This window comes from Lactuca serriola, chromosome 1 (assembly GCF_051521515.1).
Source record: "Lactuca serriola cultivar US96UC23 chromosome 1, Lser_US96UC23_V15, whole genome shotgun sequence".
NCBI lineage: Eukaryota > Viridiplantae > Streptophyta > Magnoliopsida > Asterales > Asteraceae > Lactuca > Lactuca serriola.
The window spans coordinates 17,637,894-17,709,982 of record NC_136408.1 but is presented as its reverse complement, the minus strand read 5'-3'; the positions used below and the strand labels follow the sequence as shown (position 1 = coordinate 17,709,982).

At 36.7% G+C, this 72,089-nt stretch overlaps 3 protein-coding genes and 1 pseudogene across 4 annotated transcripts; 3 read left to right on the top strand and 1 right to left on the bottom strand.

Moving 5' to 3' along the window:
* Nucleotides 1-32,093: 32,093 nt before the first annotated feature.
* Nucleotides 32,094-44,561, top strand: LOC145061272 (squamosa promoter-binding-like protein 6; annotated as a pseudogene). Its single transcript, XR_013687161.1, has 3 exons — nucleotides 32,094-33,248; nucleotides 33,436-33,584; nucleotides 43,674-44,561. The product of XR_013687161.1 is annotated as a squamosa promoter-binding-like protein 6 (transcript).
* A 2,904-nt stretch (nucleotides 44,562-47,465) lies between these two features.
* On the top strand, nucleotides 47,466-49,095 carry LOC145067682 (COBRA-like protein 4). The gene is made up of 4 exons (XM_079014767.1): nucleotides 47,466-47,910; nucleotides 47,998-48,145; nucleotides 48,242-48,522; nucleotides 48,651-49,095. Exons 1-4 carry the CDS (start codon nucleotides 47,466-47,468, stop codon nucleotides 48,932-48,934), a joined length of 1,158 nt encoding a protein of 385 aa, XP_078870893.1. The 3' UTR covers nucleotides 48,935-49,095.
* Nucleotides 49,096-63,185: 14,090 nt separating this feature from the next.
* Nucleotides 63,186-65,204, top strand: LOC145061200 (COBRA-like protein 4). Its single transcript, XM_079008653.1, has 6 exons — nucleotides 63,186-63,345; nucleotides 63,433-63,512; nucleotides 63,607-64,066; nucleotides 64,177-64,324; nucleotides 64,433-64,710; nucleotides 64,796-65,204. The coding sequence occupies exons 1-6, from the start codon at nucleotides 63,237-63,239 to the stop codon at nucleotides 65,080-65,082; spliced, it is 1,362 nt and encodes a 453-aa protein (XP_078864779.1). The 5' UTR covers nucleotides 63,186-63,236; the 3' UTR covers nucleotides 65,083-65,204.
* Nucleotides 65,205-65,346: 142 nt separating this feature from the next.
* LOC145061127 (cytochrome P450 78A5-like) lies at nucleotides 65,347-67,214 on the bottom strand. The gene is made up of 2 exons (XM_079008548.1): nucleotides 66,226-67,214; nucleotides 65,347-66,110 (listed from the first exon to the last, which is right to left on the bottom strand). Exons 1-2 carry the CDS (start codon nucleotides 67,183-67,185, stop codon nucleotides 65,505-65,507), a joined length of 1,566 nt encoding a protein of 521 aa, XP_078864674.1. The 5' UTR covers nucleotides 67,186-67,214; the 3' UTR covers nucleotides 65,347-65,504.
* Nucleotides 67,215-72,089: the final 4,875 nt, after the last annotated feature.

Sequence of the window (72,089 nt, the reverse complement as noted above, 5' to 3'; positions counted from 1 at the left end):
CGGCCTGAGGTCCATTATGTTTTCTCCTGGAGAGTGTGAAATGTTGTGCTTTTAGTGTGAATGAGCATTCAGTTGTCTAACTTATTTCTAGTTATGCACGGTCACATTCTGTTTAATGATGTATCAATAGCAGGGGATCGTGAAAGAGTGTGTGCCTCATAATGATATGGTTCTCGTATTTTGGAAAAGTGTTAAGTGAGACGATTATTGGGTTCCTAACGGCCAGTGGATGATAACTATGTGTATTTAGGCCCATTGGATGTTGGTCGGTAGTCTTGATGTTTATGGTTGGTTGAAAGCAAGAACCGTGAGGAGCTGTGAGCTTCTCATCCCAATCGTTGGCTAGCGTTATGGCATGCCATGAGCGATATTGGATTCTGCTTTTGTAATTGGGTTGGAAGTTGTATGGTGGAGACTCGCATATTGGTTTGTTAGACATATGTCACATACAGGTGTTTGAGCAGTATAGTGTTGACAATTGGGGCTCAATAACCGATAGGTTGAGTTGGGAAATGATAGGATATTGACTTGCTGGAAAAGTCATGGTTGTATATTAGCAGCTATTATTGGGATTCTTCTTAGTGGACTCATTTTCGTTTTATGATGAGGTTTCATGTGAGTTCTCTCCCTATGTTACCTATGTTGGATTAATGTCTAAGTCCATAACTATATTTGGTATGTACTTGACCCGACCTGGCATGGTCCATTTGGGTTGCACTTCACCGACACAATTTATATGGATAATCTTTTGAGAATAGTATGTTTATGATTAATATTAATATGTTATAAGTTCTAATATATTAATATGGAATCATATTATTTAATTAGTATTGATCAAGAATTAATTCATAATTAATTAAGTGATCAAAAGGAACTAATTAAATATGGACTCTTATATATATGGAATGGGCCAAGTTCATTTAGGTTGGGCTAAGCTTTCATGGATAGTCCATGGAGTGTTTAACCCATGGATCCTAGGAAATGAAAGGTCATGGGTATTAGGGTTTAACCCTAATCCTCCATACTATATAAAGATGTCTTTGGTTGGTGAAATTGGCACTAGTGTGGATACACTAAAGAAGGGCTAGCCAATTTCACTAGAGAGAACCAAGTAATCATATTCTCTAAAGTATTCCAAGGTGTCTTGGTGATTTGTGATTCCACTTGAGGCTTCCACACTATTGGGGCTAAGCTCTTAAAGCTTGAAGACATCAAGCTACATCAAGAGGTATGTATTCTATCTTGTTACATTCATAGTTTTTGTATGCTAGATTAGGATAATACCTTGGATGTTCTTATTTGCATGTATAATAGAGAAAACATAGATCCAAGGTATTTAGGGTTGCATGTACACTTAGGAAGTGTTAGAATGCTCAAAACCCAACAACCTATCTCATAGTGGTGTACATGCTAGACTAGTTAAGTCTTAGTAGCAGATAGCTATTATGAGTTTTTTTAGAGTTGTTGCTAACTCCAAGACTGCTGATAGTCCTTAGGACTATTGATAGTCCCATGGTCGATGATGACCCATAACTTTTTAGATTGGCATAGGGGTAGTGGTGCATAGGTTACAATACCAGGAGGCCATCGATGCGGGTGGTTATAAGTATATTGGTTGTTTTGAAAGATGATTTTGCACCTATGATTTTTTGGAAGCTTGAGTGTCACACGATTTTTGGTGTTGCATGTAGTTGCGCTCGTAAGAGCGGTTGGTTAGTTACTACTTGTCAGGAAGTCGGGTGTGTATTTGACGACCTCAGTCATGATATCTGAAATTGGGATGTGTTGATCAGCTCCACTGTTGTTTTGCTTAGATGAAGGACTTTTAGAGCTAAGGGGAGGGGATGTGTAGACTAGTTTAGCCTTTTTTGGTTTATATTTTGCACTTGAGTTTGTATGTGAGGTTGTCGACATCGATGGTTAATTATGGATTACGTACCCAGTTTCCAGGGAGACGATGTGAGGCCAAGGAAAACCTTGGATGGATTGATTTTGTAAACATTGGGTTAGCATAGTTGATGCGTGAAGCGACCCTATTTTCCTTGAAATCAAGTATGATCTAGAAGTCTTCGAATTGTGATTAAAAGTGAGTGCATCCTGAGTTTGATTAGTTGCAGTGTGATGGTGTTTGTATCTGATTTGCGTCACGTGCTTCTTGCTAAGGATTAATTCAACTTGCATGCCAATTAGGAGATGTCTGCTTGGGGTATAGTTCAGTGCTACATTTTCCGGGACGTCACTTGGGAATGGCTTATGCACACGGTTATGAAATCCTTATAATGATTGTTTTAGATTCCGGTATGTTGGGTTGTGTCAGCTCGCATAAAAGGGAGTGGGCTTGGAAAAACCACAAAGGATTCGGGGATGTTTTAATAGAAATTCATAAGGGCAGATTCCGAGGATAAAATATAATTTAAGTGGGGGAGAATTGTAACGCCGTTTTCCAGATTTGGTCAGTGTAAGGCATAAAGGATTCCAAGGCATGATTCTTGGGAAAAATTATGTGTCACAACGTGACCATAGTGTGGTCACAATGTGACGAGCCAAAATGAGAATGTGTACCGGGAAGAATGCCACGACGTGACATGAGTAAGGTCACGACGTGGCAAGGGATGCAGCCGAAGCCTACAATCTTGTAGGGTTTTCGTATTTGAAACCCTAATCTTGGCCTTAGGATTCATTTTTCAGCCTCCATCACTCTCAAACCTCAGAAACCCTAACCCTAATCTCTCTTGGTGATTTTTGGCTCATTTTGGTGCTTTTGGTAGCTTGAAGAAGAACAAGAAGAAGAAGGTGTTCTAGTGTGTTGACCTAACAAGGAAACCTCATCATCACCCTCTTGTGTATATCATGGACCTTTGCAAGTGTCCAAGATTCAAGCTTTTTCTAGTAACTAGTAATTAGTTAACACTTTTTGTTTTGGGGTAGAAGTCAAAAAGGGTAAGGATAGAATCACTACACTATGAAGGCTAATTATACCTTTCGCATTTTACATTTTATGATATTAGATATTAAATAAATGACTTCGTTTTGGGTGGATAGCGGGAATCGAACCCACGTCTTCTCCTTGGCATAGAGAAATTTTACCGTTCGACTATATCCGCTTTTTGTCTCGTTCTTGATACACAATATGTCCATAATACACAATATGTCCACACATAATTTTTCAAATTATCACAAACGCAGATTATTAACTTAAATAAGTTAAGATCTATTCTTTAATATAATGGACCGTCTTTTTGTCTGAAATAAAGGATTTTTTGGAAGACAAGGCATATTTCATTCCAAATTAAGACATAATAAACTTCCAAATTATGGAATGAATCCATGGAAAAACTGGTTAAGAGGTCATTATCAATACGATTTATTTCAGATTACATCATCTAGATTAATCCCCCAAAAATGGCGAAATAGAATCAACCAATGCCAGGCGTCTCAAAATAAAGATTTAAACAAATGGTATTCCTCTGAAAATTGCATGTTTCTAGATCTAAGTTCTTTTTCCCTTTTCTTCACGTGGTGGAAGTTTAGAGGAATTGATCCCATAAAGTTGGCAACTTTATGGATCCTTGAGGTCCTTTTGGTGTTATATGATGTAGATCTAGAGTTTCTTGGAGTTTTAGGTCCCATGAATAAGTTTGAGCTTATTTCTTCATGATTTTGACCTAGTTTGGGAAGAGAGATGCATTGGACATGCATGTCCATAAAGCAATGATTTTTATGACTGTTTAGGAGTAGGAAACCCTTCTAGAAATTGTGGACTTGAAATCTTAAGGATTAAGTGCTTAATGGTTGACGTTATGCCTTAAGTTGACATTAAGGACCAAGGTTTGAAGAGCTTGGCTTATTGGGATGTATTAATGGATAAAGTTGGAAACTTATCCATCAAGACCTTGGAAAGGACTAGATTTGAGCTTTGGAGCTCTTGAGGTGGAAGGAAAACAACTTAATCCATTATGCTGTTAAGAACCAGTTCCCACGACGTAGCATTTTGGCCACCACAACGTGGCGACTGGGGGAAGCCCGACTATTTTGTCACTTTTCTTCCATGACGTGGAAAATGGGAGGCCTCGACATGGTGACCTGCTAACGTAGATTTTGAACATGTTGACTTTTTGTCAAATTTGGAGAGGGGTTGAGCTATAGTCTGAGATTTATCTTGTGATTGGTTTAAGAGGTTCGTGAGCTGATTCTGTGGGACTTTGTGTAGTGGATTTCAACTCTTCACTCAGGTGAGTCTTCTCAATATAATGTACGACACTAGGTGTCGTTTTGTGCTTACTGTATTTGTGACTTTTGTATGCTTGTATGTTATGTGCATGTAGGTTAATCCAGACCTGATAGAGTCGATACATACTCGAATTCAATATGGAATCGGGGTTGATATGGACCCAATAGAGTCAATGCGGACTCGGAGTCAATACAAACTCGAGGTTGATACGGACCCGATAGAGTCAATACATACTCGCGATTGTTACGGACCCATTGCGGTTATGTTTTGACTTGGGGTTGTTACAGACCCGTTGCAGTTATGTTTTGACTCGGGTATCTCTAACCTTTTTGATATTTTCAAGCAACTTTAGTAAATCATCCCAAAAAGAATCATCAATGTGTTTTTTTCAAAAAATTTATGAATTATATTATTTTTGTATTACTTAATTATTCATTTTGTTAATTCATAAAAAATCATGCAAATGATGCATTTCTTACCTTTCCTACAAAATATTTTCTTCTTACTGGAATATATATATATATATATATATATATATACACACACACACACACATACACAAAAAGGGATTTCTAGCATCCTATACACACTAGTTATGGCAGTAGAAGCAATATAAAACCCTATGTGTATATGCATCCTAAATAATTTAGGTTTATTCTATTATAGCAACCTACTTATGAAAAACAATAAAAGAATTACCAACATCTTAATCTTCATGATCTTCTGAATGATTCCTTGATTGTGATGTGGTTACAACCACCTTTTCTTTGGATGAAAGCATCTTTTGTTTCATACTCAAGACTCCAAGAGTAGAACCAAAGAAAACTAGGATGAGTGTCAATTTCACAAACCCTAGGAGGGTTAGACATCGTCCACTAAGAAAGGAGGAAGAAGGATGGAGAAATTTTAAGCCAGGGTGCAAGGGATTGTGAGATCCCTACTACCCTATTTATAGGATTTAGATCCTTACCCTATTAACATCACCAGAGCAAAGTAGGATACATCTAAAAATTGAAATTCTCATGTCTTTTAAGAATTCTAGAATATTCCAATCAGTTAACATTTAACTAATCAATATTCAACCATTTTAATTAATTGAAACTATTTAATTAATTCCAAAATAATTTCGAATTAATTTATTAAACTATAATAAATTAATAAACATATTTTCTCTTATTTTCCTTTTTTCTTAATTGGGTCATGAGTGCAACCAAAAAGACCATGTTATTGTTACAAATATTATCAATAGTTAATGACATTGAACACTCATTTCAATAATATATATATATATATATATATATATATATATATATATATATATATATATATATATATATATAATCTTCTAACATATATAGGTAAATTTAAACATTTAAATTTAAGTGTCTATTAATTCAAATTAAACATTCGATGACGTAATGTTAATACTTAATATAAAATTTAATATTCAAATTTATAATCCATATTATACATAGTATTTAAAGAAAAAGGTACATCCATAATATAAAAAACTCTTAATATTTGATTTCTGCAAAACAAGTTAGAAAACATGTTAAGCAAGCCAGGGTTTCACAAAAAGTACGTTTTTCAAATTCCGACGGCCTATGCACCACGTAGAGTAACCTACACGTCGCATATATTTCAAATTTTAGAACCCCTACCCGAAATACTTAGATCAAACAAAACCCTTTTAAAACGATTTAAAACTTTTGTTAAATATACCTGATGCAAACAAGAATTAAGTCAAACCATTTTAGAAACCCTACCCGAAATATTCAGATCAGTCTGTTAAGCCCTTCTTAATGGATGAAGCTCTTATCCTTTAGATCAAAGCTCCGTACTTCATATTCATACTGAAAATGTCATTTTAAGGGTAAAGTTTCCAACTTTACCCGTTAATACCCTTCCTTAATGGATTTAGCTCAAACCCTAACTCTTTAGGACTTAGATCTTGATCCAAAAGCCATTAATACTTCAAGCTAAGGCATACAAACTGAGATCTAGAGTAGACACTACATGAACACGTAAAGTCTCTTACTTCTCTCCATGCATGGCCTTTCGGAACTTAAAAGGCCAAAATGACATCCTAAAGCTTGCATGGGGCTCCAATGGCCATAAAGTTTGCACCTTTATGCCATGAAAGCCCTTCAAGGTCCTAGATCTGAAAGTATACTCACTTGGGATGTCCATTTCCCAAGGATCAAGATATTTGGACCAAAAACCCCAGAAAAGTCAAAATAAAGAGATATAAGTAATCATTAAGCAAGTTTGAGACTTGCTTACCAAAAAGTGACGAGGATGGGGTGAAGTTTCTAGATTTACTCACTCCTTCTGGAGTCCTCAAGCTTCTTCTTCTTCCACAAACATCAAATACAAAAGTTTCTCTCAAAAAATGACTCACAAGCTCACCCATAGTATTAGAGTTTTGAGATTCAGGGTTTGGGACTTGGTGGCTGTAAATGAGGCCAACCTATGGAAGTTTAGGTGTTTAAATAGGGTACAAAACCCTGAAAATTAGCATTTCACTCTACCAATCCTAATCGTCGAGTTGAGGCTCTCAACTCGTCGAGTAGACTTTACAACCAACATCTAGTTCCATTCCTACTTGACGAGTTTGGGGCCTCCAACTCATTGAAATTCTATACAAAAGTGAATAAATTTTTGATTTAAATACATACCAGGAATCAGGTGTTACAAATCTCCCCTACTTATTTCAGACTTCGTCCTCGAAGTCTGATGCTCCTGGGAATAGCTCTGGGTAGTGCTCCCTCATCTAATCCTCCGGTTCCCATGTCCATTCCGAGCCCTTACGGTGTTGCCAGTGCACCTTCACCAACTCTACCATCTTGTTCCTCAGATCCTTCGTTTTCCTGTCAAGGATGGCTCCTGGTCGCTAGATGTAGTGCAGGTTGTCATCCACCTGGATATCCTCTAAAGGCACCACTGTAGAGTCATCTACCAAGAAATTTTGCAGCCGAGAGACATGAAAGGTGTTGTAGATCTGACTAAGTTTGACTGGTAGATCCTGTCGATACGCAACCCGGCCCACCCTGGCCAATACCCTAAACAGACCAATGTATTTGGGGCCCAACTTGCCCTGCTTCCAAAACCGGATGACACCTTTCCAAGGTGACACCTTGAGGAGGACCATGTCTCCTACCTGAAACTTCAGGTCTGATCGACGTCTGTCAGTGTAGCTCTTCTGCCGACTCTGGGCCGTTTGGAGTCTACTACAGACCTTCTGGATCTTCTCTCTTGTCCTTAGTACCACTTCAGTACTCTCCATGACCCTCTGCCCAACCTCACCCCAAATATAATGGTCCTGCACTTACTCCCATAAAGCATCTGGAAGGGAGGACGGCCGATGCTAGCATGGTAGTTGTTATTGTAGGAAAACTCTGTGAATGGAATATAGGTATCCCAGCTGCCACCGAAATCTAAAATGCATGCCCATAGCATATCCTCCAAAGTCTGGATGGTCCGCTCGCTTTGGTCATCCGTCTGCGGGTGAAAAGTCGTGCTAAAGTGCAAGCAAGTACCCAACTCGTCATGAAATTTCTTCCAGAATCTTAAAGTGAACCGTACATCTCGGTCAAAAATCACTAAAACTGGCACCCTGTGTCGAGCTACTACCTCCCTGATGTAGATGTCAGCCAACTTCTCGGCTGAAATGCTCTTTTGGATCGGAATGAAATGAGCACTCTTGGTCAACCGATCCACAATGACCCAAATCGAATCCACTCCCCGTGCGGTCCTGGGAAGCTTCGTGATGAAATCCATAGTAATATCCTCCCATTTCCACACGGGGATATCTAACAGCTGCGTATTGCCGTGAGGTCTCTGGTGCTCGACCTTGACCTTCCTGCAGGTCAAGCACCTCTCAACGTACTAGGCTACATCCTGCTTCATGAAGGGCCACCAGTAATCAAGACGAAGATCTCTATACATCTTCGTCGCCTTGGGTTGGATGGAAAATTTAGACTTGTGCGCCCCCTCCATCAGGATCTGGTGCACATCGCCCACGTACGGAACCCACACTTTGCGATGGAGTGTCAACAGACCGCGACTATCATAGTCGAAGGAGGAAATCTGACCCACGATACGCTCACTCTTCCGGTGTTCCTTCTTCATAGCCTCCTACTGGGCCTCCCGGATCCTCTCCAAAAGCGGAGTCACTACTATCATCCTCAGGCAGATGTCTCTGATCGGGGTTGTGAATGCCTTGCGGCTAAGTGCATCAGCCACAACATTGGCCTTCCCCGGGTGGTAGAGGATCTCGCAGTCATAATCCTTCACCACGTCTAACCATCTCCGCTGTCTCATGTTTAGATTTGGTTGGTCCATCAGATACCTCGGGCTCTTGTGGTCCGTGTAAATTATACAACGGACCCCATAGAGGTAGTGTCGCCAAATCTTGAGGGCGAAAACAACCGCCCCCAACTCCAGGTTGTGCGTCGGGTAATTCGCCTCATGAGGCTTCAGCTGCCTTGAGGCATGACTAATGATGTGCCCCATCTGCATCAACACTGCGCCCAAACCTGAAACTGACGCATCATAGTATACTACAAAATCCTCAACGCCCTATGGCAGGGCTAAGATCGGTGCCTCGATCAACCTCTACCTCAAAGTCTCGAACTCTGCCTGCTGCTCAGGCCCCTAGCAAAAGATAACAACCTTCTTCGTCAGCCGGGTCAGGGGTGCCGCTATCTTGGAGAAATCCTGAATGAATTTCCGATAATAGCCTGCTAGCCCAAGGAAACTCTGAATCTCATATGGAGACTTTAGAACTTCCCGTCTCATCACGGCCTCCACTTTGGCCGGGTCGACCAGAATACCGTTCTGGTTGACAAGGTGCACATTAATTGCACCTCACACAACCAGAACTCACACTTGGAGAACTTGGCGGACAAGCTCTCCTTCCTCAGGGTATCTAAAACCTCTTGCAAGTGCTCCTCGTGTTACTCCTGTGTCTTGGACTAAACCAAGATGTCATCAATAAAGACTATCACAGACCGATCCAACATCGGTTTGCATACACGGTTCATGAGGTCCATGAACGCGGCATGAGCATTGGGGAGCCCAAAGGTCATCACCACGAACTCGTAATGACCGTAGCGATTCTGGAAAGCAGTCATCTGTATATCCTCATCTCTGACTCTCATCTGGTGATAACCTAAACATAAATCTATTTTGGAAAACCAAGATGCCTTGTGAGGTCGGTCCAAGAGATCGTCAATCCTCGGAAGTAGGTAACGGTTCTTCACCGTTACCTTTTTCAGCTCCCAGTAATCTATACCCATATGATGTGACCCATCCGTCTTCTTCACACACAGGATCAGGGCTCCCCAAGGAGAACTGCTTGGCCTGATAAATCTATTGTCTAACAGCTCCTGCAGCTGTGTAGACAACTCCTGCATCTCGGGAGGAGCGAACCGATATGGTGCCTTGGCTATTGGAGCCGCACCTGGAACTAGGTCAATCTTGAACTCCACCTGTCTCTCTGGAGGTATCCCAGACAACTCCTCCAGAAACACATTCGGGTACTCCCACACAACTGGCACGTCGATCACAGTCACCTTACCTACCTTTCGGGTATCCATAACATAGGTTACATATCCTGCGCAACTCTGCTGAAGGTAGCGCCTAGCCTTTGCTGCTGAGCACAAAGTCGGCCCACGCTGCGACCTCTCGCCCTGAATCACCAACTCTCCCCCACTTGGGGTCCTGACATGAACCAACTGTTGCTCACAGTCGATCACTGCCCCATTAGGGCTCAACCAATCCATGCCTATGATGGCCTTGTTCCCACGCAAAGGAACATGAACCAAATCCACGAGGTAACGCTTGACATACATCCTTAAGACACAATCTCTGTAAACCTCTAAAGCTCGGACGGATTGGTCGTCAGCAATCTTGACCTCTCGAGGACAATCCAACATGCCTGAAGACTCAACAAACCTCTTGCTGAGTGTAATAGATACGAATGATCAGGTAGCCCTCGAGTCAAATAATACATGTACTAGGATGTCATTCACATGGAACGATCCTAAACAAAACACATAAAATATAAATATCAAAATGGACATGTAATAAGAGTTAGGGAGAAGAAAACATACCTGTCACCACATCCGGTGTGGCACGCGTCTCCTCAGCGGTCAACTGGAAGGCTCGGCTCCTCACCACTGGAGCATCTGTCTTGCCCTGTCGGCCATCCGTGATCCATAGGGTCGCTAGAGTTGGCGCCACCACTGGCACTCCTGATGTCAATCTCAGGCAGTTGGCCTTTTTATGGCCCTTCTGATTGCAATGAAAGCAAAACAAGTCTGATGTCTAAAGGGTGGGGGTAGGGGCAGTACAATCCCTGCCAAAGTGCCCAAGCTTGCTGCACTTATAGCAGCCCAATCCCCCTAATCTACATACTCCCTCATGCGACTTGCCGCATTTCCCATAGCAGCTCGGGCCCTGCTGGCCCTTCGACCTAGAGTCAAGTCCCTTGGGTTTCTTTCCCGAAACCCCAATCATCTGCCTAGTCTCCGCCTTCCTCTTCTGGATGTGCTCTATATCACTTTCCCTCTCCCTCGCCCTCGCTATCATGTCATCCAAAGTTTGGCATGTCGAGTAGCTGACATATTTCTGAATGTCAACTCTCAACATGTCACGTTACCCGGTCTTCTTCATCTCCTCATCACCCGCGTACTGAGGCACCATCAAAGCTCTCTCCTTGAACTTGGCGGTAATCTCCGCCATTGAATCAGTCGTCTGTCTCATATCCAGAAACTCCCTGACTAGTTGTTGAATCTCCATAGCTGGCACAAACTTATCTCGAAATCTAGTCACAAAGTCTGACCATGCCATAGCCTCAATGGATGGGGCTCCCAACGTGTCACTGACTACCTCCCACCAGTCTCTTGCCCTCTCTCTCAAACAACCAGCAGCAACTTTGACTTTCGACCCCTCAGGGCAGAACCTCGTCACCTATGCAGAATCAATGTTTACGATCCATCGCCTCGCCACAATGGGGTCCTTCAACCTGTTGAAGTCTGGCGCTCTGCATCCCCTAAAATCCTTGAAGGAGAGTGTGCGAGTCCCTGACTGGCCAGGTGCCATGTCAATCTTGAATGCCCTAAGGCGATCCTCCACCAACTCAATGATCCCTTCCTTGATCGACCTCAAAATCACCGGGGTCGCCTCAAGGATGCCTCTCATAATCTCGGATGCAATGAACTCTCGCAATCCGTCATCAACTGGCTCAAAATCTGTACCCGAACCTGACCCAGACCCTGAACCGCCTACTCCGTGACGTGTCATCACCATTCTGAAACAAACCACACAATCATTAGAGTCATACATAATATAGAGAGACCTCATACTCACTACAAGTTCCTTGGTTTGATCTCAACTCTCCTTGTTTTGAGTACGAATCCTCTGTTTTCAGTAGTATGGGCCCATACTACCTTCCACATCTATCTGTACTTTCCTCAAGGATTACTTTGACCTCACCAAGTCCTTTTCACTACTACTGTTCTCAGTGCTAATCTCATCCTAGGCTTACCCTAGGGTAATCTCCGACCCGCTCTCTGCCATCAGTTGCATAAGAAGTCCCTGTTATCTCTCCCTAACTAGCTCGTGGATACCATTACATATTACTAAGACCAGATAATTCTTCGAATGAGAGGTCCTACCCTATAATAGTTGGAATCAGAAAAGAGCTGCGAAATAGGGCTAGAACTAACCTTATGAAATTATTTAGTCCTCGTAGTATGTAACTTAACGTATTCGTTTACTAGTTAATTAAAGATAACTAGGTCTCCTAAAAGTACAAAGCAAGCAGTATTCGGGCATTAAGTAACCAAAACCAAGCATATCCTAATCAGGCTATCATATCACTGACTAGTCAGTACTATCATGCAATTGAATAAGCACATACAACAGGCACATAAGGCATCTTCCAAGATCCTTAGCCCTAATCTAGCATGCAGTTCTCACACACATACAGTAGGCATACAAGGCATCCTTCCTAGATCCTTAGCCCTAAACTAGCATGCATTTCTCATAATCATATCATATATCATAGCAAACATGTATGGGTATATCAGAGAAAAATTACTTGAGCTTGGCCGATTGCAGCATCACACTCTTTGTTCTTTCTCAAAACCCTTAATTTTAATTCTTAGAAAAATTATTTTTATTGTAACAATTTCTCAAACCCTCGATTTGAGTCCAGACACCCCCGAAGGTGTGTCCGAATCCCTCAAACCAAGGCTTTGATACCAACTCGTAACATCCCAAAATTTAAGGCCAAAAATTTCATTTTAAATTAAACAATTACAAAATCATTTGTCTGATAACAATCATAGTATCACTCATATCAAAAACCAATGTACCGATAGTCAAAACATGTCATAATAAAACATCATCAGAGTATAAATCCCAAAGATCTCTGGTGCAGAAAATGTAGTGTGATGCGCTGCGATTATGTCAGCTCCTTTCCCTTTAAAGAGGAAGTACCTAAAAACAAAACTGTAAACCGTAAGCACAAAGCTTAGTGAGTTCCCCCATCATACCACATACCATACAATAACATAGTGCCTAGCATATCTCGGTGCTGGCCTACTCCTTTGGCCTCTTTCAACCGGTAACTACCTAGCGTATCTGGGTGCTGGCCGACCCCTTCGGTCTCTTTCAACCGGTAAATGCCTAACATAAATGGGTGTTGGTCTACCCCTTTCGGTCTCTTTCAACCGGTAACTGCCTAGCATATCTGGGTCCTGGCCTACCCTTTCGGTCTCTTTCAACTGGTAACGGGGACTATTTCACCCCCACTACTACCACATATAATCCTAGTACATAAACACATAAGTCATATACTGCCTAGCATATATGGGTGTTGGCTACCCCTTTGGTCCTTTCAACCAGTAACAAGGTCTATCCAACCCTTCCTATCACTATCGCATAATAATATAAGGGTTTTTGATATAAAAGTCCTTAAGTTTATCAGGCTTTGTTGGTTTTGTCCATGTGACGATTTTTTGTTCGTTAATGTCCAAAATTTGCCAAGTATTTTTCAATTTTGTCCTTTCTACAAATGTTTTATGTTTTTACCCTAATTATGTTTTTCAAATTTGCAAGAAACCCCTTAAGTTTACAAATCTTATATGTTTTTATCCTAATTATGTTTTCCAAATTTGACATGAAAGTCCTTAATTTTGTTAAAATTTGTTGGTGTTGTCCCTCGACAACTACTATTATAGGTAGCAAGGGCAAAAATGAAAAAAACCTTGCAACTATTGGACATTAACGAACAAAAAATTGTCACAGGGACAAAACCAACAAAACATGACAAACTTAACGACTTCTATGTCAAAAGCCCATAATATAACATACTAGCACAATAAGCATAATGAATAGTGGCATATCAGACAATTATCACAAAGATAATCATATCAACTATAATCAATTAATAATAGGCCGACATTGGTACCTTCGACCCACTCCTATTGGAAGGTAACTCACCTCAAATGTTGTGAAGTAGTTGAACTGTCTTTGCCTCTAAATCAACTCCACTTAAATTCCTACATATAAAATATTTCCTTTAATTACCCTTTCATACTCATAACCCCTTAAGGGTCAACTTTGGTAAAAGTCAACAATTTGGGTTGACTCAACTCGCCGAGTAGACCCATCAAATCGCCGAGTTCCATAAATCAGAAAACCTTGAAATCACGATCTAACTCATCGAGTTCTTTCACAACTCATCGATTTCCTCCTATCAATAGAATCAAGACTTTTCCAGTCAACTCGTCGAGTCATCCTTGAACTCATCGACTTTTTCCCGTTTAGAGAATCGGGATTCTTTGACCCAACTCGTCAAGTTCCTTTATGAACTCGTCGAGTTCTTCAATCTGTTAAGCCCTTCTTAATGGATGAAGCTCCTATCCTTCAGATCTAAGCTCCATACTATTGGATTAGTGTCTAAGTCCATAACTATTTTGGTATGTACTTGACCCGATGGTGCATGGTCCTTTTGGGTTGCCTTCACCAAAGCAACTTGATTGGAGATATATATAGAGAGAGAGGATAATATGATTTATTAATATGTTATAAGAATAATATATTAAAGTAGAAATCATATTTGTTTAATTAATATTGGTCGATAATTAATTAAGAATTAGTTTTGTGATCAAATGTAATTAATTAAACTAGAGGGGCTGATTTGTAATTATGTGATAGTTACAAAATAAGGTAAGGATTATCTTATAAGTATGGTGGACGAATTTAAGGTTGGAAAGCCTTAGAATTCGAGTATGATAAGGATTCAAGGATTATCTTATTGGTTGCTTAATGGATAATCAACTAGATAAGGATAATGACTGAAACCCTATCTCTACACCTATATAAACACCCCTAGGGTCATGAATTCGTGGATCCCTTCCCAAGAAGTCCCAAATACGAATTCTAACCTCCCTCCTCTCTCTATATACCTTCTCCACTTGCTTATGGTGTTTGTAAGCCATTAGAGGAGTGACACTTGTGACTCTCTGCTTTCCAAGGTCAATTCAAGGAGGAATTGGATTGTTATTGCTATATAACAATCAAGGTATGTTCTTAAACCTATTTACATGTGAATTCTGATTTCCATATGCTAGAATTAGGGTTCAAAGTCTTGGATTCAAAGTATGTACAATAGAGAAACCTAGATCCGAGCTTTAGGGTTTGTATGAGCACATAGGATGTCTTATGACCAAAACCCATCAGTGGTATCAGAGCCATGATTGGTTTCTATTGTCTTGATGCTTGATGTAACTGAAAATCGTGTTTTGGCCTCACTGTTCGACCTGACTCGGCGAGTCACTCTTGGACTCGGCGAGTCAGCCTTACTCGGCGAGTTCCAGAGGGTGACTCGGCGAGTCGGTGCGTCAGACAATGCTTATCTCGGGATTTCTTGCTGTTTTTGCATTGGGATAATTACCTTATCATGTTAGATTAATATTAATCCGATTATATGATATATTTGACTATATTTTTAATCTAATTGAAGATATTTATCAATTAATAAGATAATTGTTTCCTTATAAGATAATTGATTAATTATTTTAAGTAAATTGATAAATTATTTTGCAAGAAATCATCAAATATGGATAATTATGTGATTAAATGTTAATTTGAATTATTTGTTATTTGATCCTTGTTGTTGTGAAAAGTTTCATATTTGGCCCTTTAGGTTTTATAGTTTAAATTTGAACCCCAAAAGTTTTGTTGTTTTGAAATTTAAATAGTTGAAACCCTAATGTTTTGAAAAAGGTTTCAAAACTTGCCCTCAAGTTTTGGAATTTAAATTTTGATTAAATAGTTTAATTTTGATGTATATTTAAATTCGAAAACCTAATGTGTTGAAATGTTTCAAAACTTGCCCTCAAGTTTTGGAATTTAAAAGTTGATTAAATGTTTAATTAGGAATGTTAAATTCTAAAACTCTAAGAAGTTTTGAAAAGGTTCAAATCACACCTTTATGGTTTTATTAATTAATTAAGGTGTATAATTAAAAGAGATTTAATAAATCCATTAAAGTTTTTGGTTTACAATTGAATTAAAAGCATAATTGTTAAATTAGACCACCTAGTATTTTAAAAGTATAAAAAAAATACACCCTATACTATATATAACATTAAAGGTCTAACATTATATATATGTATGAGTAAAAGTCAGTCTTACCGTTAGTAGGCCTCATTCACGAAGCTGGTCTACAAGGGGTGTTTAAGGAAATTGCCTATAAAATGGCGATTGAATGGGTATCCACTCTTACCCACCGCACTCTTGACTAGTGGAGGGTCGTTAGCCGAACGGGTAGGATAGGACGAAACCTTCCATTATAAGTTTAATGAATTATAAAAGTAACTAAATGTTTTCAAAATTCCCAATCTTAGTTACTTAGGCAAAAGTGAATTGATGCAATTCCATAAAATTACACTTTGTGCCCTTGCGAAGACGTTAGTGGAGCGTGTGTGGTTAACCGACACACTAAATGGGTCTAAGCAAAGGTAGGAAAGGGTGACTCAATGTTTGTCATAGTTCGGTGGAGCGTGTGTGGTTTACCGGCACATCGAATAGGCGACTGTAACATGTGAGGGCACCATGTAAGTTTGCATGGTTATTCACACCCGCTTTGTGATCCTCGGCATCCCAGTCACAAACAAGAGGGGCATATCGAGATTTAAACATGCCATTGAAAGTTCAATGAATCTCAAAGGATCTAGGAGTTTTCATAGATTTAAAACTTAAATTCTTTTTCGTTTTTCGTGGTGGAAATTAGTGAATCGTCATTCACTTACCTTCAAATATTCTGCAATTAGGGTTACGGCATCCCTCTCCCGAGTTGTAGAATATTGTGTTGGGTCCTAGCCTTAGTATCTCATTTGGGTGATTTACTAAGGACTCAATCTATCAACTAACTTGAATTCGTTTTCTCCCGTATTGTAGATGTCAAAGTTCGACAACTATGGTTTTCCCAAATCCCGTGGAACAAACTTTCCACATGAAGATGGTATTCCACGATTCAATCGAGGAACAAGAAATCATGCTTCACTTCCTCCTCCTCCTCCTATTGTTCTCCCCAACCTACAAGATCGAAGAATTGAAAGGTTCAATATCACTAAAGCCCTATTGGAAATGAAACATGAAGATGGTAAACCCGTGTGTGCCCACGTTCTAGGAATGAAATCACACATTGATAGGTTTATAATGTTGGGTGTGTCATTCCCAGATGAGTTGGCTGTGAATTGGGTTTTGCAGTCACTTCCTGAATCATATAATGAGTTCAAAAGAAAGTATTATATGATGAATCATGACAACAACCTCATTGACCTAACTTACATGCTCATTGCTGCTGAATCAGAAATGATTTGGCGAAGCAATGGAGCGTATTTGTTGGAAAAGTCAACCAACCATGCTTCCGAGGACGTTCTAGGAGAACCGACCTGCGTTTGCTACCAAAAGAGAGGGCGTTGGATACAAGTCTGCCCAAAGAGCCTGAAGAGTCCAGAAGCTGGGAGAGTCAAAGAGTATGGCTGCGCTTCAGGTAAAATCCACTATCTAACTCCATTAAGTTCCTATTCATTAATTCTTAATACATAATGTAATAAGATTGCATTTGAATGTTTTACAGGATCGGTGAAAAGAAAGGAAGCTTGGTGAAAGAGCAAGATGAATCTAATCACAAGGAATGGATCTTGATCGCATGGACTTGAAAATTAGATTTTGAGCTTAGATAGTTATGATAGAGTTGTTAGAATTTTTCTTTTGAAATACATAGTTTTCAATGGATTTTGCATTGTAAGGACAAATGTTTTCCGCTGCTTTTATAAATAAAATAAATTTTCGTTTGACTTATTTTTTTATTTCCTTGTAATGAAATCGTTATGAAAATTGGTGTTTGCATATTTCTACAACAAATGGATATGATTCTTATTTATGGTGTTTATGGAAAAGTCGAGAATTTACCAAATAGGGAGAGTTTCTCATCGCCCAAAGTTTCAATTGGAAAAAAATTTGGAATCACGCAACTTGGTTGCACGATGAATGAGAAATTTCATATTTGGAAATTAGACAAATTCATTGACAAAGTGTCAAGTGAAGGACTAAGAGATCGAGCACACAATGTTGCGTATTGATCAAGACCACCATAAAAGTAACAATGATATTCGTCATGATTTACTAAAGGTTTAGTAAATATGATTATACTTACAAGATTAAGTGTAATTCTGAATTGATTAAAGGGTTTAGATCAATAGCAGAACGAATAAGAAGAATCAAGTAGGCAGAAAGATAAAAGTTTCTCCATTCTAAGAAGATGGGAGAGTACCTTTTATGCTTTATGATAGGTCTTAATGATTAAGAACCATATCTCAATTGATCCTCTAAGTGAGTCTTAGTACAATTGTATGTCTAAGAAGAGGAATCAAGAATTGAAGAAATGGTTAAATCAATAAGTCAATCATACTTCATTCCAATAACAAGTCTTAAAGTTAAGATTGTGACATTGAGTGAAAGGTATTAAAAAGGTTTGTAACTTTCATTAAATGTGGAAAGTTGTGATGTCTTGGATAAGACAAAGACCAACTAGGACCAATTTATGAAGTCTTTTGATAAAAGCTACACTAACTCTTGAATATTTGTTTGTCAAGAAATGGTTTTTTGACAAGAGAATCTTATATGTCAAGGAGTCAGTGGGAGTCTTAATGGTCTTGAATAGTTTCAAGAACAAATCAAATAAACCTTACCAATCATCACTAGCACACGAGTTGAGGTTGACAACCTATCGTATTGACATTATTTTGATTATGTGCTGTTCCAATTGAGTTAATTATGAGTTCTATGAGTTCTCATCTTGAATGCATAAAAGGCAAGGCACCTTAATCAATGAAAGGTACATTGATAAGAAAGGGTGAGATGCTTAACTACTTGGAAGACGTGGTGGGCAGCTGTGCTACCATGAGGCAAGAAATCAAGATTAAGAAAGTTCGATCCATATGAGTTTGAATTTGTCGTAAACGTTGGTTTTGACAAATTCACATGGATAGGAACATTTACACCGTTTAAAATCTAAGTGTCATAAGATTTCCTCCTTCATGAAAATGATTGTGAGGAAATGCTTTCACTAAGAAAGATTTTAAGAAGATAGTGATTGTAAAATTGCATTCTCGAATTCAATTATGGTTACGGCATCCCATTCCATAATTTGAATTGTGAGGTTTGGCAATTAGTCTTAATTGTTTAGACACACATATGAACTATCGAAGGCAAAGGTGTATAAAGAATCCTTGATAAAAGATTATCAAAGCACTAAGTATTAGAAACATGAACTTAAGAAATTCAATAAGCATTGTTTTCTGAAAGTTAAGATGTTCATGAATACATGTCGAAGCTAGTGGGAGCATAAGTGTTATGTTTTATAATAATCATCAAGATAGTGGGAGCATAAAAGTTATGATTGTATGATTATTAAGGAAAGTATTGCAAGGTTAGCAATATTAATTATAGAAAACAAGAGTCATACTTTGCAAAGTCGCAATAGTTGAAGAGTTGTTTTGCTATAATTAAGGGAGAGAATATTATGCTTCATTTCAAATCTAAAGGTTTAGGTTGAGAAATGTTAATAAAATTTAGTCAAAGGTACAAAGTGTGTTCTTAAAATTTCGATTATGATTACGGCATCCCTCTTCACAATTCGAATTTTGAGAACATAGAAAATAAAACATTATGCGTCGTGTCCCATACGCTTCGGGTATAGGATCGATTGCAAATGCTTTAATGTTTGACCATTCTAAAATTTTCCAAATGTCTAGCGCATTTAGAGGGAAAAAGGACAAGAATTGGTTTTGACTAAAATAATTAAACAACTATCAAAGGACAATCCACGTTCGACGAGGATTGGTCGCTTGTGAGTAGTTGGAAGTATAGTATTGGAAAATATGGAAATGTTTCCATATTGGATGGACCATATCAACATCATTACGAATAGATAAGATTCTATTAAGAATGAGTTGTCATATGGAACATATGGAAGTGTGTCCATATTGGGAATTGAATATTGAGAAATCTATGACTAGATTAGAAACTTCTATGCAAAAGGATGTTCAAAGAAAGTACTTTGAGTGAGAGACATCACGTCTATGGAATTGTCTTGTAACAATCTCCGATAGAAGACTTTGTAATATCATTGGCAATAGTCTTTGTGACTTTGGTGCAATGACATTACGAAAGGATAAGTTGCATAGAATGTTAGAATCTAGCATATTCTATAAGTAACAAGAATTTGATATTCTTTAACTTATGAAAAACGGATTTGGAGTTGTGAAATGAGAAGGATTGGAAATGTGTTCAATGTGATCTATTTCACAAAGTAAGAACCATAGGTAAACATTGTGTGCATGCTAGGAGCATGGGACAAGTGTTGGAATTCAAGTAAGAAGTTGATTACCCGAAACGACAAATAATGAGTAATCAATATGGTGATAAATAAAAGGTGTTTTATTTATGCTCAAAGGGTTGAGGCCATATGGGATTAGTATTATTCTTGTGTTTCACATTTGCATGTTTTGACTTCCAGAATAATTGAGTTTATTAAGAATAATCGAATTATTCGAACGGGCCACAGTCGTTCATATGTTGGAAGTAGATATGAATGAAGACTGTCGTGAATTGGTGTGTGGATTGTCTAGAAAAGTACTAGACATGAGCAAATGTTTGCTGCAACGTTCATGAGTGCTTACGAATATGATTTGAGCATTGGATTAAACCCACGCTCACTTGGATCACTCCATGGATTGTATCACGAGTGATTGGTGAGACGATAACATCTTATATTCTTGAAACCGAGATGTGTGAGTTGTATCTTGCAAATCGGTTACACATTGATAATATGTAAACGCACCAGTAACTTGGTGTTATAAAACATATTGTTGTGTGTGATTCGGTGCGTAAGTACAAGCAAGCATTGTATCAAAGTTTATCCATTCCTTTTGTTCAAAGTAGGATAAAAGCGATATCTTTGGGCCCCTCGATGGTTTAGTGATGACAAACGTAAATGCTCGGCCGGGCTAGGGCTAATTTGATTTGTTCAATTAGTCAGTCGTCATAAATCGGAATCGAGATATAGTACAAAGAGAATGATTTGAAATCATATCTCATATGATATCTAGAATGGAGGAATATATGATCCCTTATCTAAGGACACGCGTATTTGATATGATCAGAGTTGACAACGGCTTTGGAAAGTTACGATTGCAGATCGGGATCCGAAGTCATATGCAGAATAGTTGTTAGACTTATCCAAGTGGGAGACTGTTGGATTAGTGTCTAAGTCCATAACTATTTTGGTATGTACTTGACCCGATGGTGCATGGTCCTTTTGGATTGCCTTCACCAAAGCAACTTGATTGGAGATATATATAGAGAGAGAGGATAATATGATTTATTAATATGTTATAAGAATAATATATTAAAGGAGAAATCATATTTGTTTAATTAATATTGGTCGATAATTAATTAAGAATTAGTTTTGTGATCAAATGTAATTAATTAAACTAGAGGGGCTGATTTGTAATTATGTGATAGTTACAAAATAAGGTAAGGATTATCTTATAAGTATGGTGGACGAATTTAAGATTGGAAAGCCTTAGAATTCGAGTATGATAAGGATTCAAGGATTATCTTATTGGTTGCTTAATGGATAATCAACTAGATAAGGATAATGACTGAAACCCTATCTCTACACCTATATAAACACCCCTAGGGTCATGAATTCGTGGATCCCTTCCCAAGAAGTCCCAAATACGAATTCTAACCTCCCTCCTTGTAACACTCGTGTTTCTAGCCTAGGCATTTATATTGAGTTGATAGTCTAGGCTAACCTTTGTAACTCATTTTGAAGAAATGAAAAGGAGTTATGTGAATATTATGTGAATAATGTGTTTTATGCTTAATTATTAGGGCTTAATTAATTAAGAATAAAAATAAGCGTCAAAATTAAAGTGTGAGATAAGCCCGATATCTTTACATAAAGTTGTAGTGGTCGAAACAAGGATTTCGGGGATATAAAGAATACCAAAATCCGAGTTATAACGAAGAAGTTATGACCTGTCGAAGTTTCGCGACAAAACCGGCACGGTGCTGAATGTCGTAAAAAGTGAGTTTTTGATAAACTACTTTTTAGCCTTAGTAATCTAAATGAAAGTTGTAGTATTCGTTAAACCGAGAAGTTCGATAAAAAGAACGCCCAAATCTGACTTCGTATGAGGAAGTTATGATTTTTCGAAGTTTCAGCGTAGCAGTAGACAGCTAAAAACTCGAATTTTAGATCGAGCGATTTTTAGCCGACACAACCTAAACGAGAATTGAAGGTCTCGTTATTAGGAGCACAACGGTAAAAAGTCTGACGAAAACGGACGTCGGATGAAGAAGTTATGAATTTTTAACGGATTTCCTGTCCCGGTCTGTTAAAAATAATAATATAAAATTTAAAGTCAAAATTAGCCGACGAAGTCTAAACGGAAGTTGTAGATCGTAATTTTAGCTACGCGTGCATATAAAGAACGTCAAAAACGGAGCTCGTATGCGAAAGTTATGGATTTTAGAAGTTTTGGCGCGAAAACCGAGAAATTTCGCATAGTCACACTTTGCCACGTCACCCTCGCCTCGCATGTGACACGTGTCCTGCTGAGTCACCGAAGCTGCTGAGTCACCGAAGCTGCTGAGTCACCAGGCTGCTGAGTCACGAAGCCACCTGGCGAGGCGTGTCATGTCCTTCCGAGTCCGAGCTGCGGTCCAATCCGCTGACTACACGTAGAAGCCTCGGTGGCGAGCCTCGCATCCGACGCGTGTGTAGTGACTCATGAGTCCGAACCCTCGCAGGCGCCACGAACCCCCTACTTCGGACCCTAGACCTCGGTCCAATCACAAGCCGCCAGAGAGCCCTTCGCACGCGCAGCCCTCATGCGAGCCTCCCCCTCTGCGAGCCTTCTCAGCCGTCGGATCAGAAGCCTCCTGGCCGTCCGATCAGAAGCTTCCCCCTATAAATAGGAGGGTGCGAGACCTCCCGGGTATTTTTGGAATTTTGCCATATTTAGCCCCTAAACCCATATTTTCTTCATATTAACATTCCGCAAAGCCCCGGTATCGATTGTAAAGCCCGGAATACCCCACGAAGTGCCCGAGAAGCCCGGAAAATTTATCTTTTCGGTTTCGAAGCCCGACTTTTACAAAGCCCGGTTTCTCAATAAAACTCCCGGTTTTATTAGAAACGGTCGTTTTAGGAAACGAATTGCTGCCCGATTATCATCAAATCATGTGAGTGTATAGTCACTTTCATTTTACACATAGATATGAAGTATTTACCTTATAATATGTGCTATGTGTAAATATATTAATTATTTATTTGAGGTGATTGTTGTGTTGACGTTTTATACAAGTTTTAAACTGTATAAGTATTTTTATCTACAAATATGTTGGGTAGAACATGGGTAGATTGTGATGTGTGATAAAATAAAATTGATGAGAGGCCTCGATGTGTTTTGAGATCCAGTCATCTAGCGGAGTTTGGATGACGACCACGGACTTTCTAGACAGTCCAGTGGGAAACATTAGCAGGTCCGCAACCTGTAGGTGTTAATGAACTAAGAGTGTTCATTCGCTGTACTCCATCCCCCTCATGGTTGCCTTTAGGACATGTATGGCTGAGGAAACCCCTTAGCAGTAGTGTCCATCCCGGTGATATTCTTTAGGCTAGGTCCCTTGTGACAAGTGTTTAGGGACATAAAGTGAGGATAACGGGAACGGGTAATCAGGGTTATTGTTGATTGATGAACTTAGTAAGTTTATTATTATTGTGGGTTGAAAACCCTATATGCTCACCAGGCTCCCAAGCCTGACCCACTCAGCTTTTTATGTTACAGGTAGTGGACCCCGAGCATAGTCGGAGGACAACGAGAGATTTTTGGATTATAGGCCAGTAGTTGTAAATAACTGTTGAAAGGCTTATAATGTCTTGTTTATGCTTTTGGATCTGTATCGGAACATGACATCCCGAGGTTTTGATATATATATGGAAAACATATACCTTCTTAATGAAGGGTTTTGATAAACTTTTATCATATTTTGTTTGGGGACCAATTCCGCAACATCTTTTAAAAAGATTTCTCTGATTTTATTTTAAAAAGCATAAATTAAATCGGTCTTTTCTGGCCGAGAAATTAGGGGATGTCACACTCCTCTCTCTATATACCTTCTCCACTTGCTTATGGTGTTTGTAAGCCATTAGAGGAGTGACACTTGTGACTCTCTGCTTTCCAAGGTCAATTCAAAGAGGAATTGGATTGTTATTGCTATATAACAATCAAGGTATGTTCTTAAACCTATTTACATGTGAATTCTGATTTCCATATGCTAGAATTAGGGTTCAAAGTCTTGGATTCAAAGTATGTACAATAGAGAAACCTAGATCCGAGCTTTAGGGTTTGTATGAGTACATAGGATGTCTTATGACCAAAACCCATCACATACTTCATATTCATACTGAAAATGTCCTTTTAAGGGTAAAGTTTCCAACTTTACTCGTTAATACCCTTCCTTAATGGATTTAGTTCAAATCCTAACTCTTTAAGACCTAGATCTTGATTTAAAAGCCATTAATACTTCAAGCTAAGGCATACAAATTGAGATATAGACCCTAGACACTACATGAACACGTAAAGTCTCTGACTTTCTCTCCATGCATGGCCTTTTGGAGCTTAAAAGGCCAAAATGACATCCTGAAGCTTGCATGGGGCTCTAATGGCCATAAAGTTTGCACCTTTATGCCTTGAAAGCCCTTCAAGGTCCTAGATCTAGAAGTATACTCACTTGGGACGCCCTTTTCCCAAGGATCAAGATATTTGGACCAAAAACCCCATAAAAGTGAAAATAAAGAGATCAAAGTAATCATTAATCAAGTTTGAGACTTGCTTACCAAAAAGTGGCGAGGATGGGATGAAGTTTCTAGATCTGCTCACTCCTCTTGAGTCCCCAAGCTTCTTCTTCTTCCATAAGCTTCAAATACACAATTTTTCTCTCAAAAAATGACTCACAAGCTCACACAAAGCATTAGGGTTTCGAGATTTAGGGTTTAGGACTTGGAGGCTGTAAATGAGGCCAGCCTATGGAAGTTTAGGTGTTTAAATATGATACAAAACCCTGAAAATTAGGGTTTCACTCTGCCAATCCTACTCGTCGAATTGAGGCTCTCAAATCGTCGAGTAGGCTTTACAACCCGCGTCCAGTTCCATTCCGAGTCGACGAGTTTGGGGCCTCCAACTCGTCGAGTTTCTATACAAAAGTGAATACATTTTTTATTTAAATACATACGAGGAACCGGACGTTACATAAAGTTTTATTTTCTAATACTATAGTTGATCTTTTTTATTTAAAATGCAATTTACGGACATTTTAGCCTTTGATATATATATATATATATATATATATATATATATATATATATATATATATATATATATATATATATATAAGTAGGATCATATAGGAACTCAAAAATTGGTAGTAACCACGAGGACAAATCTAGGCCCTAAGATTGAAAAAAATAATACGTAGAGATTTGATTTTATTTATTATCAAAATCTTGGGAGATGGTATGACGATTTGGTAATTATATGCAAGATAATGACAATTTCTGGTAAAAGTTAAATGTTTTGAGGGTTAAAAAGGAAAAGCAAAAAGCAAAAAGCCAAAAGCAGAAACAAAAAAAATCTAATTATTGGAACACAAACACGCCTATACACGCCCAAATCCACTAACCCCAACTCTCACGCCTAGTGTCCTCTCCTCATTGGCTGAGTTTTTTTCCACCCATTTCGTTTTTTTACCATAACTTTTTTTTTTCCTTTGAATAAAAAAATTCTGAAAAAAACCAAAGTTCTTAAAATTTAATTTTCTTCAAAATGAGCATAATCATGAAATTTTGATTTTTTTTATATTTATATAAAAACCCCAAAAAAATCCTCCAAAAATTAAAAAATTGAAGTAATACTTCTACTCACTATTCTAATGACTTTTTAAAAATAATTTTTTAAAAAATAAGGTGTTTTAGATGCTAAACTTGATTTTAAAAGATTAAAAGTTTAAAAAAAAAATTGTTGAACATAAAATGTTCCAAATAGAGATGATTTAAAATATTTATGATTAAAAAATATCTTGATTAAATATGTTTATGATCTAAAAATATTTAGATTCAAATATTTAATGAATCTTAATTATTATATATTTTTTTATTCAAAATTAAATGATTAAAAAATTATAATGATCAAACTATTGTATTGAACAAAAACTTTATTTAATTCAATATATTATGATCCAAATTAATATGATCAAGAATCACCGCGGTCGCCTCAAGGATGATCCCTTCCTTGATCGAGCCGAAAATCAATGGGGTCACCTCAAGGATGCCTCTCGTGATCTCAGACCCAATGAACTCGCGTAGTCCGTCATCAACTGGCTCTAAACCTGCACCCGAACCTGAACCTGATCCTGACCCAGACCCTGAACCTCCTGCTCCGTGACATGTCACCACCATTCTGAAACAAAACACATAATCATCAGGGTCATACATAACCTCGAGAGGTCTCATAATCATATCATATATCATAGCAAAACATGTATGGGTATCTTGGGGAGAACTTACTTGAGCCCGGCCGATTGCACGCATCACACCTTGTTCTTTCTCAAAACTCTTCTTTTTAAATTTTAGAAAAACTATTTTCCTTGTAAAATCTTTCAAACCCTCGATTTGAGTCCAGAAACCCTCGAAGGTGTGTCCGAATCCCTCAAACCAAGGCTCCGATACCAACTTGTAACATCCCAAAATTCAAGACCAAAAGTTTCATTTTTGATATAGCGTTTTATAAACAATTTATAAGAAAACTTCATCAAGTTAATTCATTTCATAAAAACCATAGATCACATGTCTTAAAACCATCTCATATAATAGTAACAATGTCAGAGTGTAAATCCCAAGAATCTCATGTACGGAAAATCATGTGTGTGATACGCTGCTACCAAGCTGGCTCCTTTCCCTTCGAAGAAGAAGGACCTGAAACAAAAACTAAAAACCGTAAGCACAAAGCTTAGTGAGTTCCTGTTGGGTTTTGAGCATTCTAACACTCCTAAGTGTACATGCAACCCTAAATACCTTGGATCTATGTTTTCTCTATTATACATGCAAATATAAACATCCAAGGTATTATACTAATCTAGCATACAAAACAATGAATATAACAAGATAGAATACATACCTCTTTGATGTAGAATGTTCTCAAGAAGCTTGAGTGCCTAGTTCCCCAAGTGTGACACCTCAAATGGTTCACACAACATCAATTGCACTTGGAAGAATTAGAGAGAAACACCACACTTTATGAAAATCGGCTAGCCCTTCTTTATCTCACTTTGTGGCCGATTTTGTCAAAGAATATGATCTTATATAGTTGTTACAATTAGGGTAAACCCTAATTGTCATGGCTTTCCATTTTGTTGGATCCATGGGTTCAAATACACCATGGAGCATCCATGGAGCATCATATGGGTTTTAGCCCAACTTGATAATCCATGGAGCATTAGCCCACTATACAAGTATGGATGATTTACACAATCAACCCATATATTTAATTAGTCTTCTTTTGATCACTTAATTAATTCTAGATTAATTCTTGATCAATACTAATTAAATAATCTTATCAATATATTATAACTTATAATATATTAACAAACCTTAAGTGTTATTTCTCTCATTATAGTCTATCCAAATGCATGATGCCATGCAACCCAAATGGACCATGCCGGGTCGGGTCAAGTCTTACCAATTATAGTTATGGACTTAGACATTAATCCAACAGTTCCCTCATCATACCACATACCATATAACATACATAATGTCTAACATATTCAGGTACTGGACTACCCCTTCGGTCTCTTTTAACAGGTAACTGCCTAACATATCAGGGTGCTGGCCTACCCCTTCGGTCCTATCGAACGTCACCTAGCCTAGCATATCAGGGTACTGGCATACCCCTTCGGTCCTTTCGACTGGTACCTTGCCTAGCATATCAGAGTGCTGACCTACCCCTTCAGTCCTTTCGACCGGTACCGGGGACTATTTCACCCCTTACTCTACCACATAACATCTTAGTGCATAAACATATAATCATATACTGCCTAACTTATCCGGGTGCTGGCATACCCCTTCGGCCCTATCGACCGGTACTGGGGTCTATCCTACCCCTCCTATAACAAATCACATAACATCAAAGCATACTAGCACATAAACATAACAGATATCGACATACCAGATAATTATCACAAAGACAATCATCTTTACTATAACTCTTACTAGTGGACCGACCTTGGTGCCTTAGACCCACTTCTACTGGAAGGTAACTCACCTCAATGTCGTGCAGTAGCTGAACTTTCCTTGGCTCTGGAACCAACTCTCCTCAAACTCCTACACATAACATACCTTTTAATTACTTTTTCATAGTGATAACCATTTTAAGGGTCAACTCTGGTCAATGGTCAAGGTCAAAGGTCAACTCTCTGGTTAAAGTCAACCTTCTGGTCCAAGTCAACTTTTTGGTTGACTCAACTTGCCGAGTTGGTCCATCAACTTGTTGAGTTCCATGATTCAGAGAATCTCGAACTCGCGATCTAACTCACCGAGTTACCCTTGAACTCGCCAAGTCCTTTCTTGTGACAGAATCGAGACTTTTCGTTTGAACTTGTCGAGTCCTTCCTTGGACTCGTCAAGTTCGCCTTCATATAGAGTTGGGTTATTTCATTCACAACTCGCCGAGTTCATCCTTGAACTTGTCGATTTCCTCTTTATATCAGTTGGGACATTTTACTCTCAACTCGTCGAATTCATCCTTGGACTCGTCGAGTTCTTTGATCTTCAAGTCCATAAACACGTCCAACTCGCTGAGTCATCTTCTAGACTCAACGATTTTGCTCAGTAAAAGAAAAGGTTGGGGAACCACGTCCCAACTCACCGAATCGTATGAACAACTTGTTAAGTCCCCCAAAATCAAAGTGCATACAATCGTTCTTAGTCGGCTTAATGCATCCAAAACATGATTTGGCCTCCTATAGTCTGTATAACACGTAAAGTTACAAACTTTACGTTCATGCATGGGTTATTTAGCTCAAAAAGGCTCTAAAAGTGGTTGTTATGATGCATAGGACTCCCATGGCCATAAAGTTGGCACCTTTATGCCATGGAGTCCCTAAAAGACTCTGGATCTGAAGTCTTGACCCCAAAGATGCTTGCATCCATGAATGGTTCCAAAAATGGTTCCTTAAAGCCCTAAACTACTCTATGAAGGGATTTAGTAGATGAATAAACAAGGTATAGACTTTATACCTCAAATGAGCTGGAAATGGAGTTCTTCTTCTGGATCCAAAGCTCCTTCCCTCAACCAAGCACTTCTAGCTTTCCCTCATTCAAGAAAACACCAAGAAATCACTTCTTTTTCACTCACACACACTCACAAAGCTTAAGATCACAAATTACGGTTTTCTGGACAATGAGAGGCGATGAGGGAGGCCACAATAGGGGTGTTAAGGTCTTTAAATAGGGTGCAAACCTTGAAAATTAGGGGTTCACTCTGACAGCCCTACTCGTCGAGTTGAGGCCTCTCGACTCGTTGAGTCCCTTTGCAAAAATGAATAATTCTTTATTAAAATACATACCAGGAACCGGGCATTATATATATATATATATATATATATATATGTGTGTGTGTGTGTGTGTGTGTGTGTATGTGTGTGTGCTTGTGCGTGCATGTGTGTGTGCATATGTGTGGACCCATATATATATATATATATATATATATATATATATATATATATATATATATATATATCTTCAGCAACCATAACACATGTGGGGTTTTATTTGCATCAATATAGTATTTAAAGGTAGTGGAAACAACCAAAAGATTTACCTAAGTGTATATGCTCCATATATCTAGATTTTAATAGTTATAGCAATAAAAGTTTAAAAATCAACTAGAAAGAAACATACTAACCTCTTGATTGCTCGATTAGGATCTTGTATGTGCCGGTGCTTTTAATGGATGAATGATGTAAAGAAAAAACCCTCTAATGTAGTCAAACCCACAAACACCAAAAACAAAAAGGCAAAACCCTAGTCTAGGGTTTATTTGAAATTTCTAACCCTAAGATAGAGGTTATAATTTTGTATATGGAGAGGGAGAGAGAGAGAAAGAGAGAGAGAGAGAGAGGGGAGAGGTTTGATGGATTTTATTAGAGGATTCAACTCTTTGGGTTTGACTCATAACAATCTATATATTCATAGGTTGCCGATAATACTAAAGGATACAAACCCTTAGGATTTATCCTTACCATATTAGAAATCTGCCTTATCTTTATTAGGGACTAGCCAAAACCATCCACCACAAGGTCTGCAGGAGCTTTTGAAATATTCCAATTAATCCCTTGGGTTAATTAATATTCAACCTCTTTACTTAATTGAAATGGTTTACTTAATTCCAAAATAATTTCAATTAGTTTATTTATTTCTTACTTAGTTAATAACTTATTTATCTCCATTTCCATATTGTTATGCGGGTCATGAGGCCAACCCAAAAAGACCATGCTATTGAAATATTCCAAAAATTATAAGGTAAAATTTTCATTTTTAATTCAACTAGAAACATCAATTATCTTCTTTCCAATCATTCAAAAGTATTTCAAATAAAAACAATTATCAGAGTACAATCCAAAAATCATATAGTCGCGTAAACATGGGTAGATGTGCTGCGATCAAGCTAAACCCTTCCCTTTTGAACCGGAAGTACCTGAAACCATAACCATAAAACTGTAAGCACAAAACTTAGTGAGTTTCTCAAAGTATCACATACAAAACACAAGAAAATAAATGATATGGACCAAATCATAGTCTTATATTCATTTCCTGTCATGGGCCAATCCATGGTCTTTCCATGTAGTGCCGATGGTCAAATCCCAGTCTTACATACAAGTGCCAGGTGACAGATCTTGGTCTTCCATATAATTGCCAGGGCAAGATCCTAGTCTTTCATACAAATGTCACGTGCCGGATCTTGGTCTTTCATGCAAGTACCACAAAGACAACTAATATTCTACACAAGTAGTATTGGGTTGACATTAGTAACTTCTACCTATAGATCTAGTGACGAGACTCACCTCAATCCGAAATAACTGAAACACACGTGCTGCTACTACCAGAATCCTCACACAACACAACAAAAAAGAATATGATTTTTCAGTCATTTAAAGACAAAATAGTAATATTAAAAATAGAAAAGTATACATATATAGTGTTAAATAATGTTATTTTTTCTCCAGCGTTTCAAAATTTTTGGAAAAAACTTAAAACTTATTAAAATATTTTGGATATGTTAAAGTTGAGGCGTTTTTATAAGTAATTAACTTCGAATTTTCAAGAAAATGTCGATTAATAAAATGATTTGTATGTAAATATGGGCTTAAATCTTTTATATTATTATTATTATTTTTTGAAACGACAAACTAGGCAACCTATTCATATATACAACCGATGAATGTATTAAATAAAAACAATTCATCCAAAAGTTAAAAAGTTTTTAACTTTTAGCATCCATAAGAAAAATCTAATGGTTGACGTACAAAATTCCACACAAGAGTTACATGGTTCAAATTCTATCAAATCCATAATATTTATCGAGTCTAACGATTTATCTCCCATATGGGCCTGATGACGATTTAACGTAGACCGTTTAGATGATGCGGTTTACCTTATTTAGGAGCTTTTAGATTTTACAAATTTTTGGCTATTAGCTTTTGTGTAATCTATCTTATGACTATTTTTTTCGAATATTTTTGCACAAATAAAAGCTATAACCTCTATTTTACATATCCTAACTTTCATGTACCAGTTATTTTTTGTCAAACATTATTTTTGTAACTTTGGTGAAACAATTACAAAATCTAGTCCAAACAGGTCTTGAACTCTTAATTTCAATTATTTTAAATGTTTTGTTTAAAAAACATTGTAGGGTGAGAGTCTAAAAAGGGGTGAACGATGAGCTTTTAATGCATGAAATATGGTTTAAGGACGAAATGAAATAAACATGTATATAACATAGTAGATAGAAATTGTTAAGGATGCAAGAGAGTTAAAAAGATTGACATCCCACCAAATTGGTTTTTATTTTTCTTTTTGTATTTCTCCCCCCAATAACAAGTGGCTTGCTAGTGAGAAACGCCATCCCCCCTCAGATTCACTACAAATATAATCCATGGAGTAGCAGAGAACACGCAAACTACATCACTTCAACATGTCACACCCATCAACTTCACCATCATTAGAACGAACCCACTACACCTCCTTCTCTCTGAAAATCAACCACAAAACTCTTATGTGGAGTTTGGATCGCAGAATCTGATCTTTTTTGCACCCTCCTTTTCGATTCATAAGGGCCCTCCCTTCATAATCAGTAAAACCACCCACCCACCACCCATCACCAACCCTCATTCCCTTATTATCTCTTTCGTACGTCCTTTTCATTAGTCAATTAACCACTCACTCGCTCGCTGCCTCAAGTGCTCTTTTCCCCGTCTTATTTGCGTTTGTGTTCCCATTATTGAAGCATATGCTTCAGCTTATCTACTTCATCATTGTTTCTTGATTGCAATTTCCTTTCAAAGCTCTTTACCTTCATAGTTTCTTGTCCTTCTGGGGTTCAATTTGAGATGGGATTTTGAATACTTCAAGAAATCAAGATTTTTGACCTTCACATGACATCGCTTTTTAGTTCTTTCTGAGTCAACTGCAATCTTTATATTTATGTGCTAAAATGGATTCGTGGAGCTTTAATTCTGTGGTTAAGGCTTTTGTAGATGATGAATCTCTTTCAACTGCTGATGCATTTGAGAAAGATGAAACTGGATCAATCGGATGGGATGTTAAACCCCCATTTATCTCTGGGAACAACATGGGTTTGTTCCCAAACAAAATTAACATTGAGAATCAACTATTTGGGGACATCGGTTTTCCTCCATTGATGAGGAATTCGTTGTTCACTCCAGCTATGGCTGCCTCTCAGAATGCATTTTCTGAGGGTAACATGTCTAGTTCCAAGCTTCAATCCAACTCTAGAGAGTCTGAACTTTTTGATCTTAAGTTAGGTAGGCTTCCTGATCAAAGAGAGGCTCAGATGGTTTCCCACAATTTGAGTCCATCAGAAGTTTCTACGCCATCAAAGCGACCACGAGATATGGGTTTCAGTTCTTCTACACCATTTTGCAAAGTTCATGGTTGCAATAAAAACCTCAGCAATTGTAAAGAATACCACAAAAGGCATAAAGTTTGTGAGGTTCACTCAAAGACTTCTAAAGTCATTGTGAATGGCATTGAACAAAGATTTTGTCAGCAATGCAGCAGGTTGATTTTCTATCTCTTTGGCATATAAACAAACATTTCGTTGTAGCCTATTCTGGTTATTTCAGCAACCATTGAAGATGAACTTGAATAGTTGCTAAATTCTTGAAAAAATTCAGTTGATTTTTAGCAAGTTTTCTGAAACGACCACCATTAACCATTTAGTGTTCTAAATTTTTGTTGGACCCAGGTTCCATGTGCTGTGCGAATTTGATGATGGCAAGAGGAGTTGTCGCAAACGTCTTGCTGGCCACAATGAGCGTCGAAGGAAACCACACACAGGTGTCCTCTCTGAACAACATGGGAGATTGTTTCCTTCGTATAACATCAAATTTGAAGGTAATCCTGCTACTCTATTTCGGATTAGATGAATCCTGTTATCAGGTTGCTTTAATTGAATATTTGTGGTTATACTTCCTATCTGTAACTTTCTAATTGTTGTGAGAGGGAAGTTTATTTGTCATTTCTGTATGCATCATGTGAATACACCAAATTTCCCATGAATTTTGAGATTCTCATTAAAGGCATATATATGAGGGATACTAACAGAATGGGCTATATGCCGACAAGAGCTATACATACAGTAATATTTATACAAAAAAGACTAGGGCTGGCCCTAGATATCTCCAGCCAATATTACGTAAAACACTGTTAACTAAAATAAATAAATAATAAGATAATATAAAGAAAAGATATCATAAATCTTCACCCCCTAATGTTTGGTATTAATATCAATGATATCCAACTTGCTCGTCATTCTTTCGAATTTGTTCTTGGAAGAGTCTTGGTGAGGATATCAACAATCTGAATGTTTGATGGGACATATGACAATTCCAGAATTCCAAGTTCCAGCTTTTCGCTAATGAAGTGACAATCGATCTCTACATATTTAGTCCGATCATGGTGAACATGAATTCTATCAATTTAATGGATGCCTTATTGTCACAAAACAAAGTCATTTCCCGGACTACTTGAAGATTTTAGTTCCTTCACATATTCCTTGACATATAGCTCTACTTTTAGCCTAAACACTGCTTCTAGACACTACGGACTACTTCTTACTATGCCAAGTGACCAGATTACCCCACACAAATGTGCAATAACCTGTATTTCCATGTTTTGCTTTTCTGAAGAACATTGATTTCTTCTACCACCGCACCTTCCATTCCTTTTTATAAACCTTTTCTTGAAAATTCTTAGGAACTATTGTTCCAGAGACTAAATAGAAAAGACTTTGTATTTGGTGATAGTTTTTCATATGAAACAAAGTTACTAACTAGATGCATAGTACAACTCCTCTTTGCTTTCCGTAATGAAATTGGAACATTCAAATAATTCGACACGTCAGGGGAAATATTAAAGAAAGTATTACCTTGTGTGTTCGAAAGAGGTTCATGATTGTGTGCTTCAGTAGGAGAATCTCTAGGTGGAGAATTAACTTGTAAGTTTGGAAGGGATTCATGATTGTGTGCTTTAGTAGGCAATTGCTCAACCACACCATTTTTGTTGTCTCGGGGGTCGAGTGTAGACAATGTAGTAATTTTAAGTCTCTTTATTTATTGCTCCATCGGTTGAAGATGTTGGACTAGAGTTAAGAACACTCATGTTTGGACTTTCAATATTAACTTTGTTTGGTATCGGCATCGGGTTGGGAACTTCCACATGTTGACTTATCTCGGGGAACTGTAAATCCAGGTAACCCAAAAATTGATATTTCACACAGTGCTCCCTCTGGATACTAGTTTTGGAATAGTAAGGTTTTTCTGGAAATAATGTGACATCCATGGAATGGTAGAATTTTCTGGTGGAGGGAAAATAACACTTGTAAACATGCTAGTTTGAGGAATATCCTAGAAAAACACATGTGGATAACCCAGGATCTAGTTTGCTACGATTGGGTTGATGATTATGAACAAATATGGTGTAACAAAATATTTTAGGTTGCACTTAGGACAATATTTGGATGTGAGGAAAGGAAGATTGTAGGGATTGGCGTGGAGTTTTGAAGTCCACTACCCGATAAGGCATTCTATTGACAAGGTATGCTACGTTCAAAACTGCTTCTCCTTAGAAGTAGTTTGAGACAAAACTAGATTACAGTAAAGAGCAAGTTACCTCGAAAAAATGTTTATTTTTCATTTCGATAACAACATTTTGTTAAGGAACAAAATGTGTGTCAACGCAAGATGTGAGATGGACAATTACCTATTGAACAGGGTAATTTCCCAACTTTGAGAGAAAATATTCCATTGTATTATCAAATGTGAACAATTGAAAATATTCCATTGTAACATAGGACTGTCAGCCGTAAGCTTGATGTCTATCTCAATTGGGGTCTTTACTAGATTGCAGTTGGACATGTTTGCCCAGTCTAAGATCTAAGTGACATTTTCGTTTAGAGAGAAACATGCCTTTAGATGAACGAGTGATAAAGATGTCGAAAAAGTATTATAGCTCCTAGATCAATCGTTGAAAATTATTTTCAGAAGAGTTGAAGTGGAGGCAGTAAGGATTATATCATCGGCGTATAATAGTAAACATCTGAGATGTGAGCCATGTTTTAATATAAAGGGGGAAGTGTTTGTTTTATTGTGTTGAAAACTGAAAGCCGAGTGTCACAACATGATTGACTAGGAAACCGTTGAAACCAAGCCCAGGGAGCCTGCTTGAGGCTATATAAAGACTTATGTAGTGGGAAAACATAGTCACATTTATTTTGGTCATGGAAACCAAGCGGTTGGTGTATGTAAAACGTCTTAGCTAAATGACCATGCAAGAGCGCGTTTTTCACACCAAGTTGGTGAACTAGCCGGTCACGAGAAATAACAAGGCTCAATACATATTGTGATTGGTTTGACAGCTAGTCTAAAGTTTATGCACAATTTATGTCGGATTGTTGACTTCAAGTCTGCGACGATTTGCAACAAGTCAAGCTTTGTAGGGGCTAAAGGATCCATCCATGTTAAATTTATGTTTATATATCCACATAGATCGTACCATATTTATAACGGAAGGTGGAGGAACAAGAACCCACATACTATTTTTAATTAAAGCATTTTATTCCTTATATATCCACATAGATCGTACCATATTTATAGCTGAAGGCGGAGGAACAAGAACCCACATACTATTTTTATTTTTAATTAAAGCATTTTATTCCTCTAGCATTGTTATGTGCCTTGAGTCACAAAGAGCTTGAGTGTGAGTTTTTGAAATGAGAGAGAGTGGAGATGTGAAGATTTAATTTGTGAATTGGTTTGGGAGATGCCAAGTTAAGAGAGTGTGATCATAGGATGAGAGGAGTGAGATAACGGAGGAGATAGAGCGGGTTGAGAATTGGCAAAAATGGTGGAGAGCTTGCTTTACGTGTCGACATAAGGCTTTTTGTGGCTGGAATTTGTGATAGCCAACAAGACAGGAGTTGTCAGAAGACTACCATGAGTGGAGCTGAAAACGGTGATGGTGATGGCAACGGTGGTGGTTTAGGGGTTTTGAGGTGTTGTTATGGGCATAGATCTAAGGAGAATGAGATATGTTTTATTTCCTTGGTTCTAAAAAGCATGACGCACACCAATGCGTTATCAACGTTTAGAGACTGAACCCCAGTTATGATGTGCGTGATGCATAATACGCTTGCATTATGCACATGAGGCATCTAGTATTGAAAAAATACTTGTAATATAATTCCACGTAACATATTGACAAAATACTTGTAATATAATTCCACATAACATATTTTACCTTGAGGCGTCTAGTATTGACAAAATACTTGTAATATAATTCCACATAACATATTTGGAGGAGGGAAACAAATTCTAGACTTAATTGACCAACTAATGTGTTGTATGTTTTTGAAAAGGAAAATATATGTATTCTACAAACCACATCTGAAAAAGAAGATGTGGACTAAACGTTTCTAATATGCAAAAAGAAACATGTTTATTTTTTAAAGTCTGTAGGCTGCATAAATGTTATTAAACCACATTTATCGTTGATGATCAAGGTTTTGAAGTATGGAATCGTGCCTTGAAGCGTTTTCCCTCTGCTTCACAAGATGTAAACTTTAAGCGGAGTGAGGCGTAAGTCCGAAGCGGAATAAAAAAAATATATATTTTATAAAAAAAATACTAAGCATATCTTTTTAGCTAATTTCACCATCAAATCCATTAGTCATACAAAAGACATTCAAAAATATAAAAACATCTAAAACATCACATAAAAAAGTCTAAAACATCAAAGTTTAAAATATCGAAGTCTAAAACTTCAAAAGACACAACTACATAGGAAACACACGGAAAACATCAAAAACGCACAAGTTAGTAATCAAGTTCAAATAAAATAATCAGCATCATTCGCATCACTTTCAAATGGGTCACCATCATCTTCTTGACCCCAATTCACTTTAACCCCACCATCATCGTCACTCAAATTCACTTGAACATTTTTTCTTTTTCTAGTTCCACTTCCTTCCCCAATTGTCCCGCCGCCTCTAGGTCTTTAACTTGCCCCGCTACCTAGAGGTCTTCCAATTTCCCCGCCATCTTCCTCCATTAATTCCCTGCCACCTTCAATGTTATCTTGTCACCTTCAATGTTATCTTCCTCACCATCACTTGGGGCGGCTATCCGCTCATCATCCAACAATACATGTTCAACAACTAAGGGGTCATCTTTTAAATTAGCTCTCTTCACGAACTTTTTCTTCAACTTATTGTACATGATGTAAACCAAGTTGTTCATTCTTTCGGTGTTTAACCAGTTTTGTCTCTTTGTATGGACTTGATTAAATGTATTCCAATTATGTTCATAGGCCGAAGCGGAATACGTAAGACCCAAAACCTTTATTGCAAAGGACTTGAGTTCTGGGCATCGTCTCCACATGTTTTTTCTCTTATCCATTAACAATGCTCCGACAGCTTTGTATGCACTAGCATTTTCAGTCACTACTTAAACGACAATATCTTCCCCGATCTATTCAACAACTTCATCAAGCAAATCGAAATTTTTTTGAGCATTTTTTATGTAATCTAATGCATCAACAGTTCTTAAAAATGCAGTTCCATATTGATTGTTGACCAAAAAGTTGATCAGACTTCGGTTTCTAATGTCGGCCAACCATCTGATAACAATGACACCCCAGTTGTCTTCCAAGTTGCTTTTATGTCATCCACCATTTTGGTCGTTGTCTTGACTTCTTCTTGAAGGATCCAAGTTCTTAACTCATGCAAGGGGATTTCAATCCCTGTCCAAAGTTTCCAATAGAATATACCATATTAGCAATTGATGGACTATTCGATACATTGAAAGAGTTTCCAATAGAATATACCATACTAGCAATTGATGAACTATTCGATACATTCGATACATTGAACAACTGAGGGGCATATGCTCGTTGTAGAGACAGCCAAAGATCTTTTGAAGTTGTACCTTGTGCATGGGGATACACTGATTCAGAGATGGTAGACGGAGATGCGTACATGGGCATCATTAGCTAACTAGGCAGCATACGAGGGTTTGGTTGGGGTTCATTGGTGGTTGCTTTTTCTGCCGGTGGTAGGGTAGGTTAGGACAAGGAATCGATCCATCAATATAGACAAAAAGGTTGTTGGTAACAAGAAACAGTTGGATCATAATTTTCCAAAAGCCATAGTTGGTGGATGAGAGAGTAAATGGAAACTTGTGGGAGTTATTTGATGTCTTCTCGGTTGTGGAGAAGACAACAATGGTTGTCATGGTGATGTTCAGATTGTTGATTGATCCGATGAAGATGAAGAAAAGATGAAGAAAGTACATAGGGTATTTTTTTTTTCTTTTTTGGCGTCTAGTGTTGTAACCCTAGAGGAGCCGGTCTTGGCTCTGATACCAAATCAAAGTTGTAATTGTGATTATTGCCATTAACGTGAAATACAATAGGAATATATAATAAATATATTTACACTCTAATCCTTATACTATAATATATATCTAATAGAGGTCTATTAGGATGAGGGTAACATAAGTACCCGAAGACGGGGAAGTGATTATAAGAGGGATCTTTGTGAAAGAGTTTGGTGAATGGATGCCATTGTTTATAAACTTGGATGAAAGGATATTAAGGAGATGTGTATCCATGTATATATCCTCAACCTAATATGTGAGTAGTAGATAAGATTGGAAAATGAGAGTTCAGACCAAATTATTGATTGATTGAATCATTCGTTTTGATTTTCTGTCTTTTGAGATGTTTTGGAATACAAGAACCGAATATAAAACATGTTAGTTTTAAGAATGTTGTGGAAGGCATAGTTATCAAATTCTCTGCCATGGTCACATTGAAATTTTTTATTTTCTTTATTGAATTGAGTGTTTACAAGAGCATGAAATTGAGTGAATTTTGATAATGTATGGGATTTGTGATGTAGTGGATATACCAATAAGTTTTGGGAGTAATGTTCACGAAAAATGATTTAGTACTTTAATCAGTTATTGCTTGCAATTGGTGATGTCAGGAGTGAACTAAATCAGATGGAGAGCTAACTTTATTAGAATTATAGAAACAAAGACATACATGTTTGCCATGTCAGGGGTAAACTAAAGTCAACTTTTTACATGAAATAGAATAACACGAATTAAAAAACATAGCACTTCGTTCTTGGGATATCTGAGTCTTTGGTGTCATGTTATTTGACTCGATGAAAGGAGAGGAGAGAAACTAGAGAAGACTTGGCGGAGGTGACGGGGTAGATCGGCAAATGATGTGTTGGGTCCTGAAATCCTTCATAGAGAAACAAAATTCAACAAATTCTATTGTACATTTATTATCACATGTAAAGTACGATGAGGTGTTAGCACTATGCTTTGTCCTTAATTGGTGACGATTATGGAAGAAGTGTCACCAATGAGAATGAGAATAGAAGGTATAACACTCTATTACAAGTAGATGTTAGATTCCCTTTCCTCGACGTGAGGTGAGCAGAGGCTCTAGTATCCATGAACTAACCATTATTAAACGGCTATCCATGAACCAACAATCATTGCACAGGTCTTGAAGCTTCCATGTATGAAAAACTCTAGAAAGAAAGGTGCTTTTGTCTGAATTTTGTCAGAACTACCCCATTGTTGGCTGCTATATAGAGCCAAGGAGTGGAAAGTCTACCGATAGACAGACGAGCCTGCCAGAGGTGCGTGGCCCGATCCATGACAGTAGGGTGGGGTAGATAGTTGAGCCAACAAATTGGCTGTTGTTGGGCCTTTTGATGTGGTTTATTCTATGGTGTCTAGGAGACAGGAGGAGCCCAAGGTAGAGAGGGTCGGAGGGCCAATTACCTTCTTCAAGACGTAAAATTGATCTCACTTGAAGGAAAGTTGGAAGAGGATTTTGGTGGTGTGTTATTATAAGATCTGGTATCACCTTGAATTTATGACAATAGTCTGTTTTGTGATTGACATATCATTAATCACAAGATTACGGTTCATGCTTTCAAACAACATCCTTGTGTAAATATGTTGAGTCCTTTTAACTCTCCAAAAGAGCCTTGTGGAGAGAGGGGTGACTCTAATATATATATATATATATATATATATATATATATATATATATATATATATATATATATATATATATATATATATATATATATTAGAGTCACCCCTCTCTCCATCTCCACAAGGCTCTTTTGGAGAGTTAAAAGGACTCCACATATTTACACAAGGATGTTGTTTGAAAGCATGAACCGTAATCTTGTGATTAATGATATGTCAATCACAAAACACAGACTATTGTCATAAATTCAAGGTGATACCAGATCTTATATATATATATATATATATATATATACACACACACACACACACACACGCACAGACATAAGTGATCTTGTTGCACCAATGTGGGATACTCTAATACCCCCCCCCCCCCCCCCCCCCCCCTCTTAGAGATATTGGCTCAATGAGGTCAGACAAGGATGTGTTAAGCCATGGGGGTGCGTAAGAAGACTCTGATACAATGTAAATATATGTGGAGCCTAAGATTATCTCTCCAAAATAACCCTTGTGGAGAGAGGGGTGACTCCAACATCTATAGAAGCATTAAGGAACGTGTCCCACCAATGTGAGATACACTAATACCTTGTTGTCACATAACAAGTTTCTTTAAGGTTGGTCCAAACTACTTTCTTTGGTATCATTTGATAATAGTACCTTGGATGAAAGTTTCACATGAGAATCCAGTTTCTTCCATTTAGGGGTAGATGTGGCAGTTGTGGTTGGCTTAAAGGAAATGGATGGTGACATCTTCTTCCATTTAGGGGTAGATGTGGCAGTTGTGGCTGGCTTAAAGGAAATGGATGGTGACATCGAAACTTTTGTAGTGAGTTTCAAACAACTCACGCCACACATCGTAGTTTAGTTTGTCTAGCTCAAGGGTTAATGGTATGGATGATTTGATATTCGTTATACCAAAGGTTGTTTTGGTTGACGTCAAGCCATTTATGTATTAGATTAAAGGTTGTGGGGAAGGAACGGTCGAGATCGAGAGAGAGAGAGAGAGAGAGAGAGAGAGAGAGAGAGAGAGAGAGAGAGATTCTCGTTAAAAGAATATATATATATATATATATATATATATATATATACACATCGTTTTAAAACTCGTCAGAAGTGTACGCCTTGAGGCGCGCCTTAAGGTGAAGCGGTCCATGGCCGAACTAGAGTCGCCGCCTCTGTGGTTGGATTTGAGGCGTACGCTTCGTCCAAGTGAAGCATAGATGAATCGGTAGAGGCGGTGTGTTCTTCAGAAACGTACGCCTTGATTTTTAGTCTAATTTTGACTTTTTTTCTTTTGAATTCGCACCTGATCTGCATGGGTCATGGGCAGACAAGAGGCATACGTACAACACAATAACTATGAATGGGCCTATGAAATATATATGACTAATACATCATTCCCTAATATTGCGTTATAGGCCTAAGAATGTCAATAGTGTAGGATTTGAAGATGATTCATAAGATACATTGTTTAGAAGTCGATTGTTAAGACCATACGGTATGGGTTGCTACAACCGCGTTAAGGCTGATGTGGCACATCCAAAATGCCGGCATAATGTCGGAAACACCACCCCCGACTCCTGTTAAGGTAAGTCTCGTTGTAACGACGACGGGTGACAACGCCCCGTTTCTTCTCTCCTCTTCCTCTCTCTTTCTTCTCTCGACGCCGTTATGACATCTTGAACACCATCCCCTAATCTCGTTGTGGGGAGAAGATGGTGATGGCTCATTGTTGTGGGTGGGTATGGGCAACGCCCATACCCAATACTCTAATAAGAGAGTATTTAACTAAAATACGGTTTCCGAGAAAGGCAAATCTTGTATTCCAAAACTAACACAAAGCAAACACCGTCAATGATTTCCAATGGAAAATAAGTAATTTGAACTTCGGTAATCAAAAAAATGCTAAATATAGGTCACTCAGAAAAGGAAATTATCTTTAAAGTCCAGCATGCTTAAGGGGGTGTTTGACTTATCTTTTGAGAGGCCAAAAGTCCTTTTAGGAAAAGATAAAGATAAAAGATTTTGGTAAAAACATTTTTAAAAGCTATTTTTGGATTTTGGATATAAGGAAAATAACTTTTTTGAAAAAGTCAGAAAACCTGTCTTTTTGCAACTTTTCCTAAAAAGACTTTTGACCTCTTAAAAGATAAGGCAAACATCCCCTAAGTCTTAAAAGCAAGTAAGAAGATGACATATATGGCATCTTTAATATCTTCAATTGTATTTTTTTTTTGAAAAAACTGCAAAAATTGTCCTGTGTTTTGTAGAATTTTTTTGGTAAGTTCCAAAAAATGGTGTACTCATAAAAATGGTCATTTTGTGGTTTAAAAGATTTTGGTCCTTAGCTCATTAACTTTAACAATTAGGTTGTTACATTTTTTAGAATGACCATATCCTCAAACCATAAGGACCATTTCTATAGTTCTGAATTTTTACAAACTACAATGACCATTTCTAGGATGTTTCTATACACATAAAATTCAAAATAATGAAAAGAAAAATGAAAAAAATGCACATATAAAATAATGAAAACAAAATACAAAAAACACACAAAAAAGATATGCAGAAATGGTCCTTGTAATTTGTATGTTGTAACATGACCACTGCGGAAATGGTCCCTATGGTTTGAAAGTATAATGGTCATTCTAAAAAATTTAGAAGTGTAACTGTTAAAATTAACGAATTAGGGATCAAAACCAAAGTTAAACACAAAAAAAGTACCATTTTTGCTAGTAAACTATTTTTTGGACGTTACTTATAGAAATCTGCAAACCATAAGGACCATTCTGCAGATTTGTCCTTTTTTTTTTTTTTTTTTTTTTGTTTCTACAGCACTATAACCATGGTATCACTTTTTTTTTCAATCTCTGATTAGTATCTCATGCCTTAGTGATTTCAAATGCAGGCAAAGAGTTTAAGGGATCTACAGCGGCCACATCGTCTTTTCCAATCCCCATATATCAGCGGAAATACAAGACCAATGAGAGGTGGAAGATGAATCCTGATGATAGGACAGCTCATGATCTTCAGTCAATCAGTTACATTACAGATGAACAAACACATTCAAAATCTCTTTGCCCTTGTAACCTCAAAAGAAACCCTAGATCTGATGGATACATAAAGGCTTCAACGTCTGTTTCTACTGGGTTATCAGGAATACCTTCGAGTTCTGGGAGTGCTCACTCTCTTCTGTCATCTCAATCTCCGACTACCATCTCTTATCATTCCTCACGAACTCAAGCATCAAACTCACAATCACATCCAGACTGGTTTCCTCGACATTTGCATCAGGATAATATGAACCCCTTGGTCGGGTTTGAGGGTAGTTCAGTCAAGTTTGCAATTGATGGGATGTTCAAAGGGTCAAAATGCATGAACTCTGAGGATCTGATTTGCTCCAGTTCTCATCACAGCTTGAGAGGGTGGAACATCAAAAGCGAAGCTCACAAATGAACCCATGTATATGTTCTTACTTCTTTACCGCTACTGCAAGCATACTGAGACTTATCACCTTCATTGTGTGAAATGGTAGAGTTTGTATGTATAACTAACTTGAGAGCTAGAAGCAGCCACCCGAAAGCTTTAGTGGGTGGTTTCTACAAGATTATTAAAGCCACTTCGTGGAACATTTGTGTATAAATGTAGGCATTCCAACTAAATGGTTGTTGGTGTATGGTGAACATATGCTCAGGGTGCAACCTGATCACTTACTTATAAGTTAATTTGACTTGTAAAATAAGGACATGCAAGCATGTTTCCTGTATAATTTATTTTAGGAGGGTATTATTATATACTTTGAACTTGTTATATTGTCTTAGATAGTAGTCATTAACCTAAAATGTATTGGCACCTAGTAAATTAACATGCAAAATATTGTAGAAAGGTTCTAAACTTCTACTGTGTTTGTTCTTGTGTTTAGGTTTATGTAACCTACTAAAATGTGAAGAATCTAGCAAAAGATTTGGGTGTGTGTGTGTGTGTGTGTGTGTGTGTGTGTGTGTGTGTGTGTGTGTGGGGGGGGGGGGGGGGGGGGGTGTTATCGAATAGATAGTATCTTTTTTTTTTTTTTTGGTACAAGTCATTTTTTTTAATATCAGATCTATTCTAATCCTAACTACTTTTAAATCCACCTATATCCTTTATCAGTGTTGTAAAAATTCCGATTAGGTTCCGATTAATCTCCGATTAATCCCTAGGCGCTACTTGACCGATTAGAGAGCGCCTAGCGACTAATCCATGCATTCAAAATGACTGAAACAGTAGAACCCGATGAAATTTTAAAACTTTGAAGAAGTTATATCTTAATAGAAACTATTTGATGTATGATTAGTGTTGTATTTATCATATTTACCTATTTTGTTATGATATTAGTGGTATTTATGAACTTTTATATAATATTAGTCATATTTAATTTTTTTAAATTTAACAAATTAGCAATTAATGGTCCCCGATTAATCTCTTAACCCCAGTCCACCGACTAGCTAACGTCGAACGATTTTTACAACCTTGCCTTTATGGAAATTGAACCTTTGACTTTAAGTAGGTAAAGCAATAATGGATACCCATGGGCTAGAAGCCTTTTGGTTAGGACAAATCATTTCACCAACTTATTCACAAAATGTGCATTTAATAGACATTCGGGGCACAAGGCTAACGGGATGAATAATAAATTTTAACAGTATTTCCAACCTAAAACTAAAGCCTATGAAGTGATTCATATATAATATTGTTTCTTATAAACAATAATTTATGTTTTATAAAGTTATATAGTACAAATTTTAAAGAACAAAATGTTATATATGGAAAAAAATTGTTATGTACCAATCAACTCTTATTCTTTTTATATCAAATATAGTATAAAATTGCCAACACCAAATGTTATGCTAAATTTGGTGTCAGTGAATATATACTATTAAAATTTCACTCGAAGACATTCGTTAACTTTATATTTTTTTCATATTTATTTTATATTAACTAGAGTAAATTACATGAATCAACTTTGTAGTATGAGATGATTTGCATTAAAATACCTATTTTTTAAAAAAAAAACTCGGATAGTCCCTATGGATTGGATTTGTTTTGATTTTGACCCCTGATCGAATTAAAATGACTATTGTACTCTTATTATTTTGATTCAACATTATTTTTTGGACAAAATACAGAAAAACATAACCATTTATCTAGTAACATTTGGAAAAGCCTTGTATTTTGTTTATATATATAGAAAAACTTTTATATTTTAAGTTACCTTTTATGGTAACCCAAATATCTAGTTTTTCAAAGAAATTATTGTTTGTCTTTTAACATGATATTTATCTTTTTCGTTTTTAAGTTAAGACGAGTGAAATTGTCTCTTGTCTAAGGTAAAACATAAAAAATAGATCAATTAGTCAACAACTATTTACCTAAGCAAAAATAAATGACATCATTTATTTTTTTCCATATCAACCTAAAAAGGAAAAAAAATAAATGTTATGTCCACCTAATCCCCCTCTATTTCCACTTTTTTTCTTGGTTGAATCCTCTTATCCCACCAGCCCATCCTCGCCGACATTACTCATTCAAAATAACAAAAACCTATGAAAAACTATGTGGAAACGATTCTAATTGTGAACGGACGTCGAGAATTCAAGGGAAAACAAATGAAATTGTGAAAATATAGAATGATTGGTTGATTATGGATGATGTGTAAATGTGTGAATTTAAAAGTTGAAATTGATTTTAATAAATCACGAAGTCTCCACGTTATATTGTCCGAAAGTGACCAACTATTCATCCGTTAATGGATGCTGAATGCCAATGATTTTATGTTAAAATACATCGATTTGATTGCTTGGCCTGCAAAATACCTTACATAGTTTTTCTGTTTGTAGTACATTATAAAAGATGCTTGCCCATACCATTAAAAGATGCTTGATACAAGCAGGGTTAGGAAGAAAGTTCTCCAATTGGCAAAAAACATGACTAGCTAACTTGTCGAATCTGAACTTCTCGATCCACATTCCTGCGATGATCTTGACAAATTTGTAAACTAGTTAGTCAACACCATACTTATATTATGTTTTTCATTGAGGTCAACCCATTTTAATATTTAAGACCAATCTTTGTTATGCACTTTGGACCTTCTACTTCAACTTCCATATTATATTCATGGGATCTGGTATCTTAGCATTCTTTTGGAATTATTCTTGGATTTGTCTTGTTATCGAGTTATGAAACATTTATGTGTTGGTAGCAAATGCATCTGCAACTGCAAGCTCAACTAGGATGCTATGAGTATAAAATAGGGAAGTTGTGAAAATTGTTGGTGACACGAAGATAATCTATTATGTCTGAATTCTAGTTATCATAGTTTATAGGAAAATCATGGCTTTGAGAAGGATTAGATTTACGTTAAGATATTCTGTTGTGACTTATGTGCTATGCTTTTCTGCAGGTTAGAACTGAGAACGTGATTCTTTTCATGTTAAATGTTCGGTTTAACTGTTAGTTTGTCATAAAGAAATTAACAATTCTTATGTTAATTTGTTACAGTTGTAATGGCATACGATATCTTTGATCCAACCGCAAACATAACCATTACATGGGATGTTGTTTCATGGACTCCAGATGGCTACGTGGTAAGTAATATTCTGAGATTCCTAAGTAAATTGTATGATGGTTACCTGAGATGAGCGATCTGCAGGCTGTGGTGAAGATGAACAACTATCAAATGTATCGTCCAATCATGACTCCAGGATGGACATTGGGATGGACATGGGCTAAAAAGGAAATAATTTGGTCGATTCTAGGAGCTCAGGCGATTGATCAAGGAGATTGCAAGGACTTACCCAGTAATATTCCTCATTCCTGTGAGAAGAATCCCAGAATCATTGACATGCAGCCTGGAGTACCTTACAACCAGCAGTTCCTCAACTGCTGCAAGGGTGGTTTTGTAAGTTCAATGGGTCAAGATCCTGCTAATTCAGTCTCGGCGTTTCAGTTGAGTGTTGGGAATTCGGGCAATACTTATAAAACAGTCGGTCTGCCCAAGAATTTCTCCCTGCTGGGTCCCAATCAAGGATACACCTGCAGCCCTATATCCATTGTGCCATCTTCGGTTTCTTTATCATCTGGTGGTCGTAGAAAGAACCGAGCTTTAAGTATGTTTCACTGTTCCATGAAGAGGCCAAGTTTTGTTTTCTTTTACAATTATAACATCTTCTGATTAATCGTGTATTTATTTGTAGTGTCATGGCAACTGGTGTGTCGTTACTCTCAGTTTCTGGCCTCTGAGATCCCAACCTGTTGTGTCTCGATGTCATCTTTTTACAACAGTGACATCACTCCATGTCTTTCATGTGCTTGTGGCTGCAGGAACAATGAAAACTGTGTTACGTAAGCTTTCTATATATAATCATATTTCGAGATTATGCATATAAGATAGTTGGAACTCTTGACTAAAATCGTAAGAGAATTCTTGCAACACATCAGTAATAACTCGCCTATATCACGTGTGGTTGGATCAACAAGCCCACATACAGAAGGCAATGCTCCATTGAAGCGATGCACTCACCACATGTGCCCTGTTCGGGTTCATTGGCATGTGAAAAGAAACTACAAGATGTATTGGCATGTGAGGATCACCATCACCAACTTCAATTTCAATTTCAACTACACTAAGTGGACACTTGTTGCTCAACATCCGAATCTCAACAACATTGCCAAAGTTGATGATTTTAACTATAAGCCTCTTCTCCTCTTTGAACCCATAAGTAAGTTGATGAGAACAACTATGAGCAGACCAGGAAATCTACCTGATGATATGTGATTTACTGATTTATAATATAAGCAGGAAACAAACTCATTTGTCAACGTCATGCATCCTGGTTTTTAAATGCAGATGATACAGGTATGTTTTATGGTGTAGAGGAGCTGGATAACGACCACCTTCTGGAGGCTGCAAGTGTGCATTCAGAGATGATTCTTCAAAAAAATAGGACAACATTCTCATTGAATCGTGGGTGGGCATTCCCTCATAAAGTCTACTTCAATGGTGACGAATGCATAATGCCCCTGCCTGTCTCTTACCCATCTCTTCCAAACTCCGTCCTTCCCCTTTTATATGTTGGACGAATGGCCATTATTATTCAAGTACTAATAGCAACATTTCATCAGTTTATCTAAAATTAGACATACCATTGTTAATGTAGAAACATATGTTTTGACTTTATTTCGAAGGATTGAATCAAGAATGCCAATCATTGATATCAATGTTATTGCTTCTTGGTATGGTATATGTACCCGGAGATGAGGGAGCACGGAGAATGGCGTAAAATAGTAAATGTAAGAGCATCCACAATGCATTGAATTTCATAGAGTTCAATGGATTGTCACATTATTTTTCTACATTTCATATAACTCTATCAATTTTTTTATAATGCATTAAACTCTATAAAGTTCAATAGAAAATTATACAAGCTAATTTATAGTATATATTTAAGAATTAAAAACGTTTATTTTTCTCATCGAAGAGTTCAATGGTCATTGAACTTCAAATCTATTGAATGTCAAGATGACATCTCAGTATGATAGAATTTAACCCATTGAATGACAACTAAACTTGTCATCTCATTCAACTCTCTCAATGAACTTACCATTATAGATGTTCTAAGTGACCAAAAAAATCACTAAAACATCTCCTATATATGTCAAAGTTAATCTTCAATTTGACTTTCTCCCGTTTACAAGCCAACCTATAGTTATAAGCCACTAAATCCATAATTCTCCGCCCAAGCTCTAAAATTAAGCCCCATTGAAAACTAATTTTCTAATAATGTAATCATAAAAATGACAGAATTTTACCTTCCGAATACTCAAGCTACTAATTAGTACCAATACTCAGGCTACTAATTAGTACCAACACTCTCAGTCACCATAATATATAAGGCCAACGCCTAAAGTGCTTTTAAATTTCCTTTCAAAGTATTAGGATATTCATTTAACCGCAACTTATATATAGTTTCTTGGATACGTTATTTATCATGGCATGCCAATAATCAAACGCGTTATGTATGACTTCATGCACAATAACGTATATTGCACTCCATATGACGATTGTGTATGGAACTTTGGACATGTAGTCCACCGCCGATCAACTTCTCAATGTTGAACTTGTTGATTAGTAGTTACCATTTCGACCTCTGCTACATCTTTCATTACTAGTAAGAAGTAACAAAATACAACAGAAAATATATAAATGAACCATGGTGGCTTTTCACTTAACAATCATACACATACTACACAAAGAAACATGTATCATACAGTTGTGAAAAGTTTTGTGCTACTATATCGGGGAATTGTGCAATAGGAAAAACAATTACTTTTTTACCTTGTATCGTAAAATCTTTCGGTTAAGTAATGAATATTTCTTCATCATGGTCTCAGTATGAAGTGTGCAACCATGGATAATAGCACTCAATTAGGCGTGTTTCGTACAATAGGAGAAAATATTTCATTGTAGTCAGACCCTCGTTTGGTAAGAGTTATTGCTAAGAGAAAATAACTCTTAGCAATGCTCTAAGAGAGTCATTTTTTGGTATACAAACATGTTGGGATCAATTTATGCTGAGATTTTTTGATGCATAATGAAGACTTTGAAGACGTATTTAGAAGAAGGTGTATCGAAGACAAGGTTTAGAGTTTTGATGTTGAAGTAGTTTGTAGAGCATATTTAGTTACTTCAATATAATGTTATTCAGTTACTTCAATATAATGTTACAACGTAGACTAGTTTAAGTGTCTTAATCATAACATAGGTTAATGTGAAAAGTCTTTTATGTAATCATGTATGCATGTCTATATGTATATTTATCATTGGTCATTTGATATACCATATCAGTTGTGTATATATAGTGGTGTTAGTCGTTGTAATATGTTAATGTTTTCCTGATCTTGCTCATATCTTTTTTGGATATTTAATCATTTCTTGTAAACACATGTGGAATCCCATATTAACTCTCCAATAGTCATTATGGAGAGATGTGAGACTCCAGCATATATAAACAGACAGAAGCGACCATGTCGCACTAATATGGGATACACTAACACTCCCCCTCATGGTTGAAGGCTCGATGGGGATAGACAATGATGTATTGAGCCACATGGGCGTGGGACGCCGACTCTGATACCATGTAAATATATTTGGAGCCCCATATTAACTCTCTAAAAGATCCATTGTGGATAGAAAGGAGACTCCAATATATATAGACACTTATTGGACCGTATCGCACCAATTTGGGATACACTAACATTTCTTTTATACCCTTTACAAGTGATCAATCAAAGATATTATCATTTATTTTCATAGTTGTTCATCTTACAAATCCACTTTAATTGATTTGTCATCTTGTTAATTCATCTAAACAAAATAATAAATAGTAAGATTACTTTTATATATATATATATATATATATATATATATATATATATATATATATTATTCGAATATGGTTCTATTGTAGCGAGAGTTACCGTAGTAGTAAATATAGCTTCTGAAATCCTCGATCATTTCATAATTTATTTTGTATACGACACTTAAATAGCCTTTACATTTGAGATGTACCAAAACTTCATTGCCTACCCTTAGCACGTATCAGTAGGAACTTACTCTAGATTGTTTCTCTTTCATTCATGCTATCCCTTTTTATTCTGGAATATACCTTTTCCAGACTTAATAGCTAGCCTGAAAGCAAGCATATTGTCCCTAATCTCTTCTTTATTAGGCGGCAAATTTACACTTAGTGGTGATTTAGAACGCGACTTAAGGATCAATGCGGATTTAACACTCAATGCAGTTGGTGCTTCAACAAAACTTATAGCGCTCTCTTAATTCAGATAATATCTAATCAGATAATCTTTTTCGTCTAGGTCGCCATGGTTGGATCATGATTCCATGAACCAAATTTCCCACAATCTAGACTGTATAACTCGAATTAAGGAAACACTAATTTGATTATAGCTAAAAAGTTGGGCCCTTCCCTTGAGAAATAAACCCAAAAAAATCAAAGAGCTCTTCAAATTACCACCTCTCCGACTATATAATTTTATTCGGCTGAGTTCTAATAGAATACGTCATGAATTGAACTTCAAGACGAAATTCTTTCAACCGGGGGGAACTGTGACCCTTTCAAAATTTGAGACAGTTCTAGATTTGAATAAACTTAGTTGCACATATAGGCACGACACATACTAGACTTTGTAACTAGGAGCTATGTTATAACCTACTAGAAACTTAGAAACAAGTAGAATCGAAGAATAGTGTACTTAGATTTCACATTGGTATGTGAATTCTACAACTATTTAACTGTAATGACTATCCGTATTCGGGTCATTCCTTGAATTGAACATCTTTTCATGAATCATGTAGACACATCATGCACTTGACCTAGAAGTAGAAATTAGGTCAAAGTCTCATAGAAACTTAAATCAAAGTTGAAACTAGGACTAGTATACTTCATTCATCAAATTCACTTGAATCTCGGAACCACTACATAGAATGCCAATAAACCAATAAAAATAAATTACAAACATTATTTCTAACTTGAAGAAGAGTTATGAAACACTAAAATATTTTAAAAGTCCTAAAAACTTAAATTTATGAAGTTTTACATTAAAATCCCATGAAAATTTTTATAAACTCTATAATATCAAATTAAAATATTTAAAATGTGGAAATATAATAATAGAAATTAATTTATTTCATTAACATTATCCTTACTTTTATAAGCTAAAAATCTAAGAGTTATGAACAAAATTTATATAAAATAAACATTTTATATAAATTGAAAGAAATTTTATAAAAATTAAGGAATTAGAAAAAAGATAAAAGAAAATAAAATATCCTCTCTCCTCTTCAAATTTCGGAATCCCTCTCTCTGCCCTCATTTCTCCTCCCAAAGTCCATCATTTTCACTTCCCATTCACTCAACCTCCCACTTTTCTCTCTCTAAAACTTCCATCTTCATTTTCTCTTTAAATGACGAACCTAGAAGCAATATCATTAGGAGATATTTTTACATTCAATTCTTCATGAGTGAATAAGCATCTCTGTATTTTGGTGGAGTATTAGCCTAAAGAGATGATGAGAGAGATGAGTTATCCAGAGAGATAGAATTTATCTTTTCTCTCTTTTCTTCTCTCTAAAACCCCCACTCTTTACCTCTATGAACTAGCTCCAAAACCCATGAAATTTCCAGAAAATATCCATTGTTTTACACAAAAATCTGCATCATCTGAAGTTGATATTCAAGGTAAAATTAATTTCCTTATATTTTCTTTACTTTTCTTTCAAAAATTTCATGTTTTCTTGCACTTTTCTCCCTCTTCTACACTTTTCTTTGAGATTATTCACATGCATGTTGAATTTGATGATGAAGGTGGTAGGATTTCACCCAAAAACAACATGCATGTTGTTAGAAGGTGAAATCAAATGATCAAAACCTAAATCAAATCCATCAACTTGAGTTTTACAAGTTTTAAAGCTCCAAAACCATATGCATTCAAGTTTTTCATTTAGAAACATCATTTAGAACAAAATAAGTTCATGTATGGTCTTCGAAACATAATGCATGTGATGAACAACAAGCTTAAAGGCTTGATTATCAAAGTACATTGTTAAGAATGCTCATAAAGGATTTATTCATAAATAAACATCTAAAACTTTTTTCTGCTCAAATCCAATTTTTTCCAAAATCCAAACAACAAAATAAGATGATCTGGAAATTTTCAGAAAATAACTCATTTTTCTCGATTTATTATAGTTTTTTCAAGGAAATAGAGAAATAATTCATATAAAATACTTTTGATAGTTACTAAATTATGGTAAAATTCGGGTATCATCTATGCAGTGAGCAAAGATTTTCAAGAAGTTGTATGCATTTCTAAGTCTTTTTTCTGTTGATTTCTAATTTATTTTTTGAAGAGAAATAAATAGCAAAATACAATTATGAATGTCCAAAGTCATATTTTATAATTTTCACATCTTAATGACATCGTAAAGAATTCATGAAAATTTTTCCAAGACAATGTTGTATTTTTTCCGATTTAATGAATGTTTAAGGGATTAAATTGAAGAAAACTAGCTACACTTATCCAAAAATTATGAAACTTCATCCAAATATCTTATATTACATGTAAATCATAAATAAAAAGTTTAGTGAATTTTACCTACTGTTTAATAGTTTTTCACGAATTAATGCTTATTTACATGAATAAAACAAAGAAAAATAGTTAATCTGTTTGAAAACCAGCTTTAATATTTTTTCCAGCTTATATATGTTATGTAACAGTGGCACAAAATGTTTGGAGAATTTAATAAACTGATTCCTATTTATTTTGATTATTGCCATAATAAATTTACAAAATCATAAAATGGAATAAACTGTTTGAAAATCAATTTTAGTATTTTTCTCAGTTTATATACAATGTATAACAGTTGTACAAAAAGATTGTGAGTTTTTATTAAATGTTTATTACTTTTCACGATTTTATGATGTTTTCAAGGAATTAAATGGTGGAAAAATGGCTAAACACATTTAAAAATCATGAAAACTTACAATAGGGTTCTAAATTATGGTTAGAACTAAAATGTAAAGTTGGGAAAAATTTTATAACTGATTTGATTTAGTTTTGGATTTTTAGTTTGTAATACCGTTCCAAAAGTGCTAAAATGCATTTCAAACAATAACACAAAATGAGATTTGTCACTTGCAAATGTTAATAGGTCAACTGGTATATGGAAATCTGAATTTTCAGAAAATTATTTGTAACTTATACAAAACCTAATTTTGACACATATTGGCATAATTATAATGTAGAAATTAGTATACTAGTGTTAGATTTTCGACTAGAGACTTACTAGTGTGTAGCCTTATCGTAGGGAATTGGTAGTAGGACGTGAGGGAAGTTAGCTCAAGGCATCACAAATACCTTCACGTATCATCGTGTGTATTCACGACTACCCTTATTTTCGGTTTTAAATGTTTTAGGGTGGAAAAGCATGTCCAAAAACTGTTTATTGTTTGTTGTATTTAATTTCACTTGTATCAAACTTGGTTGCTATATTTTGATGTGTATGTGTATGTTATTGTTAATTCATGAGGCCTTATCACATTTAAGTCCCTAGAATCAGTTAACACAACTCATTAACTCATTTGAGCCCATGGTCATTATGTATAGCGCTATTAGGAGGTAGACAACTCCTCATTCGCACGATTCGCTTGAGTGCATTTTACCATTATTTTTCCCTATGTTAGCGATATACATAGCATTCAAGAGGGCACTCTGTCTTAGGTTTGGGTTGTGAACTCATGATTTGATCACTACATGTTAGGCGTGTCAAACCCAACAAATACTAGGGGTACAATATACTCCAAAATAACACTACTATATTGCACTAAAAAGTAGTACAAGGCAAGCAGGGTCGAACCACAGAGACACGGGACAAAAGTCTATACCTCTTTGCGCAAGGTACTTTGGTCACAAGAAGGGGGATTTGTTTGCAAAAGTGAAATAATAAAATAACAATAAACTTTGGAACATGCAGAAAATGAAATAGATTTGTAAACAAGTTGTAAAAGTGTTTCCAGCTCTAGTTCTCAATGTTGTTGTTAAACTTGATTATGACTTGATGTAATTCAAGATTGCTATTCTAAGTTGGTACTTAAAGATATTAACATGCTCTAATACCCCTCGCTTGCCAAATTATCTAACCAAAATACGCTCTTTGACTAGACCTAACTTCACTAATTCAACCTAAACACACTCTTAGATGGTATTGAAAAATTGCATTAAGTTTTGTACAAGCTTCCCAACAATGTTCATTTCTTCTCATATGCTCCGAAGTGTGAAAACATGTGATATATATTTTACAATAAGAAAACTTATTGCTTGTTACCAATTATTAACTTAATAGAACAATTAGGTGCCCTAAAAGTTAATTAACTGCACAAAAATTCAATTTATCAAAGTGGCCAATCAAACACAAAACAAATTTAAGGGTTCTAGTTTAAACAAAAATATAATCACTAGAATAGAATCACAAATCAAACATCAAATCGTATGCTTCAAGTCAAACAATCAACATGTTCTGAACATGAACTAGAAACTAAGGTTTCTTAGCCACACATGGGTAAGAACAAATCAAACAAGAATAAAGATGGAAATAATGTGCAATTACAACTTACAAATACTAGAAATAATGTTTCCAAATGATTACTGATCAAACCCTTGCAAAAACCTTCGAAATCCCCTTTCCAAATGTGCTCTGAAATGTTTTTGTGGGCGGTAATAACAGCTTTAGGATGATTTGCTTCTGAATGTTTAAAAAGAATCTTTATCGGCAACTCTGGACCCACAGAACACAGACCTATTTGTTGACACGCGTTACCCACGCGGTAACAGAGAGCTTAAGTATCAGATCCACACAGTCAAGAAAGAAGAATGGATACAATTGTCATATCCAGTACCCAAATCAAAAAAAAAAATCAAGCACTTAATCGAAGAAACTTTCAGAAATTCAAAAGTTGATTGAAAAATTCACAGCTCAAAATGAAGATACAAATCTAAGTTCAGTCAAAATTAAAGCCATCTCAAAGTCAAATCTGGTGAATGAAGAACTGTGTGATATGATACTTGTGGCTCTCCAAAAAGTGAAAGCATAGGAGTTAGGCCCCTTCGGGTGGGCTCACTGTTTCAGCGAAAGCTAATTTGCCGTGACGGGTTCTTAAGGATGCGTCGATTTTGATTCTTGACCATCTAGACTTAAGGACATGAGATCCCGAACAGTGTTATTTTCGCTCACAAAAGCTAATTAAGGTATGAAGTTTAAATAAAACTATGGTTGGATTATTGGGTTACACCGTTTAGGGTCTTCCTCATTTTAGGAGTCTGTGATATGTGGAAGGTAGCAAGATGGTCGCCTAGGTATTAATGATTGGAGCCCCATTGATGTAAAGTATGATCGTATATGTCCATGTTTATAAAAATAAATAAAAAGTTTACTTGTGTTCTTAAGTTTTTCTTTGGTTCATTTTTGTTCCTTAAGTATCTTTTGTACATATGTTTCTTTTTCATGGTTTTCATTGCATGCATTCATTCCTAGCCTTTAGGATTTTTGTCCCTTTTTGTTCTATGTTTCTTTTTACCATCTAGAAATCGTCCTTTTTCAGCTGATTCTTGTTCTTTCTTAAGGAAAAGAAAGGTCAAAGCTTGGGGAGATTTGTTAGGTGCATTTTGTGCACCTTTTAGTCCTTTTTCATACATTTATTTAGCATAATTGTTCTTCATTTGTCTTGCATTTCATGTTATTCATGTTAGTCTCTAGAAAAACCTTACTTGCACACTTTTATGTCTTTTCAGGTAAACCAGAGGTTGGAACGCGCTTTGGGAAGTGTCGGGAAGCATTAGTGAAGATTTCGGGATGATCGGGCGAAGAACGAAAAAGTTGAAAAAAAATCAAGTTTGGAATTGGAGTCAGAAGGGTACACGGGTCGTGTTGGATTTACACTGCAAAATCAACACGGGCCGTGTTGACCAAAATGGGAGCCGTTGACCATGCTGAACACATTAGCCTATTTTAACACGGGTCGTATTGACCAGAATGGGAGCTGTTGACCATGCTGAACACGGGCCGTGTCAGTTTAGTGCAAATCAACATGGGCCATGTTCGACCCAAAAACCAACTTTTAACAGTTTTTCCTATCTTTCATATTACGGGTTGAGGGTCATTTTTACACACACACAACATATCAGAGCACATTTGGAGAGGGGATTTGGAAGGTTTTTGCAAGGGTTTCATCAGTAATCATTTGGAAACATTATTTTTAGTATTTGTAAGTTGTAATTACACATTATTTCCATCTTTATTCTTGTTTGATTTGTTCTTAGCCATGTGTGGCTAAGAAACCCAAGTTTCTAGTTCTTGTTCAAAACATGTTGATTGTTTGACTTGAAGCATATGATTTGATGTTTGATTTGTGATTCTATTCTAGTGATTATGTTTTTGTTTAAACTAGAACTCTTAAATTTGATTTGTGTTTGATTGGCCACTTTCATGAATTAAATTTTTGTGCAGTTAATTAACTTTTAGGGCACCTAATCATTCTATTAAGTTAATAATTGGTAACAAGCAATAAGTTTTCTTATTGTAAAATATATATCACATGTTTTCACACTTCGGACCGTATGAGAAGAAATGAACATTGTTGGGAAGCTTGTACAAAACTTAATGCAGTTTTTCAATACAATCTAAGAGCGTGTTTAGGTTGAATTAGTGAAGCTAGGTCTAGTCAAAGAGCGAATTTTGGTTAGATAATTTGGCAAGCGAGAGGTATTAGAGCATGTTAATATCTTTCAGTACCAACTTAGAATAGCAATCTTGAATTACATCAAGTCATAATCAAGTTGAACAACAACATTGAGAACTGGAACTCGAAGCACTTTTACAACTTGTTTACATATCTAATTCGTATTCTGCATATTCCCAAGTTAATTTTTATTTTATTATTTCACTTTTTCAAACAAACCCCCCCTTTTGTGATCAAAGTACTTTGCGCAAAAAGGTATAGACTTTTGTCCCGTGTCTTTGTGGTTCGACCCTGCTTGCCTTGTACTACTTTTTAGTGCAATATAGTAGTGTTATTTTGGAATATATCGTACCCCTATTATTAGTGTTATCTTTCAAGAGGGGGGGTTTGTTTGAAAAAGTGAAAAAGAAGAGGAGGAGGCCAATGTGTGATAACATCTAGGTTTGCTACTACCTGATACGTTATATGCTGGCATGATATATTATATGTGATAGTAGTAGAGTTCGGTTGTTAGGACCGAAGGGTAGTCAGACACCCCAGATACGTCTGACAGTATGTGATGATATGTTTGTATGCTGGCTTGTTATGTTATATGCGATAGAGGTAGTAGGAGGGGGGACTAGTCCCCGAGGGTCGGTTGTTAGGACCGACGGGTAGGTCAGCACCCCAGAATGGCTTGACACGGGTAGGTCAGCACCCCAGAATGGCTGGACACAGGTAGGTCGGGCACCCCAGAATTGCCCGACAGTATGTATGCTATGTGATTGTATGGTATGTGGTATATTGGGGGAACTCACTAAGCTTCGTGCTTACAGTTTTCAGCTTTGGTTTCAGGTACCTCTTCTTCGAAGGGGAAGGAGCTGGCGCGGTAGCGGTACATCACACACATGCTTTGCTTTCCGCATCACGAGATCTTCCTGGGAAATTGTACTCTGACACTTTAATGTTTTATAAAAATGTTTCTAGACATGCAGTATCTTTGTGAAATGACATTATCGTTGAACTTTTATTCCTAATGTTTTGCCAAGTGCTTGTTTTAAAATGAAATTTTTGGCTCGTATTTTTGGGACGTTACACTTTGTATCATAGGTAACGGTTTGAAGGTACATTATGTTGAGAGATTCAAGGAGTTTTAGTCCATTAGTATAATTTAATGTAAGGAATCTATTATTTTCGTTATGCTTATGTTTCTGTATTGACGATGACATCCGTGAAAGTTGGGGATGTCACATACACTAACATGAAAAATAATGAGGTGATATATACCTTCTATCTATCAGAAATGAAGGTAAATTTTGAATTTGCTCCTAGATCCATGTCTTCTCCTAATAGTTCCAAGAACTAGTTATTTTTGCCTCTACCACTGCATATGCTACAGGGTAGATTCCATTATTTGAGTTGAGACCCACAATAGTTAGTAATTACCCAGGATACAGGCCTTTCAAGAATGTACCATCCACTCCAAGGAAATCCCTTAACCCAGATTTAAATCCTAACTTCAATGCACCCGAAAAGATATATTCTTCTAAAAGTTCTTGTGGTACTAGACAATCATGTTTCAGGATACACATCTATCCTAACTGTTGTACCAGGACTAGTGTTTTGTAGTTCCAAAACATAATCCCTTAGATGCCCATATTGTACTTGGTAGTCCCCACTAATGATTCGGTCAACAATTGTCTTTGCCCTAACAACCTTTTGAATTGTCATTCCGAGCTCCAGTTTCTTACACAACTCCTTGTGTAAAGATTTGATTGGAATTCTAGGGTTACTTTAGATTTGCTGAAGAATTATGTTTGCTAAATATTTGGTTATGCTAGATTTAATTTCCCTCGTTTGCAAACATTTATGTTCATCTTGTTATGTTTTCACCATCCAATCCTGATTTTCATTGGGCCTTGAGATTTAGACTGCCCAAGGACATACTCTTTTATTGCTAATTACATGTTTTCCCTTACACTTTACCTAACTTCTAGTTAATGGCCTGTCACATTCAACCGATTCAATAGATTTCCCTACAACACCTTCACATTTCACCGTTATCCTGATTTTATTATGTTTTCCTTAGTAAAGGGACCTCCTTGTTTTTACAGCATGTGAGCTCTTGTAATTTTTAACTTCCACCTTTGTTTTGAAGGTCCGGCCTACCCTAAATGGTTTTAAATAAACCTCCACATGTGAGCATGTAGTTGACCTACTCAACTCTTTGAGCATTCTATTCCTATCATCTTCATGAAATCCTTTAAACTGATAATCATCAGTCTCAATAACTTCCAACTCTTCATCAACTATGTCATTCCCTGCAGTTTTGGTATGCTTGTTTAAAATTCCATGTTCATTTACATCCACAACACTATGGAATTCACTCATGTCTACATCCACATCAAATTATATGTTAGACTCCTCTACATTATAGTCACTATCATCAAAATCATATCTACTGTTATCAGAACCATCCCCACTCTTACTATAGAAAACATCTTTATTATCATCACTTACCATTACCTCTAGAACATCCATTTTTGCTTGATTTTCACAACCATTTGCTACATTTTACATAACATGATATTCAACAAAAACCAAATAAACCTCTATAAATGGTTGGACTTCATCAACTCTTACATTATGGACTCTACCATCAGCATGACAACTTGGTTCCTCTACATCTTGGAAGTTACAATCAACATGGTAACTTTCCATTGGTTCTCCAGACTCAACTTCATGATTGATTAAATTACCCTTACACACTTCTTCTTGAGTTCCAATTTCAACTTCAATGACTAATCCCTTTTTTTATGTACCCATGGTCACACCTTCATTCACATCAGTGACATTACTTTGTTGGATAACCTATGATATTACATATGTCTTGGAATGGTCATGCGCTTCATCCATATCTATACATGTGATTGTTCAACAACATAGTTGACAGGGTGATTTAAATCAAGTTTTCTACTACATGATCCTACTTCTCTTATACAAGGTTTTTTTTTCTATTCATTTCTGGTGACACTCTCAGGTTCCAATTCTTCAATAACAACTTTGGAAGGAGACTTAAAATAAGTAGGTACCCTAGTTTGACCATTTTCAATATACACCCTTATAAGTCTGCGTTTAGGGACATACAAAACCATTTTAATTACGTCTTGGTCATTACCTAAAGGCAATAAGCCATAGTCTAATGGGGTATGCAGGATATAGAAATAGTAGTAAAAGGTTTGTTCAATTTTGTACCCTAATTCTCAAACCATGCCATCAAGTTCATGGACTGAAACGTCAACACCATCTAAGTATGATACAATATTGTCAATGTATTTCCTTCAAGATGTATTGACTTTCAAGTGGCTTGGTGAAGATACTACTATAGTATAGCTTTAACGTGAAATAGTTGACATATCCTTTTGCAAACACAAAAATAAACAGGTTAAAGATGTTGATTTCTCTTCATGAACACATTCAAGAAAAAAATTTAAAGAATCATACCATATATCGTTCGCAACTCCTTCAAGCTCGACTATTTTTCACACAGACTCCATATTGAGAAAACCATTCTCGAATCATTCTAATTAAACCCTAAAACCCAATTTTTGTTCTTGTATTCGAATGGTTGGATGTAGAATAAGCTCAATGTTTTCTTGGGAGAGGGACGGATTTGGGAGTTGACGTGAAGAAGATAGAGTGGAATAATGGTTTCCCTCATTTAATTAGAGGTTACAAGTGAAAAGACGAAGTTACTCTTTTATTTTTTTAATAAAATAAGATTTAACAGACAAAAGATGACGGAATGAACAACAAAGACCAAACATCAAAAGTTTTGAAAACACAGGGACCATGTATGAGGTTTTTAGAACTTAAGAACGATATGCGAAATTTATAGAAAGTATAGGGACCATTTATGATGTTTTCTCTTCCAATAAATAAATAAGATGGAAAAGAAAGGAATAATACCCCAAGAATGACGCGCAACGCCCCCCTCTTCTCTCTTGACTTCTGCTTCCAAAAATTGGAATGCTCTAATCTTGTGTTGTATACATGCTGCGTTTTTTTCCAACAACTTTATTCAATTGGATTGTGAATTACTTCATGTGGACCGCCTTTTTCTTTTTTTTGTTAGCCACGTTTCCCATATGGGCTGTCATTTTAACTCTTATGGGTTTTCAAATTAATTATCAAATTGGGCTGACAAATATGAGGCTGGCAGCAAACTGTACTAGTGTTTGCGAGGCTAAAAACCAAACCAAATGTCATCAATCCACTCAGAACGAGTTGGGAAGACGCCCGTAATCAATCGGACAACGTTTTCCCTCCGTCTGAAGAAACTCTCTCAGTTCTCTCAAATATCCGAAAATCTCTTTATATCACTTTGTTTTGGGACTTCAATTGTGGTTTTAAGGCCTTTGATGATGCTTTAAAATACCATCTCACTCGTACAAATATATACAAAACTAGTAAAAATGTATTCAAAACAATAAATCTAACAATTTAATACAAAAGAATTTTAAAAATGCTAAAATAAAATCAAATAAATGTTAAAATAAATACAAAAAATAAGCTAATAAAGTAGGAACTGGAAGAAGGTTCGAGGTTTTAAAGTTTGGTGGTGAAAATGAGAGTGTTTTTGGATTTTAGTGTAGGTGGTGTAAATGAGAGCTAGATCATAGTAATTTCCAGATATTTACCATCATGCAATTGTTATGTTTATAGCCATTGGTCAATAATTTAAGAAAATGTAAGGCTTGGATTAGTTTCCAAACATTATTGGTAAGAGGAGTTTAGTCCTTCTCGGTAGGGAATGGTTTTACGGGTAAAAAGTCAGATCATTAATTATATATGAAATGGAGATAATGACTTGCCAATTGCCATCACTCTAAAACACTGCCAGTGTAACTTAACCATCACAACTCTTGCTTGATTTCTGAGCAAACTACAAACTCATCTGGTTAATTAAAAAAGCTAAGGGTGAATCTTGAAAATCTCAAGAGACATGCAACCACCATTAGGTAAGCTGTCTTTCATATTCTTTACTTTATTCTTCGCCTTTTTAATTCACCAAAGGAGATTCTTCTGTTGCATGCTGCGTTAATTATAGAAGTATCCAAGAAGCAGGTTTAAGTGTCAGGGAAATGGTTTTCAAGTCTGCATATCAGTTGTGGCAGAACCAATGCTACCCCTTTTCTGTTCTAAATCTGAGCATATGGCCTGTTCTTCTTTTGGTTTTTTCTCAGAGATCAAGTATGGTAAAGTGATTAATATGTTTGCTGCAATAGTGTAAGCTGGTATATATTTAGTACTTATAACAACTTCGTAATGTAATTTCAGTGGCATTTGATCCTCTGGATCCTTTTGGAAATATAACAATCAAATGGGATGTGATCTCTTGGACCCCAGATGGTTATGTGGTGAGCTTATCGTTTTCTTGTCATCAAGATTAAAAATGAGATTCGACAAATCGAGACTATATATATATATGTATATGTTGCATGTTGCATGCAGGCAACAGTGACAATGAACAACTTTCAAATGTATAGGCATATCATGAGTCCTGGTTGGACCCTGGGATGGAATTGGGCTAAGAAAGAAGTGATTTGGTCAATGGTGGGAGCCCAAACCACTGAACAAGGAGATTGTTCAAAGTTCAAAGGAGGAAACATGCCACATTGTTGCAAGAGAAACCCCGTGGTTGTGGATTTGCTCCCTGGAGTTCCTTACAATCAACAGATATCCAATTGCTGTAAAGGCGGAGTGGTGTCATCATGGGGCCAAGATCCCTCTGCTGCTGTTTCCGCTTTTCAAGTCAGTGTCGGCCTCGCTGGCACTTCCAATAAAACTGTAAAACTGCCCAAGAACTTCACTTTGCTCGCTCCTGGTCCTGGCTACACTTGTGGCCCAGCAACAATTGTCCCCTCTACAGTCTATCTTACTCCTGATCGTAGGCGAAAGACTCAAGCATTAAGTAAATCTATCTATGTTTTCCTGTTAATTAAAAGTTGTATAATTAACCCACTTTTAAATAATTATTTCTTTACGCCTAAAATTAATGCATGCTTGATTATCCGGATGCAGTGACATGGAATGTGACATGCACGTACTCGCAGTTTTTGGTATCCAGGCATCCACGCTGTTGCGTGTCGTTTTCTTCATTCTACAATCAAACCATCACTCCTTGCCCAGCTTGTTCCTGTGGTTGCCATAATAAAGACAGGTGTATCAAGTAAGAGTTTCTTATATATGAAATGCATCATATATGTACAAACATTGCTACTGAAACAAATGCTAATGATTGATCGATAACGATTGCAAATTGTTTTGAAATGTATAGGAGTGATTCAAAGAGGCTGAGCACAGTGGGTATAAACACTCCCAGAAAAGATAATGAGCCACTGCTACAATGCACTCGGCATATGTGCCCCATACGGGTGCATTGGCATGTGAAACAAAACTACAAAGACTATTGGCGTGTAAAGATGGCTGTCACCAACTTCAATTACAGACTCAACTATACGCAGTGGACTCTTGTGGCACAACACCCAAATCTCAACAATGTTACCCAAGTTTTTAGCTTCGATTACAAGCCTCTTGTTCCCTATCGATCCATAAGTGAGTCAATGTATTCTTTGCAAACGTCTTTAATTAATATGAACTGAAGTTTGCTGAAAGAGTGAACCTTTTTTCTGTTGTGCAGATGACACTGGGATGTTTTATGGAATGAAGTTCTATAATGACTTGTTAATGGAAGCTGGGCCCTTTGGAAATGTGCAATCAGAAGTTCTTATGCAGAAGGACAAGAACACCTTTACATTCAAGCAGGGATGGGCTTTCCCTCGTAAAGTCTACTTTAATGGGGAAGAATGCATGCTTCCACCTCCTGAGGCATACCCTTCCCTGCCAAACTATGCTAGCACTAAATCAATCATAATTTCAGCCATGGCAGCTTCTTTGTTTTGGTTCTTACAGCTTTTCATTTGTTGATAGAGTGTCAATTAAGGTTTTGTTATCACAAGTTCATGCATGATTTTGATGTCAACTATTTTGTGCGAATAGATATTTGTGTGCATCTATATTGGAACGTATGATAGTTCTTGCCCACTAAATTTGTTTGCAGTTCTCTCTAATGATGTTTTTAAATTTCATTTTCCTAATTTGTATATGCATTGATCTGATGCTGATTATTGATGCTCAATTGAGAATTTGGGATTACATAGTAGGTTAATGTATACTCTGTGCTTTCACAAATGTAAAGTTCCACGTTTTATTGAATAGATCATGAAAAAGTGAACAATCTTGATAGATAGATACATGATCAAGGCATACATCATATGCCGAAAAATATCAAAACAAAAAACCCAGTTATTAGAAAAAAAGAAATGAAGCTATAAAATGCTTTTTCAGTATCAAAAAACCCTAGCCTCGACCTTGCACACCAAAGGCTTCTTCATCTCCAAAGACAGCTTCAAACACTCGGACAAATCAACAGAACCAGAAGTCGGTGCAACCCATTTGAAGTTCTGCAGCAACTGAGCCAACCAAAGCTCAACAGTAGCCAAACCCATTGCTTTCCCTGGGCAAACCCTTCTGCCACCACCAAAAGGAGCCAACCTTAGATCAGAACCCATTATCGCAACATCCTCCTCCATGAACCTCTCGGGTTTAAACATTTCAGGTTCAGACCAGACTCGTTCATCATGGGTTATGGCCCACATGTTCACCATGGCTGTCGTCCCCGCTGGAACCATGTGTGCTCCAACCTGAGTGTCATGGATTGCAAGACGAGCCCAGGAAAGAAGAGGGCCAGGAGGGTGAACACGCAAGGTTTCCTTCACAATCGCTTGGAGATAAGGAAGATTAGGCAGATCGGAATCTGCAACTGCTCTACCATGCCCAACAACATTATCTATCTCAGATTGCGCCTTGGATTGAATGTCCTGGTGCAACACCATCCTTGCAAGAATCCACTCCAGAAGGATGGCCACTGTGTCTGTTCCCCTAAAAATCATTTCCTGTTAAGAAATAAAGAATGCTTCAAATGATGAGCTAAGGAAACATTAATCTAATTGCTCCCATGTGTGGAGCAACATATATATAAACGAGGCAACTAAAAATTGAGATATTTACCCAAAGAACGGCTATCATGTCAGCATCATTGAACTTGTTTTCAGATTCCAAATCAAGCAAAACATCAACAAAGTCGCCATCAGAAACTTCAGCTTCTTCTCTTGTATTCTCCGATCGTTTCTCTCTGTGTTCTACAATTATCTTGTCAACAAAAACATTAACTTTGGACACCAAATCTCTGCACCTCTTCCTCACCCCTTGGAAGTCAAACCAGCTTACAACTGGGAAATGGTCACTCCAGTTGAAGATTCCGAGAAGCTCATATCCTTCGCTGACTAGCTTCTCCAGAACATATCCATCACCAACATGGAAGTCGTCATAGGACTTTCCGAATACGGACATCATGACGTTGTTCAAGGAAGCAAAATGAAGGATCTTTTTAACCTCAACGATTCCATCGTGTTGCATGGAAGATGAAACCTGATCCACCATTTTCAATCCTATCTTCTCTCTGAATACCCCGAACCCAGATACCCTTTTGGGGCTAAACAAATGGGTGGCAGAGATTCTCCTGAGGTTCCTCCAGTAATCGCCATATGGAGCAAAACCCATGGCACGGTGGAACAAAAGCTCATAAGCAGACTCCTTCACTGGCCTGTCGGCAAAAGCAGAACTTGAAAGTATTTCTTTGGCAGTTTCAGGGTGGCTTGATATGATGAAACGTGTGAAGCCGACAGAAAAAGCCATTAGAGGTCTGGCATTAAAGGCCTTTGAGAGCTCGGCAAGGGTTCTATGTGTTAGAGATGATGTAAAGGCAAACACAAGGCCTAAAATGGGGAACCCAGTCGGTCCAGGAATGGCTGTTTTGGATCGGGGTTTTGAGAGAGACCATGCTAGGCCACCTGGAGCAAGGACGAACGCAAAGATGGAGACAAAAACAATAGTACAAAGGAAGAGCTCTAAGCTGAGCACAGATGAAGCTGAAGGTATAGTACTGTAAATAGCTGCTGAAGTAGACATTTTGAGAGGAGACAAAGAGACTTGGTGGAGTGATGAAGCAGAGGTCCTTACATCTATTATATAGGAACGAACACTAGAGGAAATACAGCTTTGGTGCTACTTCTTAATTACAAGAAAATGTAATGGTAATAAATTATGCGTATCTTTGCATATTTTGAAAGCACGCGCGTTACACACGGATATAAATTCATTCATTTTGTAACCATGTATTGATTTAGATTCTCAATATTTTGCTTCTGATTTTGTAGACTTTCCGTATGTATATATGTTTTATTTATAGCAACTACATATTTTCTTATAAAAAAATCTACATGTTTGAACATTATTTTGAAGGGATTTTCTAATATTAACCCTAAGCACCTCATGTAAGAAACATTAATCGAAGTATTAATTATAAAAAAATACTAACATAATCAAATGTGATAAACATTAAATATATGTAATATTATCATAATTAAATGTAAAATACATTGATTATAAGGAATATTATTTATAATTAATATTCATCATATTTAATTATGATAATATTCCTTAAAGTTAATACTTCAATTAATGTTTATTATATGTGCGCTTATGACACGTATTAGAAAATCTCTATTTTGAAAAGAAGTTTGTTTTTTTTTATTTTTTTAAATATATTTATCAAATACTCGCATTTAATTTGAAAAAAACATGTGAACGGCAATTTTATTAAAAAACAAACATTAAATTTGATTCAAAGAGAGAGTTTGGCTGTCGGCAATTATATTGACAAACGTACATCAGATTTGATCCAAAGATGTGAGATAGTTTAAATGACATCAGCCACATTGGTTGCCTTTGTTGCTATGTGTGCCTAATTATATATCATTGGGAGTGATTGGTTGCTTCCTTTCCAAGTATTTAGGACAATGCAACATTTTTTATTGTTTTATGCAGTTTCATGATGTGTTTTCTTCCAACCTCGTTATCTCCAACATATTCACTTCTAACATTCAAATTCTTTATCTTAGCACCTAGATCATGTAAACTTGATCTTGCCTCCGGGAAGAACAACTAGTCTTTCTTGTTTTTTTCATTTTTTTGGTGTATTCTCCGTTCCACTTTTCCTTGTCTCGTCTTATCTCTCTCTACTGTGATTTTATATTTTTATTGCACAATTTTCTTTCTAAACATACAAAAATCATACATATAAAATGAACCATAGAAAAAACTTATTTTTATTAGATTTAATACTTTCAATATAATAATAATTGTGGTTTAATGTCGGTTTTATACTGTATACAACAATAATGAATAATAGAAACAAGACTAAATTACAAAAATTGTCCATGTTTTGGTTAAATTCGTAGTTTTGGTTTTAAGTTTAAAAATTGATAGATTGCATTATGTGGTTTCTGAATATTACACTGCAGGTCCTTGCTTCATAAAAAACACCATATTACTTTCTTTTTTACGTTAACAATTTCTTATATATATATATATATATATATATATATATATATATATATATATATATATATATATATATATAAACAGGGGGACGATCCTAAGAAGCAAGAGAAATCCGGATAACATTAATTTGTAATTATCTATTAGTTTGTTGTATAGATAAAGGTCCTAAACTATTGGATTTATCTCTTGTATCTGTTATATATATATGGAATATATCCCTGCGTGAATTCTAAGGCAAATTAATCTTATTATTGTTTTACTTGGCATCAGAGCCAAGATCTCTAGGGTTCCGCTTCCTCCTTCTCCCCTGTTACCATCAGCCCCTGATAAAGTTTCTTTTTTATCGCCTTCATCAATGGCTCCTCCCTTCATCAACTCTTCTAAGATTGCTACTGCCATAACCTGTAAGTTAACTCACACCAATTTCCTGCTTTGGAAAGCACAAGTCGTCCCTATCCTACGGGGTGTTCAAGTTTTTGGGTTTCTTGATGGAACCAGTACTGTACCAACAGCTAAGATCACAGTTGGTACCGGTGATGCAGCAAAACAGGAAAATAATCATGAGTATGAAGAGTGGGTTACACAGGATCAAGCTGTACTTGGTGGTTTATTATAATCAATGACTGAAGATGTCTTATCTCAACTAACCCGCTGCACAGACACATCAAAACAGTTATGGACATCTCTGCGCACAATGTTCTCGGCTCAACACAGGGGAAACTCCATTCAGATCCGCACGCAACTCTCAAATATGAAGAAGGGTGACATGAGTGTGTCTGAATATTTCCAGAAGATGACGGGTCTTGCTGATACCATGGAAAATATCAGTCACCCTATGACCGATGAAGAAGTTATTAGCTACATCTTAGTCGGCTTAGGTCCGGGCCATGAAGACCTCTTCACAGCCATCAGTGTCCTTGGTAATCATCAGGAGGTGAAATTACCGGAGTTCTATTCTTATTTAATCGCCCATGAAGCTCAAACCACGACAATGAATGTGTCAACAGATTTTACGTCCACTGCCAACAACGTTACTAAGCAAGACTCGAGCAGCTTTCGCAAGAATAACAACGGTAACGAGTACCATGCTTCCAACAACAATTATCAACGAAGCAATTACCATGGTAGTAACCGTGGTCGGGGGCGTGGCTGTGGTAGATACAATAGTGGGGGTCCACGTTTTCAAGCGTGTGGCATTTCGGGTCATACGACATTGAATTGTAGAAATCGATTCAACCATGCTTATCAAGCTGAAGATAATCGTAGTGGAAACAATCCCACTTTTGGAAGTTATAATAATGACCCAAGTTGGTACATTGACACCGGAGCAACAGATCATCTCACAAGTGATCCTGATCGTCTGTCCATACCAGAAAGATACCATGGAAAAGATCATGTTCAAGTTGCTAATGGTTCAGGTTTGCATATTTCTCATGTTGGTCATTCTAAAATTCCTAGTTTAGGTAGATTGCTTGTTCTTAAAAATGTCTTGCATGTTCCTCAAATTAATAAGCACCTTATTTATGCTGCTAGACTTGTTTCTGATAACAATGTATTCATTGAAATTTACCTTAATGCTTTCTTTGTTAAAGACATACTCACGAAGAAAACTCTTCTAGTCGGTAAAAGCAAAAGAGGTCTCTTTCCGATGCCAATCAGTCATACTTCTCGTTATGTTGCATCCAGTACCAAAGTTTCGTCGTCTCAGTGGCATCAACGTCTTGGTCATCCTACTTCAGCAGTATTCAAGTCAATTTTAAAGGCAAATAAATTAGATGTTTCTTTTAATAATGTGTCTTCAGTTTGTGATGCATTTCAACGTGCAAAGAGTCATCAACTCTCTTATAGTAATTATGTTCATGTTACTTCTTCACCACTTGATCTTGTTCACACTGATGTTTGGGGACCAACTCAAGTGTCTAGTGGAGGTTTTCGATATTATGTTAGGTTTCTTGAAGATTATAGTCGTCATACTTGGATATATCTCATCAAACATAAATCTGATGTTGAACAAGTTTTTTATAATTTCCAAAAACATGTTGAACGACTTTTAAATGCCAAAATTCGTACCATTATCTGAAATATCGGGTTCCAGCATACTTTTAAATGCTAGGTAGGTCTCGATAGATGTTGGGGTGGTGTGTATCATAAACTTCATAAATATTTTCAACAATCTCGTATTTGTCATCGTGTGTCATGCCCGCATACATCGCAACAGAATGGAATGGCGGAAAGAAAGCATCGCCATATTGTTGGAAACCGGTTTGGCTCTTCTAGCTCATTCTTCCCTTCCTTTGTGTTTTTGAGATGAAGCTTTCTTAACAGCCTATTACTTAATAAATCATACGCCAAGTCGTACCCTAAATAATTCTACTCCCATCACACGTCTTCTCAAAATAAGGCCTGATTACACATTTTTATGAATTTTTGGATGTGCATGTTGGCCAAGTCTCCGAAAATACAACACTCATAAACTTACTTTTAGATCCACTTTATGTGTGAAACATCCCAAAAATACAGTCTGAAAATTTCATTTAAAATCAGTAATAAAACCATAGACATCATACGTCATAGAAAAATCATAATAAAGTATCTCATAATAATATAACAATTGTCATGTATATCAAAGTATAAACATCATAGGCTGATCAAATGGTGTGTGCACTGCAATCTTCCCGAGCTCCTCTTTTGAAAACTGAGTACCTGAAACCAAAACTAAAAACTGTAAGCACAAAGCTTAGTGAGCTCCCCCAAACTACCACATACCATACAATAACATATAAAGCACATACTGGGCCTTGCCCACTGCATCGGACCGAAGTCCGGAACTGACTAGGGCCTCACCCACTACATCGGACCGAAGTCCGGAACTGACTAGGGCCTCACCCACTACATCGGACCGAAGTCCGGAACTGACTAGGGCCTCGCCCTCTGCATCGGGCCGAAGTCCGGAACTAACTAGGGCCTTGCCCACTGCATCGGACCGAAGTCTGGAACTGACTGAACATAGCATAACATAATCATAACATGTAACAATAACACATATACTACATATTGCATCGGACCGCAGTCTGTAACACATAACACATAGACATGCCTGAATCGCAAAGACATCAAGCATACTGAACTACTTCTCGGGACCACCCCGGCATCAGACCGCAGTCCGGAACTACTGCTATCTAAACGGGCCAGCATTATGGCTGTAGACCCGTTCCTACTGGAAGGAAACTCACCTTACACTGCTGAAGTCCTGTTGACAAAACCATAGCTGCTGGATGACAGACTCCCGATCTATCAATATCAAAATAACACCCAATTAATAATTGGGTTCCACTACATAACTATAAATACATACTTTGGATAATTACTACATTACCCCTAGCTTGGCTTACCTAAGCCCAAGGCCTAATCCAGAGGCACAAAGTCAACTAGGGATCAAAGCCCAACATATGGCCCAACTTTCCAAATTG

What these genes read in the sequence shown, in the direction of transcription:
- LOC145067682 (XM_079014767.1), top strand. Translation starts at nt 47,466, where the DNA reads ATGAACAACTATCAAATGTATCGTCCAATCATGACTCCAGGATGGACA. An exon ending in TAGAAAGAACCGAGCTTTAA is followed by an intron (nt 47,911 to 47,997) that starts GTATGTTTCACT and finishes ATTTATTTGTAG; the next exon opens with TGTCATGGCAACTGGTGTGT. An exon ending in TCTCCTCTTTGAACCCATAA is followed by an intron (nt 48,523 to 48,650) that starts GTAAGTTGATGA and finishes TTTTAAATGCAG; the next exon opens with ATGATACAGGTATGTTTTAT.
- LOC145061200 (XM_079008653.1), top strand. Translation starts at nt 63,237, where the DNA reads ATGGTTTTCAAGTCTGCATATCAGTTGTGGCAGAACCAATGCTACCCC. An exon ending in GGACCCCAGATGGTTATGTG is followed by an intron (nt 63,513 to 63,606) that starts GTGAGCTTATCG and finishes TGTTGCATGCAG; the next exon opens with GCAACAGTGACAATGAACAA. An exon ending in GCGAAAGACTCAAGCATTAA is followed by an intron (nt 64,067 to 64,176) that starts GTAAATCTATCT and finishes ATCCGGATGCAG; the next exon opens with TGACATGGAATGTGACATGC.
- LOC145061127 (XM_079008548.1), bottom strand. Translation starts at nt 67,185, where the DNA reads ATGTCTACTTCAGCAGCTATTTACAGTACTATACCTTCAGCTTCATCT. An exon ending in ACATGATAGCCGTTCTTTGG is followed by an intron (nt 66,111 to 66,225) that starts GTAAATATCTCA and finishes ATTTCTTAACAG; the next exon opens with GAAATGATTTTTAGGGGAAC.